Source organism: Triturus cristatus, chromosome 6, assembly GCF_964204655.1.
Source record: "Triturus cristatus chromosome 6, aTriCri1.1, whole genome shotgun sequence".
Taxonomy (NCBI): Eukaryota; Metazoa; Chordata; class Amphibia; order Caudata; family Salamandridae; genus Triturus; species Triturus cristatus.
In genome coordinates, this window is record NC_140589.1 from 663682359 (window position 1) to 663754447 (window position 72089).

Consider the following 72089-nt stretch of genomic DNA (forward strand, 5'->3'; position numbering starts at 1 on the left):
TACTGGAGCCAACCATTCCATGGCCTCTACATCTGCAACGATTTCACCCTTTAAGAGTATGCCTAGCTCTGCTTTCATTTTCTTTTTTATCATGATGGGAACCCCTCTAGCTTTGCTAACTATAGGCAGAGACCCTTCTTTCAACTTAATTTTATGGGTATATCCTTTTAAACAACTCAATTGATCATCAAATACTTCTGGGAATTCCTTTTCAGAACAAGGTCTGTCTAACAGTACTTGGCCAAGTTGCTCAAATCTCATCTTATCTTGTCTTAACATGACCTCTGGAGTTTTATTGGGATCCAAGATCACTTGAGATCTTTTTGTTGAACCCAATTCACCAAGGAATCTCCTCTCTCAGAGAGATAAATCTTGCCTCAAATGACTCTATCCTTAAAATTAATACTTCCTTCAAAGTACCCTGATAATCTGATGGATTCACCACCATAACATTTAGCTCTATATCAGGTTTTTGTAGCACCACTTTGCCTTTCAAATGAACGTCGTACACTTCCCTGGGAGATAAAGTGATTTTTGCTCCAGAATCAAATAACATCCTTACTGGAACATTTTCAATGAGTATCATATCAAATAGTCCACTTTTTTCACCTTCACAAATCCTTGAAAATTTCTTTCTCGTCACTCTCTCGTTCACACACAACTTCTTGGATTTTCTTTTTGAGGACATTACTGCGACAACACTTTGAAACATGGCCCTTTTTCTTACACTTCTTGCATGTGGCCTTCCAACCAACACACTCCCTAAATCTTGCCACATGACCATACTCCCCACATCTGTAACATGTACCATGGAATTTCTTTGGGAAAACCTTATTTTGGTACTGTCTAAAACCTGTATTTTTGTATTGCTGAACGTTTGTTGTAAAATATTGTTGTTTCTTTTTTTACCGAACGTATTACTTGCACACTTCCTTCCTTACACACCTCTTCCTCCCTTCTCTTTAACTCTTCAACACATGCTCTACTATGTTCGCCAGATTTTACAATGGTAATGACTTCAGAAAGAGTAGGGTTATCCTTCGCCCAGCATGCTTCTTTATCTTTATCCAAACTACAACCCAACATAAATTGATCTCTTAGTCTATCTTCATAATTAGCTCCAAAAATTACAAGTTGAACCTAACTTTCTTAATACTATAACATATTCTTCTACACCTTCCCCACATCCATTGCATCCATCTTCCAAAATGATGTCTTTCTAAAACTGTTATAATGTAAATCCAGTTTTCTTAGACAAATTTCAAAATCATTCAAATCATCTGCTTCTTGAGATGGTTACTGTGGGAGATGCTGAAAAATTACTTGGCCCTCTGGACTCAAACAATGTAATAAAAGTGACATTTTTCGTTCTGCACTAAGAGAAACCCCACAAACACAAGCATAATGTGTAAAAACATTCTTCCACTTTTTCCATTGTATAAGTGGATCACCTAGACTGGCCAAAAAAATGAAGGAGGAGTGACATTCTGCATGACAACTATGGGTTGTGGACTCTAATTGCTCAGTACTTAAGCCAACAATATTTAAGGCAGAATATCAATATATATATATATATTTTTTGTTGATACCTGAGTTCCCCTGCAAAGGAATAGGTAAAATCAGTATCCAACTGATACTCGAGTTCTACCTGTAAAGGAATAGTTAAGAGGTTTCCCCGCAATGAGTCTTTGAAATGATGTGCCATAAATGAATTTGTAAGGTTATAACAAAAACAAAAATAAATTTTAAAAAATCCAGCATTAACAATTTGTGCTTTTTTTTCCTTCTATAAAAAATGCCCAAGAGAAAGGTGTTGACCGTTACGAAATTGAGGAAGCAACAAATAGGATCACTCTGTAGTTGTGAACCTGCAACCATGAAGTAGAACAGACTTTTTTTTAACTTCTGATATACACCCAGCAGGAGAGTATTCAGATGCAGGAGAGCAGGACAGGATTCAGTTTTTCTGAAACCTCTCGATGTTTGTGGAGGCCGCCGAACTGACTGCGAAATTACTGTGACTGTGCACCGTAGCAAAATCCCTTGAAGTCAGAGATGAATGCCGCAAAGCAAACAGCAGTTCAGTGCAAGACTCGAGGTAAGCCACGTGTGAGATGAGCTCGAAGTGAGCACCACGCGGACACGGCACTCTTATTGGGGCAATTTGGGGAAGGCACTTGCAACAGCATGGCACTTTTTGGTGAACACTTCCTCTGTCACTAGTGGGAAGAGGTCTCCAAAATAATCACACTCCCTAGGTTTTTGTATTACTTTGCAGCACCTTCAGTAGTGCCAAAGACGACGTTTTTCAGAGCATTGCAGTCATGGATTGTATCTTTGATATGGTGGACGGGGAGACATTGAATTGGTCTGACAACATTACAATCCCCAATGGCAGAGAGGGGACTTGTTGCAACAAATTATGATTTGTATTATTTTGCAGAAAACTGCAATGGCCAATGCGGTGGCTGAGTGGGTGCATAGCCTAGAGCCTGCAGATATGCTGGCGGTGCTTGCTAGACAGAGTACTTTAAAATGCCTAATGAGAGCCTCAATATATAGATGACAGGCAAATATGCTCATGAAGGTAGCACAATTCAAGTGAAATCTAAGCCACCCATTGGCACCTGTGTTGCTTCTGTGGACATTCCATTCTTGCTCACCTCTTACACCTTGGATCTGCTGAAGATAGAAAATTCCAAACTTGTGAAGCACTGATAGAATGCCATGGGTTTGGATTGAGACAGTTCCATGTAAACACTGCACTGACTCACCAGTTGACTGAGATCTGGTTACACATATCATGGGAAGCAGAGCAATCAAAAGCTTCTATGGAGAATTGTGCCACCAAGTGGAGACAGGACTCGGGGTACTGCAAGAATGGTGGGAGACCAAATTGCTACAAGAGCTGTCAGAGACTACCTGGGTGAAGTGTGAGAATTCTGTGAAACTGAGCTTGAGGAATACCAGTTTGAGACACTCAATTAAATTATACACATCACACATATTTCACTCCTAAGGGTATACAACGTATGTATCTGGAAGTCTCAGGCAAATGTCTGAAATGCGTAGAATTGGAGGAAGACCTTTACCACATGGTGTGGCGGTGTCCAGTAATATCCCATTTGAGACCAAGTACTAAGGAAGGTATCAGGTGCAACTAAGGTGCTGCTTTTGCTAGGGTTGTCTCAATATCTACTCGACATACGTATTTGTGTGAAAAAGACAAAGAATTTCAGTAGGCTTGTGAGTGTAGCAATGGTGCTACCAAAGAGGCAAATAGGCATCACGTGGAAGTCCCCTGTTATCGAACTGGCAAACGAAGTGGGACGAGTATCTCCAAAAGTTAGAAGCCAAAACAGAGGACAGACCTCCCTGAACATCATACAGAAGAAAGAGTAGAACATAACGACAGGACTCTGGAGACATAAAATTGTTTCCAGACAAAGAGATGCATGTTATGAGTGGAGCAACCAAGGAAGTCCAGTAACTCGTGATGAGATTCACTAGATTAGGGGAAGGTGGTTTATATATAAAAGTAAATGTCAAGAATATTTCTTCTTTTTCCTCCTTCAGTTCCAAGAAAGATATCATATGTTTGATCTGTATCTACCAATTAAGTTTAGTCAGTTGATTCAAAAGCTTAATTTTAGATTTAATAAGTCGGACATCATATAAATGTACTTGTTAATTTGACTGTTTTATCATCCTTAATGTTAAAGAACTGAGAACATGGAACAATATGTTATGCTTTTGTCATGCAGCAATGTTATTATATTAATGACATATTTAATAACTATATTTTAAGAAAAGTATGAAAACCTATTACAGAGGGACTGCAATCAAATCATGTTTCCCTAGTTTACAATAAGATCTATTCCTCTCTGTAAAAAGTATACTCATTATAGGCATTTCCTCCTACCTCCTCTTACCACACCAATGTCATGCATCGCTCAGAAAACATTGCAGGGTTTGAATTTTTAATTTGCACAACACACACAGGGTTATCGTACTACACATTGAGTCAATATGGATCAGGCAGCATACAACACTCAGTTTGTGGCGAGCAATTAAATATTTAAGTACTGAGTGCCAGACACCATTGAATAGCTATGTGCCTGTTTTTTACAGAGAGTAGCACATTGAAGGGACAGCAGATATGTCCCTTCATTCAATTTTGCAATGCACTGATACTGCTATCCTTGTCCAATAACCCCTAAGGTGCTGATGGTTTCCCTCTATTGCTAAGCCTATTTTTGACCTTCAGGGCAGTTTATGGTTACGCCTTCATAAAAGCATACTTTTTCCCCATGTGTTGGGGATTATAAAGGTACACAGGGTTTGTAATTTATCTTGGAGGAGGCTAAGAAAATAGCCAATACATTGCAAAATGCAGGCTTTGCCCAAAAAATGGAACAAAAGTTTTGTGCGAGAAAGTTCGTTTTTTCACAAAATTGCTCCAAAACAAGTTTGTTGTACGAAGATCACCCTCTTCTGGTGTAAATATTGTGTTCTTTCAGGAACAAAGGTATTTCATCTCAATATGAAATGTATGTTTTTCAAACAACCGAATAACTGATTCCAACAAATGCACATTCCTAGTGATGGAGCAAGGACTCGTAGAAAAGAGACTTCCTCGGAGGCAATCCGCTCATTTAACTCACTAACAAGTTATTAAAACGTTTTGTGTAAAACTAATACGCACCACATGAATACGCGGGTTAGTGACGCTTGCTTATGTGTTTACTAACGTGGATAATATGAACGACGGACTAATACCACTTTAACCCCTTGAGTGCCCATGACGAGAGGGTCTCGTCATGGGCCGCGGTTGCGCTGTGCCCATGACGAGACTATCTCGTCATGAGCCCCGCCCGCTAATGAAACGCCCGGCACAGGGCGTGGAAAGGGCGGGGCACTCAAGGGGTTAAACGGGGAACTGTTGTGCGCATGCGTCAATTGCATCTACGTAGTATGACGATTTAATGCTTGGAGGGAAATTCTGGCGCATGAGCAGAAGATACTAAAATGGAGTATTGAAGACTCGCGTGCATGGCATCTGCTTACTTGAAACGAAAACAAGCTATTTTACTAATGCTAATGCAGGAAAAGTATTAATAAGTAAAGGGGAATAGAATAGAGGTGGGTGGTATACAGTGTGAGCACTTTATTTGTGAAATTAATATCTGTCTTTCTGATTATGTACATTTGGGCCTCTCATGTATAACTGAATCAAGCTAAGTCACGTGAAGACTGCGCATGTACACTGAAACTTAACCCGGAATGATGACTTAGACATTGAACAGGAGCCAAGGACGCAAGTGATATACTGTGGGTACGGATGGTGAAGAGTTCAACGATGTGGACTTGCATTCAGAATGTTAATAAATTGTTGCAAGGGAAATATAAATGCGTGTGAGAACTAAAAATTATGAATAAAAATTAAGGGTATGAGTTTGCGAACAATAGTTGAACAGATATTAATGACATGTAAGCATGGTGTGATGGAGCTCCCCCCCTTGCCTGACCAGTCACAATTTGCATTTTCACATATTGAAACATTAATGGGTGGAACATGAAGAAACAAAAGGTATAATTAAGATAGCTTTAGTTAGTTAGAGAGAAGGAGATTTACTGAATGCAGAAGGAGATGGAGATTATGTGCGTGGCGCAGACGATGCTGAGAGCTGAATGTTTGGGGGAGAAGCTGATTCTGTGAGATGCTGATGAAGAATCAATTGCAGAACCTGAAGCAGAACTTTCTATACTAATTTGAGTTAGATCAGAAGATCGTGGAAGAATCTCAAGGAGGAAGAGAGTGTCAGAGAGGGGTGTGGCACAACCGTCGGTATCTTAGAGAGGGTAACTATCCTATCCTGAATCCTGTCCTGAAGTCTTTGTCTCCTGACCTATCCCGGGGGACCCTTACCAGCTCCTTGGCCAGGGGTTGGTCTTTCACACCATCCTTGGTAGTTATAATTTCTCGTAATTCTCTCTATCCTCTCCCTTTCTGAGCATTGATCATTGTATGAGTCCGAAGTATATGCTTGGTGTCAAATTAATTGATTTTTCTCTCCAATGAATGATGGTGACTACTATATTTTTGAAGTGGTTCACATGCTTTAATATAGATAAAGACTTAAAGTTTATCCTGAGTCTGTGGTTATTTACTCCAAAGTATAGCAAAGTTAGAATTACGTTAATTTTCACCATCAACTAGTTCAACTAATGGTCCATCGACCAGAGGAAATAACTTGTTGATCTGTGAAAGGGTTAGTCAGATATGAGCATAAGTATTAAATAACTATTCCTGATTATTGTGGAAAACATCAAACTTTGACAAACCAGCGGTTTACTCAATTGTGTGTTTATGTGCCCAGGTGAGTATATGGTAGTAGAGTATCTGTTGTTGGTACACTGCTGGATCACTAGCATGCTTTCTATTCTACAAATGTGTCATGAAATGGTGACAATCAAGCTTATTTTACAAAGCCTTTCATGATAGTTAAGCATTTCTGCTTGAGAGAATCCTTTTTATGTGTTATTAACAAACAGAATTTCTAGAAGATTACTGACTGGGTGTCTTCTTGTCTCTCACAAAAAAATACTGCAAAACAATCCAGCAGTGACTGCAAGGACACTCTGCTACTCCATGCTTATCATTTATTCTAACAGTTTTCATCAAGTTCTCTGGCTAAAACGTGCTTATTGTTTATTCTAACAGTTTTCAACAAGCTCTCTGGCTAAACCTTATGAAAACCTCATGTACAAGGCCAGATGTCAAAGTGGAGCTTTGCATCAGTAATGCCACACAGGAGAGGCTTGACATCTTGCTACCCAGAAAGACCAATAAGGACGTATTTAAGGGGAAAACAGGTATTAAACCCATAGACCAGGAATGATAATGGCCCAACTCCACGACCATGTATAGGCCTTTAAACTTCATTTCCAAAGTAGTTTTAGGGATGTGGGTTGCTGCTGTTTTTGGGCTGGCATTCAGGAAAATGACTAACTCAAGGCATTTGAGACAACTAGAGCGCCAATCCAAGTGGCAAGACTTGCGTGAAAACCTCAAACCACCACTATCTCTTACCGCAGAATGCCCTGCAGACATCAAATATTCATTTTTTTTTAAACCATAACTGTCTCAAATTTTTATAACTGCGAGTTCATATATTTGTAGGGAATTACAAAAGCAAAAAGAACAATTGATGGACAGAATGTAGAATGTAGAAGAATGTCATACATTCACCTATCGTTTATTTGCTCACCATGCCATTCAAGTTTGGACCCAGCCATATGCAAATCAGTCTTGGTCCTGCACCCAATGGGAACAGTCGAGCCCGAACTGCCATGCCAGGTCCTCCCTGGACTGGAAACAAGCATCCTAGGACCGGTTTCGGATTTTCAGCCCTCATCAGCCAGGATAGCTTTAGTCCAGTGGCATGGAGAGCATGGGAACCACATCTGGGCATAGCTGTCCCACTCGGGGTGACAAATGCAAAAAGAACAATTGATGGACAGAATGTAGAACAATGTCATACATTCACCCCAGTACAGAGATCTAGGCCTAAATCAATCGTTTTTTTGCTCACCATGCCATTCCAGTTTGGATCCAGCCATAGGCAAATCAGTCTTGACCCTGCGCCCAATGGGAACAGTACAGCTCGAACTGCCAGGCCAGCTCCTCCCTGGACTGGAAACAAGCATCCTAGAACCGGTTTCGGGCTTCCAGCCCTCATCTGCCAGGATAGCTTTACTCCATTGGCATAGAGAGCACGGGACCCACGTCTGTGCATACCCGTCCCACTCCGGGTGACAAATGCAAAAAAAAACAATTGATGGACAGAATGTAGAACAACGTTATACATTCACCCCAGTACAGAGATCTACGCCTAAATCCATCATTTTTTTGCTCACCATGCCATTCCAGTTTGAACCCAGCCATATGCAACTCAGTTTTGACCCTGCTCCCAATGGCAACAGTCTAGCCCGAACTGCCAGGCCCCACGTCCTCCCTGGACTCGAAACAAGCATCCTAGGACCCGTTTCGGGCTTTCAGCCCTCATCAGCCAGGATAGCTTGACTCCAGTGGCATGGAGAGCACGGGACCCACGTCTGTGCATACCCGACCCACTCGGGGTGACAAATGCAAAAAGAACAATTGATGGACAGGATGTAGAGCAATGTCATACATTCACCCCAGTACAGAGATCTGGGCCTAAATCCATCGGATTTTTACTCGCCATGGCATTCCAGTATGGACCCAGCAATATGCAAATCAGTCTTGACCCTGCGCCCAAAGGGAACAGTCCAGCCCGAACTGCCAGGCCAGGTCCTCCCTGGACTGGAAACAAGCATCCGAGGACCGGTTTTGGGCTTTAAGCTCTCATCAGCCATAATAGCTTGACTCCAGTGGCATTGAGAGCACGGGACCCACGTCTGGGCATACCCGTCCCACTCGGGGTGACAAATGGAAAAAGAACAATTGATGGATAGAATGTAGAACAATGTCATACATTCACCCGAGTACAGAGATCTGGGTCTAAATTCATCTTTTTTTTCTCACCATGCCATTCCAGTTTGGACCCAGCCATATGCAAATCAGTCTTGACCCTGCGCTCAAAGGGAACAGTACAGCCCGAACTGCCAGGCCAGGTCCTCCCTGGACTGGAAACAAGCATCCTAGGACCGGTTTTGGGCTTTAAGCTCTCAACAGCCAGGATATTTTGACTCCAGTAGCATGGAGAGCACGGGATCCACGTCTAGGCATACCCGTCCCACTCGGGGTGACAAATGCAAAAAGAACAATTGATGAACAGAAAGTAGAACAATGTCATACATTCACCCCAGTACAGAGATCTGGGCCTAAATCCATCGTGTTTTTGGCTCACCATGCCATTCCAGTTTGGACCCAGCCATATGCAACTCAGTTTTGACCCTGCTCCCAATGGCAACAGTCTAGCCTGAACTGCCAGGCCCCAGGTCCTCCCTGGACTGGAAACAAGCATCCTAGGACCCGTTTCGGGCTTTCAGCCCTCATCAGCCAGGATAGCTTGACTCCAGTGGCATGGAGAGCACGGGACCCACGTCTGTGCATACCCGACCCACTCGGGGTGACAAATGCAAAAAGAACAATTGATGGACAGGATGTAGAACAATGTCATACATTCACCCCAGTACAGAGATCTGGGCCTAAATCCATCAGATTTTTACTCACCATGGCATTCCAGTATGGACCAAGCAATATGCAAATCAGTCTTGACCCTGCGCCCAAAGGGAACAGTCCACCCCGAACTGCCAGGCCAGGTCCTCCCTGGACTGGAAACAAGCATCCTATGACCGGTTTTGGGCTTTAAGCTCTCATCAGCCATGATAGCTTGACTCCAGTGGCATTGAGAGCACGGGACCCACGTCTGGGCATACCCGTCCCACTCGGGGTGACAAATGGAAAAAGAACAATTGATGGATAGAATGTAGAACAATGTCATACATTCACCCGAGTACAGAGATCTGGGTCTAAATTCATCGTTTTTTTACTCACCATGCCATTCCAGTTTGGACCCAGCATATGCAAATCAGTCTTGACCCTGCACTCAAAGGGAACAGTACAGCCCGAACTGCCAGGCCAGGTCCTTCCTGGACTGGAAACAAGCATCCTAGGACCGGTTTTGGGCTTTAGGCTCTCATCAGCCAGGATATTTTGACTCCAGTAGCATGGAGAGCAAGGGACCCACGTCTAGGCATACCCGTCCCACTCGGGGTGACAAATGCAAAAAGAACAATTGATGAACAGAAAGTAGAACAATGTCATACATTCACCCCAGTACAGAGATCTGGGCCTAAATCCATCGTTTTTTGGCTCACCATGCCATTCCAGTTTGGACCCAGCCATATGCAAATCAGTCTTGACCCTGCGCCCAATGGGAACAGTCCAGCCCGAACTGCCAGGCCAGGTCCTCCCTGGACTGGAAACAAGCATCCTAAGACCGGTTACAAAAGCCCTGTCTCTTGGTGTTCCCACGGAGCTATTGATAAAAAAGTACCCCAAATGTGTCCAGATATCTAGGTTTCCAAATATCGTTCAGAATAGGAAAGTTCCTTTGGAGAAAGCCTTCTTTTTGGACAATCCAAATATGTATTTTAGCCTGGGGTCTGCTGCCTCATGGGGAACCATACCAATTTTATTTTTAACAACTTCTTTTAAACTTAATTTATCTATCATAGAGTCAGCAATATATAAACAAGAGGAAGCAGAGAATACTCTGGAAAAAAGATAGAAAAAGGAAGATGGAGAAGAAAAGAGTGACTTAAGCAATATGGTACTGTATGTACATTGCATATTTTTCATAAGTAAAGACGTATTTGTTAATATTTGTAAACTCTCTTTGCTTTAGTGCAATTTTGTATTGGAATTGGAATTGATTTAGCTTAGTATTGAGAAAACCAAGAGTCGTCAAGACTACAAGGCCAAGTTATTGGGTTTTCCAATTATTGTATGGTACATGTAAGCTGAGTCACATTTAGGTGTCCATATGAGTTCTGATTGTAGGCGAGTGTTCATAGTGTGGAAAGATTAAAAGCTCTCAACCTCAGGCTGAAGGCAGTGTGAGTCAGTGGGCCATAACAGTGTTCAGATTACATGCTCATCCAATCCTTGGCCTCTCTCCAGCCACACATACTGATGGTCACCTATCTATCATTTGTAATTACTAATTCTAATTATTTAGCAATCAACAGGTCTGGCTTGTTTTAGGCACATGTTTGTTGTTGTGTGATATGTCTTGATACAGTAGCAGAAATGCTTAAAGGGCACCTAAATACTGGTCAGGAAGTATGCTGTTTAAACCCCAGGATTGTAGTTCATGTGTTTTACGCCACAACCTCAATTACTTAGGCCACGGCCCTTTTAGAGAACCTCCCCACCGTTTTCATCCCACTTAAAGCACTGTGGTCCACAATAATCTGTTGACTATAGACAGCCTAGAGCTGTCGCATATGTGAGAACTAAAATTTGTGACGTTGTGAAACTCAGCCTTACTGGACAAACTGCAAATAAACATCTACCGCTATGTGTTCAATCTAACGAATTATACATCCCCAGCCAAATCCGATTGGAATTTGGACTCAAAAGACCAACCAGAGGATGGCAAGGCTCTATAATCAATACATGCTTCAAGCTAAGGCATACAGAACCCAACACCTTAAACATCTTGTGGTCAGAAATTCACAAGGAAAGTGGTAGCAACAGTATTAAAGATTTCTTGAATCAATCATTAAAGAACTTGCATCTTGAAACCATTTGGGCATCACCACCTTCAAATAATGGTTTCAAAATTAGTGAACACTGCAATGGCTAAAATCTTCTTAAAGGATAAAGAAGAGCTTGCTAAAGGAATTCATGCCTGGACAGTTAGTAACAGCCACACCAAATTGTTGTGTGCATTGTATCTAGCTTGCAACTACCTACATCATCTGAAACTCCAACAACTGCAGTGCCGTCTGGGCTGCCCCCCATTCTTAGCTGAAAAACCCACATGGAATCATACCGGAGATAGAGGGTGCCACCTATGTAGGGCAAGCAAAGATAATCTTCTGCACCTAATCTACATCATCTGAAACTCCAACAACTGCAGTGCCGTCTGGGCTGCCCCCCATTCTTAGCTGAAAAACCCACATGGAATCATACCAGAGATAGAGGGTGCCACCTATGTAGGGCAAGCAAAGATAATCTTCTGCACCTAACCTGCATTTGTCCTGTGCTGACTGCAGAGAGGAAGTGCCTCCTTAAGCCTTTATTTCTAAGCAAAGGAATCTGTACGTGCAGGCACTCTGTGACCTTCTGCCTAAGGCCAGACAACCCAACCTCATCTTGCTGTTTTATGAAATTTCTAGAGGAATTAGAACAGAAACTGCGTAAGCAAATAATGCATGGCAAGGTGGCCCAGTGATCCTCTAGAGAAAATGGGTCCCGGCCTCCGCCACATTCTCACCTAACAGTATGGACTCCCATGAAGCCTTGCATTCTGCTTCTGTTTTTGTGTACTCACCTTTCATCTCTGGAGTGCCCAGGATAGCCCTTGATAAAAGCATGATCTCCATTGGGCCAGACTTCTGGAAGGAGCTTTAGCTTCATCTAAACCTCCATGCTATCCTGGTCATGAATCATCGGCCTCCAGGTAAAAGTGGCCAGCTGGCCCCCAGAATCAGCAGTATGGCATCTTGATACCTTGACATTTTTCTTGACTGAACTTAGTTATTCATTTAGTGTACTAGCTTGCTCTCACAGCTCCACCCCTTTTGCTACTTGGATCTTAAGAGTACTCTAACATACTTGCCACTTATGGTTTGCCCCAAGAGCAGTAACAGCTTTTGCGCGTTGCACTTCCTGCTATTTTGCCCTTTTCTCGGTTTGTAGAGGGGTGGTTAGTGAATTTAAACACTTGTTCATCACTAAACTGCCCCCACGATTAGCAACTGTGGTTGCACAGATGCACTTTAACCCATAGTTGCCTTATAGTTATAGTCATTTTGAGCATGCAGCACTTTATACCATTTTGCTATTTGCACGTTCCTGTAGGGATGAAATGGGCAATCGGCTTTGCCTGGGAATCACCTTTTAACCAGTAGACCCTCACCCTTAGCTTTTATATGATGATCAGGTTTTATAATATTTAAATATGATGTTGTTTGTATGATTATAATTAATTGAATAAAAATAAATATTGATTTGATTTGACTTGGAGTCCTTGGATTCAAATCTAAAACTTGTGGAGCAGAAAGAAGGTGACTGGTTTGCTCCTCTGCTGCACTCACTCTGCACCATCTATTGGATTGCAGGTGCACAGCTGGTGTTTCACGTCAAATGGGGAGTTGTGCACTTTAGTGAAAGAAATACCAAGGCCTGACCTCCTTCGCATGTGACAATCCCTTCTTCGATTTTCAGTCCAGGTACTCGTGTGGACACTGCACCCCTTTAGAAGTGGAGCTGAAGTATGTGTTCCCTGGCAAAGTTAATCCAAAAGTCATGAAGCTCATTTGCTCAATATCAAAGCAGATCCAAAAGCCCTCAACTTCCCTGGGAGTCAAGCTCAATAGAAGAAATACCGGCACGAGACAGAAGCATGAAGCCAAGTCGCTGGGGGGGGGGGCTGGTTATATGGATGAGGGAAGCAATAAGGAGGACACTGGAATCACCGAGGACGAGGCTTGGGTGAAGCAACCAGAGTGCTTAGGGGACACAACACTTTGGGTGGGGTGAAAGTATCACAGGAGACACTGATGAGAGAAGCTACACAGTGGACAAGGAGAGGGAAGCAAACTAACAGGGGGAGGAACAGCAATGTGGAGGGGGAGGATGAGTAAATGAGTAAGAGAGCATGGAGTGCAGTAGAGGAAGAGAAGCATATTAGGGAGACAGCTGGAATACATGCACTATTATGGAGTGCTAAAACAAAAAGAAAAATAGAGCACCTGAATAATGAGCGGTTGAACGACCTGGGAATATCAAAGGGTCACAATATTGATTGCGTGGAAAGAGTCCAAATTTTTCTCTCCGGTAGTGGTTCAACCTTTAACTTAAACGAATGGACTCCAACTCCATGCTATATCTTCTTCAGCATGGTGGTAGATCCTTGCCACCGTATAGGAATGGAAGCTAAATCAAATCAAATCAATCATCAACTTAATTAACAGTTTCATTTCAGTCAATGTTGAGCGTTTTAAGTAATTTTTCTAAAATGTATTCTCTTTAAGGGATCAGTAAGTTCTTTTTTTTGTCTCCTTATTCAATTCGTAAATCAGATAAATCCGTTTACAGAAATTATCAAGTAAAAATATGTTTAGAGTCATCTATATTGCAATTTAACAAGCGTGTTCCATAAAGGAATTAATCCCTATTTTAACTTATTAGTAACCTAACCTAATGAGACCCATAAAGAGTTCTGGAAAAGAGCAAAATCAAAGGAGCATCAAAATCGATTTCAGAATTAGAGAGTCAAACTTCCCATAAAGGGTAGTTCTTGAAACACAGCCAAGTCTCATCTCTCATAAGGCATTAGCATACAGGTGCAGTAGCAAACTGTACAGAAATAAATCTCAATCAGGACATCGGGAAACAGATGCAGCAGTAGCTGTACCAATCAGAGTGAAAGGTAAAGAATTATTGTCAACTACAAAGTGTCAGGCAACAGCTATCACTGTCAGCAGTAGCTTACAGCAAGTAGCTTTGGGTACAAGGGAAAGTGAGGGTCTCTGTCAAAAGGTAGAAGCTACCTAATTAGAAACACGCACTAAAAGACATGAGAACATGCTAAAAACAAAATTGAGTATCTAGTCACTCCAGTCCAACAAGATGACATCTTTGGATTGTGAGCAGCTTCGTTCTTCCTTTCCCACAGTCAGCACATGGAGTTCACAATCCACTATCAATTTGCAACTAACACTACTAAACATTTGTATAACTGGGAACATCTAATCTTGGTTACCAGGGAAGACTATTGCAGTGTCCACTCTATCATTTATTCTATGTTTCACTGAGGAACAATGAACTACACTAAAGACAGAAACATTTGTTTGCAGATCTCTAGTTAAGTAATGGCATTCATATTTCTCATAAGCATTATTTTATTGTTAAATGTGCAATTGTATTTTGAGTATTATATGAACATGAGACAGATATGAAGTTCATCTTGGTTCATCGAGAATATGTAGCTTAACCTCTTGCGTGCCCCGCCCTTTCCCCGCCCTGTGCCGGGCTTTCTATTAGCGGGCGGAGTTCATGACGAGATGGTCTCGTCATGGGCACAGCGCAACCGCGGCCCATGACGAGACCATCTCGTCATGGGCACTGAAGGGGTTAAGAAAGGAAAACATTTTATAAACTCAGCACATTCTGCAGTTATGACAAAATCTAAGCAAGTTACATTAATGTCAAGCTATTGGATACATTTGTGCATGGTTCAGCATTTCCTGAAAACATCTACTTATTAAAGTAAAAGTCTAGGTGAGGGCTACCAGTACTAATTAATGCCTGGTGCATTTTTCACATTTTAGTCTACGAGTCAGTTTAAAATGTGTTTTTTGTGTTAATACCTAAGGCAAGTTAACATTGTTGTTCATTATTATTATGTGCTAATGTTCTACTACAATAATTCCCCCACCTGATGGTTATCTTAATCATCACACTAACGTTGTTTCACAAGTGAATTCCTTTAAAGAGCACTCTCATCATTTGTTGAGTCTTGCCTTTTCCTTTTTTGACCTCTGTATTTTAGTGATTTTATGTAATCATCATTCATGATACCTGGTAGTGCCAAATATTTTTTGAATCTCTTTCGAAATTCTTTTTTCCTACTATTTCACAGAAAATATATACAGCTCAAGAATAATGCATACAGAAACAGCAAGCAGAGCCCTATTATAATTACTGGCATTAACACAGCCTTTAAAATGCCTCCTCCTGCCATTGTAAACTAATTTCCAATAGTTCGGACTCCCTTTCCAAACTTTTAAAAAACAACAGGTGTTTCCAACTCTTCTAATTCAGGTTTCAAGTCTGAAATGTTCCTGTCAAAACATTCAATCTCCTAACTCTCATCTTGAATATATGAACAGCAATGAGTCCATTTAAGCATTTTGCAGACTCCACCCTTTTCTGCAAATAAAATGTTTAATGCAAGATGTTTAGCAATTAATTCTGTGTTTTCTACTAGCAAAGCTCCATAAGTGCTTGTTGCCATTTTGTCGACAACTTTTGACAGTTTTCTCATCTTTTTGCCATCTAAAATGACGCCTACAGGTGAAATTATTGCACCAAATATATCCCCTACTAGTTCAGCTCTGGTTTCAGTACTATGCTTATGTCTGTTTGCGAGTGTCACTGTTAATACATCTAAGCTCTGAACATGGAACATTTTAGGAATGAAAACACCTATGTAGCAAATACCCTCCCAATCAGCAGGTAACATGAAATAAGCATTTTGCCCACAAATAAAGTAAACTCCAACAGAGATCAGACCTTCTGGAGCTAGAATAAAGTCTGGCATATGGCCGTTGGAATGCATGGTGCCAGCGACCAACTGGCTTAGCCCTAGGATGTTGTAGGAGCTACTAAATTCTCTGTACACAGGAGAGGGAGAACATTCCTCAGCCCACATATTAAAATCTCCCGGAATGAACAAATTAGAGTGGGTCAATGCCATATTGGACATGGTCTCTATAAGGGGATAAAGGTGGGAGACTGGAAGACCAGAAGTTCGGTAACATAGATTACCTGACATCAAGCAGCCTTTTTTAGATTGCAGGCAGAAACCCATCAGTTCAATACTGTGAGGTTCATCCAGAGTTAGAGATATCAGTTTCCAACCGTTTTTATATATGATTCCAACGCCGCCACCTCTCTTGGTAGTGCGTGGCTTGTGGAGGGCATTATATCCCGAAGGACAGGTTAGGCCAAGGTAACAGGCTGAGTCAAGAGTGGTCCAAGTTCCTGGGAGAAACAGTATGTCCCAGTTTTCACTTGATAACAACAGATTGATATTGGAGAAGTGTTTCATTATGGACCTGGTGTTTACCTGTCCGCATTTTATCATTTTAAGGAGGCAAACATAATAGCGGAGGGTAAGGATTGCTCTCAATGCTGATTCCACGAGGGCAGAATATAACTATTGGTCCGCTTACCTAGCTGTAGCGGTTGCTTTTTAGTGTAACTGAGCCTGCCGTTGGAGTAATGGGGGGGCTCGCTAGGCAAAGTGACAGCATGGCTAACGCTGTGCGCGGCTTCTGAATTTTATGTTTTAAACAGAGCGCAAGTTTGCTTTAGAATATTGTCCATAGAGGGGGTTTAATTCTAATTGTCTGTTTGCACAATGTCTTCATCTCTGTAAGAGCGGGTTTCCACAATTGGTGTCCATTTTGGTTGCCGCTTTAATCTTTCTCCTGGTTCAGGAGACTATACTATTTAAGCCAGATGCAGATGCGACTGCGCTTCCTTACCAGGTTATAGCTACATCATGACTAATCTGTCACTCTCTGGTGAATTTTAGGTTTTTAAACTGAGCACAAGTTTGCTTTTAGAATATTTTTCATAGTGGGGGTAATTGTAATTGCCTATTTGTGCACTGTCTTCCACAATTTGCTGGCCATGTTTGTTGTCGCTTTAGTATTTCTTCTGGTTCAGGAGAATAGACTATTTAAACTGAATTTAGGCATGACTGCGCAGTTGGTACGCGTGGCCCAAGTTTTCTTGTCACTTAGAGCCTAGCCTCACTGTGCACTTTGTGCTGGGCTTCCAAGATTTAAAACAAGTTTAATTCCATCACTGCTTGAAAAATTCCTTCTGGTCAACCCTGGTGCCCCCAGGTCCTGATGGCAGGCTCCTAGACAACAGACGACAAGCGCTCCAAAACCTTTCACTCTGTGATTACACTGGCGTGACTCAGGAGGAAGAGCTGGAGGGGGGCTATTTCCAGCCCTGTCCATGATTTGAGTATGCAGTGTTGCATTGCATAATGTCATTGCTATCTTTGGCCTAATAAAAACATTTCAGCTATAGTAGGGCCCTACCTTCACCTCCTGGGGCAGGACAGGCTGTGCTTTATGGCGGGCGTGGAGGGAGGGATGGTCTTGGCTGCAGCTCCGGCCTCTTACTGTGCCCCTTCTATTACTAGTGAGCGAGAGGCGCTGAGGTGGTGGTATTGGTATTGGTGGTGGTGGTATTTGTATTGGTGGTGGTAGTATTGGTGGTGGTCGTATTGGTGATGGTGGTATTGATAGTGCTGGTATTTGTGGTGATGGTATTGGTGGTGGTGGCATTGGTGGTGGGGGTATTGGTGGTGGTATTGGTGGTGGTGGTATTGGTGGCTGTATTGGTATTGGTGGTGGTGGTATTGTTGGTGGTATTGGTATTGGTGGTGGTGGTACTGGTATTGGTGGTGGTGGTATTGGTGGTGGTGGTATTGGTGGTGGTGGTGGCATTGGTGGACCATTGATGGTATTGTTGGTATTGGGGTGGTGGTATTGGTGGTGGGATATTGGTGGTGGTGGTGGTGGTATTGGCGGTGGTGGTACTGGTTGTGGTGGGATTAGTAGTGGTGGCGGTATTGGTGGTGGTGGTGGCATTGGTATTGGTGGTGGTATTGGTACTGGTATTGGGGATGGTGGTATTGGTATTGGTGGTGGTAATAGTGGTGGTGGTATGGGTGGTGGTTGTGGTGGTATTGGTAGTGGTGGTATTGGTGGTGGTGGTGGTATTGGTGGTGGTGGTATTTGTGGTAATGGTAGTGGTATTGGTGGTGTTGGCATTGGAATTGGTGGAGGTACTGGTATTGCGGATGGTGGTATTGGTATTGGTGGTGGTATTAGTGGTGGTGGTATTGGTGTTGGTGGTGGTATTGGTGGTGGTGGTATTGGTAGTGGTGGTATTGGTGGTGGTGGTATTTGTGGTATTGGTAGTGGTGTTGGTTTTGGTGGTGGTGGCATTGTTATTGGTGGTGGTGGTGGTGGTATTAGTGATGGTGGTGGTATTGGTATTGGTGGTGGTATTGGTATTGGTGGTGGTATTGGATTGGTGCTGGTGGTATTGGTGGTGATGGTATTGGTGGAGGTGGTATTGGTGGTGGTATTGGAGGTGATGGTATTGGAGGTGGTGGTATCAGTAGTCATGGGATCAGTGGTGGTATTGGTGGTATTGGTAGTGGTGGTGTTGGTGGTAGAGCTATGGGTTGTGGTGGTGGTATTGGTGGTGATGATATTGGTGGTGGTATTAGTAGTGGTGGTGGTATTGGTGGTGGCATTGGTATTGGTGGTGTTGATATTGGTATTGGTGGTGGTATTGGTATTGGTGGTGGTGGTACTGGTATTGGTGGTGGTGATGGTGGTGGTGGTGGTATTGGTGGTGGTGGTGGTATTGGTGGTACCATTGGTGGTATTGTTGGTATTGGTGGTAATGGGGGTGGTGGTATTGGTGGTAGTATTGGTGGTGTGGTATTGGTGGTGGTATTGGTGGTGGTGGTATTGGCAGTGGTATTGGTGGTGGGGGTTTTGGTAGTGGTGGTGGTATTGGTGGTGGTGGTGGAATTGGTATTGGTATTGATACTGGTATTGGGGACGGTGATATTGGAATTGGTATTAGTGGGGGTGGTATTGGTATTGTTGGTGGTGGTGGTATTGGTAGTGGTGGTATCGGTGGTGGTGGTGGTATTTTTGGTAGTGGTATTTGTGATATTGGTAGTGGTATTGGTGGTGGTGGTGGCATTGGTATTGGTGGTGGTATTGGTACTGGTATTGGGGATGGTGGTTTTGGTATTGGCGGTGGTATTAGTGGTGGTGGTATTGGTATTGGTGGTGGTGGTATTGGTAGTGGTGGTATTGGTGGTGGTGGTATTGGATTGGTGGTATTGGTGGTGATGGTATTGGTGGGGGTGGTGGCATTGGTAGTGGTATTGGTGGTGGTGGTATTGGGGGTGGTGGAATCAGTAGTGGAGGGATCGGTGGCAGCATTGGTGACGGTATTGGTGGTGGTGGTATTGGTGTTGGTGGTAGAGGTATGGGTTGTGGTGGTGGTATTGGTGGTGGTATTGGTGGTGGTGATTGTATTGGTGGTGGTGGTGGTATTGGAGGTGATGATATTAGTGGTGGTGGTGGAATTGGTGGTGGTATGGTGGTGGTATGGTGGTGGTGGTGGTGGTATTAGTATTGTATTGGTAGTGGTGGTGGTATTGGTGGTGGCATTGTTGGTGGTGGTATTGATAGTGCTGGGATTGGTTGTATTGGTGGTGATGATATTGGTGGGGGTGGTGGTATTTGTGGCATTGGTGGTGGTGGTGGTATTGGAGCTGGTGGTATTGGAGCTGGTGGTATCGGTAGTGTGGGGATTGGTGGTGGTATTCGTGGCAGTATTGGTGTTGTTGGAGGTATTGGTGGTGGTGGTGTTGGTGGTAGAGGTATGGGTTGTGGTGGAATTGGTGGTGGTGATTGTTTTGGTGGTGTATTGGTGGTATTGGTGGTGGTGGTGGTATTGGTGGTATTGGTGGTGATGATATTGGTAGTGGTGGTGGTAGTGTTGGTGGTATGGTGGTGGTGGTATTAGTAGTGGTATTGGTAGTGGTGGTGGTATTGGTGGTGGCATTGTTGGTGGTGATGGTGGTATTGATGGTATTGGTGGTGGTGGTATTGGTGGTGGTATTGGTGGTGGCGGTATTGGTATTGGTGCTGGTGGTATTGGCGATGGTATTGGGATTGGTGGTGGTGGTATTGGATTGGTGGTGGTAGTATTGGTAGTGATGGTGGTATTGGATTGGTGGTGGTAGTATTGGTAGTGATGGTGGTATTCGTGGTGTGGTGGTATTAGTGGTAGTACTGGTGGTGGTATTGGTGGTGGTATTAGTGGTGGTGGTATTGGTGGTGTATTCGTGGTGAGGGTGGTGTTGGTGGTGGTAGTAGAGGTATTGGTCATGGTGGTGGTATTGGTGGTGGTTGTGGTATTGGTGGTATTGTTGGTGGTGGCATTGGTGGTTTTGGTGGTATTGGTAGTTTTGGTGGTGGTTGTGGTGGTATTGGTGGTGGTGGAATTGGTGGTGGTATTGGTGGTAGTATTGGGATTGGTAGTGGTGGTATTGGATTGGTGGTGGTAGTATTGGTGGTGTTGGTGGTATTGGTGGTGTGGCGGTATTGGTGGTGGTGGTAGTATTGGTGGTGGTATTGGTGGTGGTATTAGTGTTGGTGGTACTAGTGGTGGTGGTGGTATAGGTGGTGTGGTGGTATTGGTGGTGGTGGTAGTATTGGTGGTGGTATTGGTGGTGGTATTGGTGGTGGTATTGGTGGTGGTGGTATTGGTGGTGGTATTAGCGGTGGTGGTGGTGGCATTGGTGGTATTGGTGGTGTATTGGTGGTGAGGGAGGTGTTGGTGGTGGTAGTAGAGGTATTGGTCATGGTGGTGGTATTTGTGGTGGTTGTGGTATTGGTGGTGGTGGCATTGGTGGTGGAGTTATTGTCATGGTGGTGGTATTGCTGGTGGTGGAGGTGGTGGTATTGATGGTGGTGGTGGTATTGGTGGTGGTGGTGATACTGATCGTGGTGGAGGTATTGGTAGTGGTGGAGGTGGTGGTATTGGTGGTCGGGGTATTGATGGGGGTGGTATTGGTAGTGGTGGTATTGGTGGTGGTATGGTGGTGGTGGTATTAGTAGTGGTATTGGTAGTGATGGTGGTATTGGTGGTGGCATTGGTGGTGGTGGTATTGATAGTGCTGGTATTGGTGGTGGTGGTATTGGTGGTGATGGTATTGGTCGGGTGGTGGCTGCATTGGTGGTGGTAATGGTGGTATTGGTGGTAGTGGTATTGGAGGTGGTGGTATCAGTAGTGGTGGGATCGGTGGTGGTAGTGTTATTGGTGGCAGTATTGGTGGTGGTGGTATTGGTGGTGGTGGTGTTGGTGGTGGTGGTAGGGGTATGGGTTTTGGTGGTGGTATTGGTGGTGGTGATTGTATTGGTGGTGTATTGGTGGTATTGGTGGTGGTGGTGGTATTGGTGGTGGTGGTATTGGTGGTGATGATATTGGTGGTGGTGGTGGTAATAGTGGTGGCATGGTGAGGGTGGTATTAGTAGTGGTATTGGTAGTGGTGGTGGTATTGCTGGTGGCATTGTTGGTGGTGGTGATGGTATTGGTGGTGGAGGTATTGGTGGTGGTGGTATTGGTGGTGGTGGTAGTATTAGTGGTTGTGGTGTTGGTGGTGGTATTGGTGGTGGTGGTATTGGTGGTATCAATAATGGTGGTGGTGGTATTGGCGGTGGTGTTGGGATTGGTGGTGGTGGTATTGGATTGGTGGTGGTAGTATTGGTGGTGATGATGGTATTGGTGGTGTGGTGGTGGTGGTATTGGTGGTGGTATTTCTGGTGGTGGTATTGGTGTGGTGGTGGTATTGGTGGTGGTGGTATTTGTGGTGTATTGGTATTGTTGGTGGAGTTATTGCAGTGGTGGTGGTATTGCTGGTGATATTGGTGGTGGTGGGGGTAATGGTATTGATGGTGGTGGTCGTGGTGGTGGTATTCGTGGTGGTTGTGGTATTGGTGCTGGTGGCATTGGTGGTTTTGGTGGTATTGGTAGTTGTATTGGTGGTGGTATTGATGGTGTTGGTGGTGGTATTGGTGGTGGAGTTATTGTCATGGTGTTGGTATTGGTGGTGGTATTGGTGGTGGTATTGGTGGTGGTGGAGGTGGTGGTATTGATGTGGTGGTGGTATTGGTGGTGGTATTGGTGCTGGTGGTAATGGTGATGGTGATATTGATTGTGGTGGTGGTATTGGTAGTGGTGGAGGTGGTGGTATTGGTGGTGGTGGTATTGATGGGGGTGGTATTGGTAGTGGTGGTATTGGTGGTGGTATGGTGGTGGTGGTATTAGTAGTGGTATTGGTAGTGGTGGTGGTATTGGTGGTGGCATTGGAGGTGGTGGTATTGATAGTGCTGGTATTGGTGATGGTGATGGTATTGGTGGGGGTGGTGGCTGCATTGGTGTTATTGGTGGTAGTGGTAGTGGTATTGGAGGTGGTGGTATCGGTAGTGATGGGATCGGTGGTGGTGGTGGTAGTGATATTGGTGGTATTGGTGGTGGTGATATTGGTGGTGATGATATTGGTGGTGGTATTGGTGGTTTTGGTGGTGGTGGTATTGGTGGTATCGGTGGTGGTGGCATTGGTGGTGGTGGTATTTGTGGTGGTATTGGTATTGGTGGTGGAGTTATTGCAGTGGTGGTGGTAGTGCTGGTGATATTGGTGGTGGTGGGGGTAATGGTATTGATGGTGGTGGTCGTGGTGGTGGTATTCGTGGTGGTTGTGGTATTGGTGCTGGTGGTATCGGTAGTGTGGGTATTGGTAGTGGTATTGGTGGTGGTGGTGGTATTAGTGGTGGTGGTATTGGAGGTGTATTGGTGGTGAGGGTGGTGTTGGTGGTGGTAGTAGAGGTATTGGTCATGGTGGTGGTATTGGTGGTGGTTGTGGTATTGGTGGTATTGGTGGTGGTGGCATTGGTGGTTTTGGTGGTATTGGTAGTTTTGGTGGTGGTGGTGGTATTGGTGGTGGTGGAATTGGTGGTGGTATTGGTGGTAGTATTGGGATTGGTAGTGGTGGTATTGGATTGGTGGTGGTAGTATTGGTGGTGTTGGTGGTATTGGTGGGGGTGGTGGCTGCATTGGTGTTATTGGTGGTAGTGGTAGTGGTATTGGAGGTGGTGGTATCGGTAGTGATGGGATCGGTGGTGGTGGTGGTAGTGGTATTGGTGGTATTGGTGGTGGTGATATTGGTTTTGATGATATTGGTGGTGGTATTGGTGGTTTTGGTGGTGGTGGTATTGGTGGTATCGGTGGTGGTGGCATTGGTGGTGGTGGTATTTGTGGTGGTATTGGTATTGGTGGTGGAGTTATTGCAGTGGTGGTGGTATTGCTGGTGATATTGGTGGTGGTGGGGGTAATGGTATTGATGGTGGTGGTCGTGGTGGTGGTATTCGTGGTGGTTGTGGTATTGGTGCTGGTGGCATTGGTGGTTTTGGTGGTATTGGTAGTTGTATTGGTGGTGGTATTGATGGTGTTGGTGGTGGTATTGGTGGTGGAGTTATTGTCATGGTGTTGGTATTGGTGGTGGTATTGGTGGTGGTATTGATGTGGTGGTGGTATTGGTGGTGGTATTGGTGGTGGTGGTAATGGTGATGGTGATACTGATTGTGGTGGTGGTATTGGTAGTGGTGGAGGTGGTGGTATTGGTGGTGGTGGTATTGATGGGGGTGGTATTGGTAGTGGTGGTATTGGTGGTGGTATGGTGGTGGTGGTATTAGTAGTGGTATTGGTAGTGGTGGTGGTATTGGTGGTGGCATTGGAGGTGGTGGTATTGATAGTGCTGGTATTGGTGATGGTGATGGTATTGGTGGGGGTGGTGGCTGCATTGGTGGTAGTCGTGGTATTGGTGGTAGTGGTATTGGAGGTGGTGGTATCAGTAGTGATGGGATCGGTGGTGGTGGTGGTAGTGGTATTGGTGGTGGTGGTGGTGGTATTGGTGGTGGTGATATTGGTGGTGATGATATTGGTGGTGGTATTGGTGGTGGTATGGTGGTGGTGGTATTAGTAGTGGTATTGGTAGTGGTGGTGGTATTGGTGGTGGCATTGTTGGTGGTGGTGATGGTATTGGTGGTGGAGGAATTGGTGGTGGTGGTGGTATTGGTGGTGGTGGTAGTATTAGTGGTGGTGGTATTGGTGGTGGTGGTATCAGTATTGGTGGTGGTGGTATTGGCGGTGGTGTTGGGATTGGTAGTGGTGGTATTGGATTGGTGGTGGTAGTATTGATGGTATTGGTGGTGTGGTGGTATTGGTAGTGGTGGTAGTATTGGTGGTAGTATTGGTGGTAGTATTGGTTGTGGTATTGGTGGTGGTATTGGTGTTGTGGTGGTATTGGTGGTGGTGGTATTTGTGGTGTATTGGTGGTGAGGGTGGTGTTGGTGTTGATAGTAGAGGTATTGGTCGTGGTGGTGGTATTGGTGTTGGTTGTGGTATTGGTGGTATTGATAGTGCTGGTATTGGTGGTGGTGGTATTGGTGGCTGTATTGGTATTGGTGGTGTTGATATTGGTATTGGTGGTGGTATTGGTGTTGGTGGTGGTGGTACTGGTATTGGTGGTGGTGATGGTGGTGGTGGTGGTATTGGTGGTGGTGGTGGTATTGGTGGTACCATTGGTGGTATTGTTGGTATTGGTGGTAATGGGGGTGGTGATATTGGTGGTAGTATTGGTGGTCTGGTATTGGTGGTGGTATTGGTGGTGGTGGTATTGGCAGTGGTATTGGTGGTGGGGGTTTTGGTAGTGGTGGTGGTATTGGTGGTGGTGGTGGAATTGGTATTGGTATTGATACTGGTATTGGGGACAGTGGTATTGGAATTGGTATTAGTGGGGGTGGTATTGGTATTGTTGGTGGTGGTGGTATTGGTAGTGGTGGTATTGGTGGTGGTGGTATTTTGGTAGTGGTATTTGTGGTATTGGTAGTGGTATTGGTGGTGGTGGTGGCATTGGTATTGGTGGTGGTATTGGTACTGGTATTGGGGATGGTGGTTTTGGTATTGGCGGTGGTATTAGTGGTGGTGGTATTGGTATTGGTGGTGGTGGTATTGGTAGTGGTGGTATTGGTGGTGGTGGTATTGGATTGGTGGTATTGGTGGAGATGGTATTGGTGGGGGTGGTGGCATTGGTGGTGGTGGTGGTATTGGAGGTGGTGGAATCAGTAGTGGAGGGATCGGTGGCAGCATTGGTGGCGGTATTGGTGGTGGTGGTATTGGTGTTGGTGGTAGAGGTATGGGTTGTGGTGGTGGTATTGGTGGTGGTATTGGTGGTGGTGGTGGTATTGGTGGTGGTGGTATTGGTGGTGATGATATTAGTGGTGGTGGTGGTATTGGTGGTGGTATGGTGGTGGTAGTATTAGTATTGTATTGGTAGTGGTGGTGGTATTGGTGGTGGCATTGTTGGTGGTGGTATTGATAGTGCTGGGATTGGTTGTATTGGTGGTGATGATATTGGTGGGGGTGGTGGTATTTGTGGCATTGGTGGTGGTGGTGGTATTGGAGCTGGTGGTATTGGAGCTGGTGGTATTGGAGCTGGTGGTATCGGTAGTGTGGGGATTGGTGGTGGTATTGGTGGCAGTATTGGTGTTGTTGGAGGTATTGGTGGTGGTGGTGTTGGTGGTAGAGGTATGGGTTGTGGTGGAATTGGTGGTGGTGATTGTTTTGGTGGTGTATTGGTGGTATTGGTGGTGGTGGTGGTATTGGTGGTATTGGTGGTGATGATATTGGTAGTGGTGGTGGTAGTGTTGGTGGTATGGTGGTGGTGGTATTAGTAGTGGTATTGGTAGTGGTGGTGGCATTGGTGGTGGCATTGTTGGTGGTGATGGTGGTATTGGTGGTATTAGTGGTGGTGGTATTGGTGGTGGTGGTATTGGTGGTGGTATTAGTGGTAGTGGTATTGGTGGTGGTAGTATTAGTGGTGGTGGTATTGGTGGTGGCGGTATTGGTATTGGTGCTGGTGGTATTGGCAATGGTATTGGGATTTGTGGTGGTGGTATTGGATTGGTGGTGGTAGTATTGGTAGTGATGGTGGTATTGGATTGGTGGTGGTAGTATTGGTAGTGATGGAGGTATTCGTGGTGTGGTGGTATTAGTGGTAGTATTGGTAGTGGTATTGGTGGTGGTGGTGGTATTAGTGGTGGTGGTATTGGTGGTGTATTGGTGGTGAGGGTGGTGTTGGTGGTGTTGGTGGTGGTAGTAGAGGTATTGGTCATGGTGGTGGTATTGGTGGTGGTTGTGGTATTGGTGGTATTGGTGGTGGTGGCATTGGTGGTTTTGGTGGTATTGGTAGTTTTGGTGGTGGTGGTGGTATTGGTGGTGGTGGAATTGGTGGTGGTATTGGTGGTAGTATTGGGATTGGTAGTGGTGGTATTGGATTGGTGGTGGTAGTATTGGTGGTGTTGGTGGTATTGGTGGTGTGGCGGTATTGGTGGTGGTGGTAGTATTAGTGGTGGTATTGGTGGTGGTGGTATTGGTGGTGGTATTAGTGGTGGTGGTATTGGTGGTGTGGTGGTATTGGTGGTGGTGGTAGTATTGGTGGTGGTATTGGTGGTGGTATTGGTGGTGGTGGTATTGGTGGTGGTATTAGCAGTGGTGGAGGTGGCGTTGGTGGTATTGGTGGTGTATTGGTGGTGAGGGAGGTGTTGGTGGTGGTAGTAGAGGTATTGGTCGTGGTGGTGGTATTTGTGGTGGTTGTGGTATTGGTGGGGGTGGCATTGGTGGTGGAGTTATTGTCATGGTGGTGGTATTGCTGGTGGTATTGCTGGTGGTGGAGGTGGTGGTATTGTTGGTGGTGGTGGTATTGGTGGTGGTGGTGATACTGATCGTGGTGGAGGTATTGGTAGTGGTGGAGGTGGTGGTATTGGTGGTCGGGGTATTGATGGGGGTGGTATTGGTAGTGGTGGTATTGGTGGTGGTATGGTGGTGGTGGTATTAGTAGTGGTATTGGTAGTGATGGTGGTATTGGTGGTGGCAGTGGTATTGATAGTGCTGGTATTGGTGGTGGTGGTATTGGTGGTGATTGTATTGGTCGGGGTGGTGTCTGCATTGGTGGTGGTAATGGTGGTATTGGTGGTAGTGGTATTGGAGGTGGTGGTATCAGTAGTGGTGGGATCGGTGGTGGTAGTGTTATTGGTGGCAGTATTGGTGGTGGTGGTATTGGTGGTGGTGGTGTTGGTGGTGGTGGTAAAGGTATGGGTTTTGGTGGTGGTATTGGTGGTGGTGATTGTATTGGTGGTGTATTGGTGGTATTGGTGGTGGTGGTATTGGTGGTGATGATATTGGTGGTGGTGGTGGTAATAGTGGTGGCATGGTGAGGGTGGTATTAGTAGTGGTATTGGTAGTGGTGGTGGTATTGCTGGTGGCATTGTTGGTGGTGGTGATGGTATTGGTGGTGGAGGTATTGGTGGTGGTGGTATTGGTGGTGGTGGTAGTATTAGTGGTTGTGGTGTTGGTGGTGGTATTGGTGGTGGTGGTATTGGTGGTATCAATAATGGTGGTGGTGGTATTGGCAGTGGTGTTGGGATTGGTGGTGGTGGTATTGGGTTGGTGGTGGTAGTATTGGTGGTGATGATGGTATTGGTGGTGTGGTGGTGGTGGTATTGGTGGTGGTATTTGTGGTGGTGGTATTGGTGTGGTGGTGGTATTGGTGGTGGTGGTATTTGTGGTGTATTGGTGAGGGTGGTGTTGGTGTTGATAGTAGAGGTATTGGTCGTGGTGGTGGTATTGGTGTTGGTTGTGGTATTGGTGGTATTGGTTCTGGTGGCATTGGTGGTTTTGGTGGTATTGGTGGTTTTGGTGGTGGTGGTATTGGTGGTATCGGTGATGGTGGCATTGGTGGTGGTGGTATTTGTGGTGGTATTGGTATTGGTGGTGGAGTTATTGCAGTGGTGGTGGTATTGCTGGTGATATTGGTGGTGGTAATGGTATTGATGGTGGTGGTCGTGGTGGTGGTATTCGTGGTGGTTGTGGTATTGGTGCTGGTGGCATTGGTGGTTTTGGTGGTATTGGTAGTTGTATTGGTGGTGGTATTGATGGTGTTGGTGGTGGTATTGGTGGTGGAGTTATTGTCATGGTGTTGGTATTGGTGGTGGTATTAGTGGTGGTATTGGTGGTGGTGGAGGTGGTGGTATTGATGTGGTGGTGGTATTGGTGGTGGTATTGGTGGTGGTGGTACTAGTGATGGTGATACTGATTGTGGTGGTGGTATTGGTAGTGGTGGAGGTGGTGGTATTGGTGGTGGTGGTGGTGGTATTGATGGGGGTGGTATTGGTAGTGGTGGTATTGGTGGTGGTATGGTGGTATTAGTAGTGGTATTGGTAGTGGTGGTGGTATTGGTGGTGGCATTGGAGGTGGTGGTATTGATAGTGCTGGTATTGATGATGGTGATGGTATTGGTGGGGGTGGTGGCTGCATTGGTGGTAGTGGTGGTATTGGTGGTAGTGGTAGTGGTATTGGAGGTGGTGGTATCGGTAGTGATGGGATCGGTGGTGGTAGTGGTATTGGTGGTGGTGGTGGTGGTATTGGTGGTGATGATATTGGTGGTGGTATTGGTGGTGGTATGGTGGTGGTGGTATTAGTAGTGGTATTGGTAGTGGTGGTGGTATTGGTGGTGGCATTGTTGGTGGTGGTGATGGTATTGGTGGTGGAGGTATTGGTGGTGGTGGTGGTATTGGAGGTGGTGGTAGTATTAGTGGTGGTGGTATTGGTGATGGTGGTATCAGTATTGGTGGTGGTGGTATTGGCGGTGGTGTTGGGATTGCTGGTGGTGGTGGTATTGGATTGGTGGTGGTAGTATTGATGGTATTGGTGGTGTGGTGGTATTGGTAGTGGTGGTAGTATTGGTGGTAGTATTGGTGGTGGTATTGGTGGTGGTATTGGTGTTGTGGTGGTATTGGTGGTGGTGGTATTTGTGGTGTATTGGTGGTGAGGGTGGTGTTGGTGTTGATAGTAGAGGTATTGGTCATGGTGGTGGTATTGGTGTTGGTTGTGGTATTGGTGGTATTGGTTCTGGTGGCATTGGTGGTTTTGGTGGTGGTGGTGGTATTGGTGGTGGTGATATTGGTGGTGATGATATTGGTGGTGGTATTGGTGGTGGTATGGTGGTGGTGGTATTAGTAGTGGTATTGGTAGTGGTGGTATTGTTGGTGGTGGTGATGGTATTGGTGGTGGTGGTATTGGTGGCGGTGGTGTTGGGATTGGTGGTGGTGGTATTGGATTGGTGGTGGTAGTATTGGTGGTGATGATGGTATTGGTGGTGTGGTGGTATTGGTAGTGGTGGTAGTATTGGTGGTAGTATTGGTGGTGGTATTGGTCGTGGTATTGGTGTTGTGGTGGTATTGGTGGTGGTGGTATTTGTGGTGTATTGGTGGTGAGGGTGGTGTTGGTGTTGATAGTAGAGGTATTGGTCGTGGTGGTGGTATTGGTGTTGGTTGTGGTATTGGTGGTATTGGTTCTGGTGGCATTGGTGGTTTTGGTGGTGGTGGTGGTGGTGGTATTGGTGGTATTGGTGGTGGTGATATTGGTGGTGATGATATTGGTGGTGGTATTGGTGGTGGTATGGTGGTGGTGGTATTAGTAGTGGTATTGGTAGTGGTGGTGGTATTGGTGGTGGCATTGTTGGTGGTGGTGATGGTATTGGTGGTGGTGGTATTGGTGGTGGTATTGGTGGTGGTGGTAGTATTAGTGGTGGTGGTATTGGTGGTAGTGGTATTGGTGGTGGTGGTATTGGTGGTGGTGGTATCAGTATTGGTGGTGGTGGTATTGGCGGTGGTGTTGGGATTGGTGGTGGTGGTATTGGATTGGTGGTGGTAGTATTGGTGGTGATGATGGTATTGGTGGTGTGGTGGTATTGGTGGTGTGGTGGTATTGGTAGTGGTGGTAGTATTGGTGGAAGTATTGGTGGTGGTATTGGTGGTGGTATTGGTGTTGTGGTGGTATTGGTGGTGGTGGTATTTGTGGTGTATTGGTGGTGAGGGTGGTGTTGGTGTTGATAGTAGAGGTATTGGTCGTGGTGGTGGTATTGGTGTTGGTTCTGGTTGCATTAGTGGTATTGGTGGTTTAGGTGGTGGTGGTATCGGTGGTGGTGGTATCGGTGGTGGTGGCATTGGTGGTGGTGGTATTGGTGGTGGTATTGGGTTTGGTGGTGGAGTTATTGTAGTGGTGGTGGTATTGGTGATGGTATTGATGGTGGTGGTGGTATTGGTGGTGGTGGTGGTATTGGTGGTGGTGGTGATATTGATGGTGGTGGTGGTATTGGTGGTGGTATTGGTGGTGGTGGTACTGGTGGGGGTGGTATTGCTGTTGTTGTTGGTAAGGAAACAGGCTTTTGAAAACAACCAGTCAGGTGGCTTGTGCAGATCACCAGTGCTGTTGTCAGCTTCAGCCCATTAGCACACAATCATGTGCTACCTGGAAATCACATGGCTTAATTCGCTAACCATTTCTAAATCCATTTTACATGGGGGGGTTGAAACAGACACGAGATAATGCCAGGTTAAAGTGATTGAAAGCCCCTGTTAGGGGGCGGCAGTGCTGCTTACAAAAACACAAGCGGTTTCAGCTGAAGCAGCGCATGTCCAGCCTGCAGTAAGAGAAACTTAATAAAGTAAATAGTGCTTACAGACTGAATAACATGCCCATGTGCCAACCGATGTAAGGGGGCCAGTAGCCATGGGAGGTTACAAATGAAGACAAGGCCCTACTAAGGAGGGACTACCAAGCCTATTAACAAATCCAAAGGCAGCATTTACAAAAGATAATGACACAAGCCAATAATAAATATGGGCAGCGAGTTGGCACTGGCTTGTCTCCCATACTCTACTACAGCAGTCTGGCAGAGCGAGCAGTGCATGCTCGCTGCCGCTAGACTCAACCTAAGAATGAGTGGTGGTAATGAGTGTTTTCTTGTGTTTCGGAATTATCTACTTGCTGAGAGACAGGAAAACCCCATACTTCATATTTTTGTAAGGAGAGCCAGAACTTCACCAAAGGGGATGACAGAACACAGGGTGAAGACCACTTGCTCCAAGCAAGTGTTTGTTTCTCTTTTTGCCCAACTCTCTTGTCCCATTTTGGATGTGTTAGCTGAGACTGTATAGTTATTAGGGTCTCTTGCTACATACAAGAGGCTAGTGGCAGGTTTGCATCACTCCTGCTCGGTTCAAATTGGGTTTTGCAGATTAGTGCATAACAAATGTTTGGAGTTAGGAGTCTTGATTTTGTGTCCCTGGAGCAGGCACACAGGTGAGTCAACTGACCCTTGAAGAGCAGTTCCAGGCTCTGGGTGACAGTCAGAAGTCTCAAGTATTCTTTATTATAGCAGGGTCTTGGCTTCATCTTCAGAACAGATTTTCTGACATCTGGGAATGAAGAGGTGGCAGCGAGGTGACTCTCCTGCCCTGTGCACTGTGACAGGGTCATTTTCCCTACCCAATCCTGTCTATATTTCCACCCTTTGTCCAACTCCTTTTGCGGCACTTCCTCTTCTCTTTACTGTAAAAATTCCCAGAAGTCCGCAGCATTTCTCATCAGGGGCCTGAAGAAAAATGATCACTTCATCTCCATCCTGATGAATTCCATTGGCTAAATTTGCCAGCCTGCATCATATTTAAAACCAGGAGCATCATTTACAAAGCCATCATTGTACCCCCGCCTATTTTTCAGACAAGCTCACTATCTCTGGTGGTTCTTGGAACACCAGCAGCCAGGACACCATCCGACTGCAGACTGAAATGAGTAAAAAAGAAAATAAATAACTCAACACACATTTTCGATCAATGCACCCATGATCTCGAACAACATTCCCATTTCCATCAGGGACCAATGAACGCTGCTCCAATTTTGTAAACTTTGAAGGCTCACCCATTTAAAGGACACTACATCACACAATCCATTAACCATCCACAACCCAGCTTCCTCTCATATCACTCTTTGACTTTATGCTGGCCTTTGACAATGTACAGCACTTTGCTGCCTTTTCTGCTAGGTTTGCACTGTAGAAATAATACCATATACATACATACATACAAGCTTTCAAAGATGGATGAACACTTCTTACACCAGGAGTGTCGATGGCTCTCTCTAAAACAACTCCTCAGTGTAGGTGATGTCTCCTCCCCTCTGTCAGGATCAAGGGTCAAAACTGGTTCTAACTCTTGCTGGGGTTGGTGCCAAGGGGTCTAGAAGGGCTCACAGAAGGAAAGGTAGTGGTTCCATTTGGCATCTTGAAGAAGATAATAATAATGTCGTTTTTTCTGCCAACTGTTTCTGTCTGCTCTTAGATGGCTGCTGAGTGCCAGTTTTTTTAAAACATCCCTGACTTCTTGGTTCCAGGGGCCAAGTCATTGTCCTCCACAAAGGAAGGTCATTAATTCCAGCCAGGAATGTGTAACCAGCCTCTAGGGGTGAACTCAGTCGCACACTGGTTTTAGGTCTGTTTCGGCTCAGGTAGTACAAAGTGCATTTTTATAAAGTTGCATTTCCACTAAAGTTATCGAAAATCTGATTTCACTACTAAATTTTCAAAACTAAGTGGAAATGTGAAAAAATATTTTATTCACACCTAAACTTGTGTATGGAAAATCTAACCCAAACCTTCGCAGCGAAAATAGATTATATTGCTGCCGTCACCATGAGAGTACCTATTCCAAATATATAGTGTGCAACCTTTTTAGGCACTGTGCCCTAAGGGCTTGCAAGGTACACTTTTGGGATGACTTATTAATATGAGAAAGTAAAATTTCTTCCATGGCAAAAGACACTTTGGTTCCGAACTGTTACTGCAATGCCTTCAAACTGCAGATTAGCCAGAGCCAGATCAGCCAGAGCACTGTGATGCTCCAAGCAGCATTACATGTTTATGCTATGTGTGGATGGTGTAAATACACACCACAGCCCACATATAACATTTAATTTACAAGTAATTTGTGAATTTTTTGCACCACTCAATATGGCCTTTCTGGAAAGCTAACTATACCAAATATGGTAATCCAATACACAGTTTATGTTTTAAGAGAAAAATGCAGGTGCTATACAACCATTTAGCAGTGTTATATACTAAACATAGTCATAGAGTCAACAAAACCAGACTTGAAAAAATGGGGGGATGGCAAAAAAATTAAGCACCTTCTTACACACTGCAAAACCAGAAAGGAACAAATGAGGGGTCGACAGCAAAAAATGTTACACAATACATGTTTAGTCCCTGCCCAGGCCATGCCCCAACCCCAGACATTTCTCAAAACTAAAGACCAAATTAAGTGTTGTGTGGCTTGCTAACATCACAGCAAAATGTCATCAAACGCCAAATTATGCCTACAAAATAAATCCTTATTTCCTATGGTGAATGGTTCCAGGACTAAAGTCTTGGGTCGGCCAGCACCCAAGGGAACCCCAACAACCACAGGCAACTCCCTTCCCCATCTTCAGGCATAACTAGCCAAAAAAAAAAGTGGTTCATGTCTATTTCATAGCTCAATTGAGCTGTTTTCAGACCCAAAATACATTGGCTGTGGAGCCATGGTACAGTGAATTTTAAGTGGAGCTTTCATAACAGAAGAAGTCCCAGAGTAGCCAACCTTTCTAGTTTACATATTTATGTATTAGAGATTTGCTTGAAGGCCAAGCCACCATGTTTATTAAAAGTTAAGGAATGTACTGAGTCCACCTCAGCTATACTGGGATCCCCTACTTTCCCTCCCACTTTCAGTATTTTTTTTTTAGAATTTCTCACCAGATCAAAATCTAATGCTGAGTAGAACTCAAACTGAGCAACTATCTCACCAGGTAAGCCATACACAGATCTAACAGATTGAATATCTGCTGACGCGAGGAATAGTAAGTAAAGGAACTCAAGCATATCATAAGAGAAATTGCCTTTTTTAGGAAGTAATCTGATGTAACCACTTTAGAAATGAACCATAGAAAAACTGAATGTGGCCCAACTTTATCTGTGGAGAATCTGTGACAGGTAAGCAAAATAGACAGCTCATTCACAGTAGCAGTAACGAGCCCTACCATTAAACCTAATACGCTTTTAACACTGCTTGGAGACAAAAAAGTTTTTTTTTCACAAGGTCAAAACTGGCTACCCTGACGTATCACTTTGAGAACTCACAGCTGAGGTAATTACTTTAGAAACAGAGTTTTCATTAGCTTCTACATCATTACTTCTTTTAAGCCACCAATGTTTCTTTGTATTGATACAAGCTTTTATCTGAGAAATGGCGTTGGGGGGTGGGAGGGGGGACTCCGAAGAATGTACAATTAAATTGGTCCTATTTACAGCTTTAGGTTTAAACTTTCTATATGTTCGACCATCTGGTTTAATTTTCGGAGTTGGAATACAGGCACCTTCTAGTTAAACAACACATCCCCTAGATATCCAATCTTTTAATTACTTTCACCCATTAAATGTAATGGATGATGTACGTCACCTTGCTTGCTATATACCCTTAATCCATATTTACTTAGTAGTTTACCTCATGGAAGCTTGACTATGTGGGAAACGAGAGGCATAGTTAGTATGCTCCTACGTTGTATGCAACACCATCACAGCAATATGCTCCTGTCAATCATTTATCATATACACTGCAAGCAATTTATTTTCAATTTTAAGTCAAATATAGGTTCCTTGGATTTTGTCCTTGAAGAAATAAATACTGTGACCACAGATGACACACTGGAACATAAATGTATTTATATCCTGGGAAAGCTCAGGCCACCAAACATAATGGCCCACCAAGTCTCTCTTCTTCCATTGGACAGGGTGTCCTGCAATTGGAGACTGACACTAACTCAGAACCTGCCCCTGGAACATATAGAGTATTCCAATGGAACAGCAAAGAACCTTCACTTTGTCGATTTGAGGGGTATTCCATCAATCCAACTCTGACAGCACTGACAAATATTGTTAAGAAAGACCTCAATTATCTGATCCAAAGTGGTGGAAACAGCAAAGATATTAGGAGCAGTCAAACTCCCATTAGTCAATCTGCGGGTCAGGATAAACCATAAGACTTTCTCTGTCTATTCCTGGCATATGAGTAATCGTATAATAAAAACAGGAGAAACACCGTGACTGATAAGCATTTCATGCATTGGCACACCTCACAGATGTAAGGTATATTACGTTTTTGTGGTTATTTCAGTGCGATTGAGCAAATGCATTGGGTATGGCGAGCAGTTCTGGGTCGTACCTGATGTGGTTTTTTTTGGTGCTTGATAATGTTCTAGAATAAAACGTGGTGGAGTGAAGGCTTTGATTTCAGTATGTGGTTGAAAAAGAGCAGCCCAAAAACATTTGACACAGTATATGTTTCTACAATGAAGGTGTAGTATTTCACCCTCTGTGTCCACTTTGGTTCGCCCTTGATTACACTTATTAGCAGCTTCAGGTTCCCTTTGGTTTGCACGGTCAAACATAATGCATTTGTTTTTATGACATGATATTAATTTAGAAATTCGCTCCACATATTATTTGTTATCAAGTGACTCTTCTTGGGATTCAGTCTGAACATTTTGTACAAGGTCAAACAATGTGGTGCACTGTTTTCCTGTGCCCGGTCAACAACATCTCCTAACATTATTAGATACAAATCAGTTGCACAGCTGCAGTTTTCTAACACAATAGTTCTTATCATATAAACAATGTCTCAGCATCTTGGAGTGCAGAGGGAAGAATTCCAACAGAGAGACTAGTCTTAGAACAAATACAGTTTAGCCAGGCAGCAGCCTGCGTAAACTAAGCTTGCACCTATGAATCGGACCACCTATCTACACACACCAGGTGTGGGGTCCAGTGCTAATCCAAGAGATCACTTATATAACCCGTGTGCCCACATAGTGAGGGTAGACCTACATAGATATATTGGTTGCCATGGTAGGGCTTTTCATTGTATAAAGTCTGCTAATAATGTTGATTTCGTTGCTCAGTTGTATTTTTCTACTAATTGCAGTACATTTACTTCAAAATAGACTACGACAGTTTCAATAAACATATTGTGAAATTCCTTCATATCTTTTCTTTGTATACTATGGACATGCAAAAGTGAGAACGAAAGGTGATGTTCTGTTTCCATGGTTCCCTTGGGGACTAGAGGTTCATGTTCTAGGTTTGCCAAAATCACCTGCTACTCTGGAAGGTTAGGAGTTCTGGTAGGGCACGATGAGCTAGTCAGATTTGGGCCAACAGGTACTGAAGTAGTAAAGAGACTCAGTCCCTACATTCTGACGTCCTGTTCTCCTAAGGCCCATTCTGTTTCCACCTCCAAAAAGAGAGGGAGTAACCCTATTGCAGAGCAAAGGGACAGGGTCAAAGTAATACTGTTAAGCAAAAACGTCCCTATTGTTATCAATAACCAGGAGGAAAGGTACTCTCCAGGAAACACATATCTATTGTTATAATACAATCCTAGTTAGTAAGAGCAAAGTAAGTAGAAGCTGCAAATATATGAAGTGTATCAATATACCATTTATTAAAACCAGTTCATTCTAAGCCACTTTTATGTTAGATAAGTGCCTTACTAATCCTCCTGTAATAGGTTACAATCTAAATGGCACTTTATAAAAAGGGGGACAATAAGGATTGTCCTCTATTGGATGTACTCAATACAAAAGTTAAAACCATAAAATCATAATAACATCAGTGCAATGTTTAGTGTAATTGATACAAATGTTAAAAACAATCATGAACAATATTTTAATCTTATTACTGGAGTTGTTAAAAAAAAACAGTCGACGCAGCGTTTCGGTGATTTCTTTATATTTAGCATCTTCTTCAGGACTAACAACTTTATACATAGATCTGTGTGGCAAAAGAAATACTAGGATTAGAAACCATTCTACGGAAATCATACATTTTTGCAGCAATCACTACTTCCTCTTACTCATTTCTATAGGTCATATAAATATTATCAAAGTCCTATCTATTCATTTTCTCACTGCTATCACGTCAGATGGCTTTAAAAATCGTAGCACTAAAATATCCCTTTGTGTTTTTTCATTCTCTATCGGACCTATTCTTAATATAATTCATGTATCAACATACACTTTGTTGCTAATTGTTTAACCATTTGGTTATCTATCTCTACTGACGTAGTTTTTATTTATAACCACTAAGTAATATTCATAATCCAACATACATGATTACTTTATACTCTTTATATTTGTAATTTTATATTTAGTTGGACCAGAGATACAGTACCTTTTGTTTTGAAAAAAAGATTTTTTTAATTTCTTTTTTGTATCAGCGAGTATGTGCTGTTTCTAAATCTCCCGGTCACCATCAATATCTTGGTCTGTTAATAATACAAAAATTAAATATGATTCCTCTTGATTAATAGTCGCTCGAGGTCTAGGGACAATATAGTTCCTTATTACAATGTGATTGCATACCTTTGACGTCAACAAAGCGTACTTCTATTCGTTAGAGCCGCCGTGTCTTATTTCTTTTAAAAATTGGTATACAAATTATTGATCTCCTCTCTTCTAAGGAGGAGACATAAAAACACATATATGTCTTTGTTTTTATTCCTGAATTAGTTTAGAGAGAAACAAAATTTGTATTTTACTTCTATTGTCAGGGTACAGATTGAATTAACCCCTTCGCTGCTGCGGACATTCCGCTGCAGCGCTGGGGGGGGCAGGGGGGCAGCGCGGTGGGCCTGTGCTCATGACGGAGCCGCTCCGTCATGAGCCACAGTTGAGCTGTGCTCATGACGGAACGGTTCCGTCATGACTCCGCCCATTTGCGTTGTCCCCCCGCACAGGCGGGGAAACAGCGCCGCGCAGGCGGAGCGGCCGCCAACGGGCGTGTCATGACGGAACGGTTCCGTCATGAGCACAGCTCAACCGTGGCTCATGACGGAACGGTTCCGTCATGAGCGGGGAAGGGGTTAAGACAGTCTATTTCTGCTTCTTACCCTTTCTCAGTGGACTCGAGTATGATTGCTCAAGTTTGGTCCTTCTATATCGATTCCCACTTCAGCTTATATATAAAGAGGCGCTTTTTCAATTGGCGCTTTTAAGGCATGAATTGGACGATATTCCGTTTGCATCCAGTCTGTAAAATTAATTGTACGTTTCTATTATCCATTTATCAATTAAAACAGTCTGGTATAGCATTTCAATATATACCAAGACTACTTGACTAACTATGTATCTGCATTCATTTTCTATATATACATATATACTCATTTATCAATCATTGGTATTAATTCTAGACGGGTGTAGCAAAAAGTTGCCACATGATTTTATACCGTACCCTCAAAATACGTGCGCTCAATGTTAAATAATTGCAGAACGCACAAGCGTTTTTATTGACATCTTAGGTATAACTTCTCAAACGGTTTAAACAAGAATGATAACCATTCTGAATGCCCCTCGTGTATGCTCGCTCTCAAGTTTTACCGGAACATATAAATGCAACTGCATTAAAGAATCTAGAGAAATGTATTGATGTGACCATTAAACCTGGCGACAAAGGAGGGAGCATCGTTGTCATGGACACGACAGATTATAACAACAGAATGCTGATCCTTTTGAATAACCCAGCACATTACCAAAAATCCAATAGAGAGGAGTGGATGCTGTTGATAGGTAGAGTTACTAGACTTCTGGATCACGCCAAGGAAGATAATGTAATATGTGCAGAAGAATAAAAAATTTTAATAAACACCAATCCTAAAATACCTGCCATTTATGGCCTACCTAAAGTACATAAAGACCTCGCCGATCCCCCTATGAGACCTATTGTCTCAAGTATAGACTCACTGACGGAACCTCTTAGTAAATACGTAGACAGATTTCTCCAAACAATGGTGACACAGCAAAGAGCCTATATAAAAGACACAACTGCGATGATCAAGAAAATTGAGAACCTACCATTTAATCAAGAGACCCAATGGCTGGTCACTATGGATATAGAGGACCTCTACACTAACATACCACAATATGATACCATTATTATGCTAGAGGGCCTCTTAGCCACAGAAACAGGAGATCTATCAGCCCATTCTATATTTATATTGGAATGTGTGGAAATTATTTTGAAAAATAATATTTTTCTATTCAGAACTGAATATTACAAACAGATTAAAGGTACCAGCATGGGCGCAACCTGTGCTCCTAGTCTAGCCTGTCTATACATGGCAGATTTTGAAAAGAATCATGTCTATAATGAAGTTGCACCTTTTTTCGAGAACATCACATGCTGGTCACGCTATATAGATGATGACTAAAAAGTTGTTAAACAGGGGGTATCCTAAAAGACTGACCAAACAAGCTTACAAGAGAGCCAAATACTATGATAGAGAATCTCTTTTTAATTCAAAAAACCCAGATGAGGCTAAACCACCACTTCCTCTCATTTTTGTAACTAATTTCAGTAGTGTAAGTAACAAAGTAAAAAATATCATAACTAGAAATTGGCACTTACTTAATGACAAAAACAATGCTGCACTCCCTAAACCCATGTTTTCATTCAGACGAAATCGTACCATTAGGAATCATGTGGTACACACCTACAGAACAGAGCCAACATGTAAACAACGGAGCATTACCAATGCCCCTTTTCCAGTAGGAAATTTTCCATGCAATTCCTGCAAAAACTGCAATAACTTAATCAAAGGTAGAGAGATTACATATATGGGAATCTCTCACAAAATAAATAGTTTTATTAACTGCAGAACAAAGGATATGATTTACCTCATAATGTGCCCTTGTAACAAAGGGTATATTGGAGAAACTTCACGAGAAATAAGGATCAGAATTACAGAACACAAATCAGCCATTAGGACTAAGAAAAAAACTGCACCGCTGGTACAACACTGGATTGAATTTAATCACAAAATTGAGGATCTCAAATGGTGTGGAATAGAGTTTATTCAAGTCAATGCGCGTGGTGGTAACCACGACACAAAGAGAAAGAAACGTGAACAATTTTACATGTCCCGATTCAATACGTACAAAACCGGGCTGAATAATAAAGAAGAGTGGGAGAGATTGATTTAATCAATAAATAACCAGCAGTTGCAATCACAGGTATCATTGAGATAATAGTGGTGGCTGTTCCAACATATGATGTTGCGCTCCTTTTCTTTTAAGAATAGTGTCATTAAATGTTTCGTTGAATAAAAACTAATTTTTCCGTGATTGAAGTAATAAACTATATGAGGTTAACCAACTAAAGGCCATAGTATGTTTCGACTGCCGACATCAAATTAATTGATTAAGATATCCCCAGAGAAACGCCATTTCTCTCTGGTTTTCTGTAAACATAAATTACAATATTATATTAAACTAGGGATTTTGTGACATAAACAAATGTGGCAGCCACCTTAAAAGGGTCGCCCTATATATAAATCAATAATAGGGTATTCATTTACAAACCCGTTTTCCACCATTAAAAGATTCCATTCGAGTTCTCTGTCTATATTATCTTATGGATGGGTGATATTTGAATATTAACAGTAAAACATTTCCAGTTGAAATACTAATAAGCAGGCAATTGCATTACATAACAGAGAAACAAGCGGACGTGATAAACATCTGAAGATGGCCGCCGCATTCGTGAATCAGGATGCAACAAAATAAGTGTAACTTTGACCACTACAGTTATTTCAAAATATTCACAAATTTAGATCTTCAAAGGAATAGATATAGTAAACTGATAAACGAGATGTATCACAGCACTCCCACGATCGAGTTAATTACGTCACTAGTGGGCGTGCTGTACAATACAAAAGCCCGGGTTTCCGGAAGTTCGTCACATGCACGAACCCGGAAATTCGTTAGAGCAGGGAGGCCGCGAAAACGCGATCCGGTAAGCACTAGAGGAACCTCTAATGAATATTTTCTTTTTGCGTTAAGGTAAAATATCTTGCACTAGCTGGGAGTACTGGAATATAATAGATGGCACTGGAACGAGGTGGAAAACTGCTTTTAACATAAGTAAAACGACTCTATACCTATCGGCAACATTAAAGGAGTGTAGACCTCAGCGTTGCCTTTATAATAGATTGGATTATGAGCGCACTCCATAGCTGCAAAATAGTTGGAAAGACCATCTTTTATATAATTTTATATTTATTATGCCCCCTTTATATGTTCCGGTAAAACTTGAGAGCGAGCATACACGAGGGGCATTCAGAATGGTTATCATTCTTGCTTAAACCGTTTGAGAAGTTATACCTAAGATGTCAATAAAAACGCTTGTGCGTTCTGCAATTATTTAACATTGATCGCACGTATTTTGAAGGTACGGTATAAAATCATGTGGCAACTTTTTGCTACACCCGTCTAGAATTAATACCAATGATTGATAAATGAGTATATATGTATATATAGAAAATGAATGCAGATACATAGTTAGTCAAGTAGTCTTGGTATATATTGAAATGCTATACCAGACTGTTTTAATTGATAAATGGATAATAGAAACGTACAATTAATTTTACAGACTGGATGCAAACGGAATATCGTCCAATTCATGCCTTAAAAGCGGCAATTGAAAAAGCGCCTCTTTTTATATAAGCTGAAGTGGGAATCGATATAGAAGGACCAAACTTGAGCAATCATACTCGAGTCCACCGAGAAGCAGAAATAGACTGTCTTAATTCAATCTGTACCCTGACAATAGAAGTAAAATACAAATTTTGTTTCTCTCAAAACTAATTCAGGAATAAAAACAAAGATGTATATGTGTTTTTATGTCTCCTCCTTAGAAGAGAAGAGATCAATAATTTGTATACCAATTTTTAAAAGAAATAAGACACGGCGGCTCTAACGAATAGAAGTACGCTTTGTTGACGTCAAAGGTATGCAATCACATTGTAATAAGGAACTATATTGTCCCTAGACCTCGAGCGACTATTAATCAAGAGGAATCATATTTAATTTTTGAATTATTAACAGACCAAGATATTGATGGTGACCGGGAGATTTAGAAACAGCGCATACTCGCTGATACAAAAAAGAAATTAAAAAAATCTTTTTTTCAAAACAAAAGGTACTGTATCTCTGGTCCAACTAAATATAAAATTACAAATATAAAGAGTATAAAGTAATCATGTATGTTGGATTATGAATATTACTTAGTGGTTATAAATAAAAACTAAGTCATTAGAGATAGATAACTAAATGGTTAAACAATTAGCAACAAAGTGTATGTTGATACATTAATTATATTAAGAATAGGTCCGATAGAGAATGAAAAAACACAAAGGGATATTTTAGTGCTACGAATTTTAAAGCCATCTGACGTGATAGCAGTGAGAAAATGAATAGATAGGACTTTGATAATATTTATATGACCTATAGAAATGAGTAAGACGAAGTAGTGATTGCTGCAAAAATGTATGATTTCCGTAGGAATGGTTTCTAATCCTAGCAGTGGTTAATTTGTAATATAAAAAGTGCCGGGGCTCTCCTCAGGAGGCAGCGCCAGCAGGAGAAATGTGCTGGTGCAAAATGCCTTGTGACTAGAGCCCCGGCACTTATTATACTGGAGAGGACTTGGCCTAATGGCTAGAGCTGCAGATTTCGGAGCTGGGGAACCAGGTTCGAGTCTCGGCGTGCCTCAACATTCTGTGATCATGGGAAAAATCATTTTACTTCCAAATGTGTGTGCCCTTAATTGGTGCTAGAAGCTCCGGTGCTGATGATTAGGTGCGGGTGCTGAGCTCCGGCTCAAATTAAGCACTGAATCCTAGTATTTCTTTTGCCACACAGATCTATGTATAAAGTTGTTAGTCCTGAAGAAGGTGCTAAATATAAAGATATCACCGAAACGCTGCGTCGACTGTTTTTTTAACAACTCCAGTAATAAGATTAAAATATTGTTCATGATTGTTTTTAACATTTGTATCGATTACACTAAACATTGCACTGATGTTATTATGATTTTATGGTTTTAACTTTTGTATTGAGTACATCCAATAGAGGACATGCCTTATTGTCCCCCTTTTTATAAAGTGTCATTTAGATTGTAACCTATTACAGGAGGATTAGTAAGGCACGTATCTAACATAAAGTGGCTTAGAATGAACTGGTTTTAATAATTGGTATATTGATACACTTCATATATTTGCAGCTTCTACTTACTTTGCTCTTACTTACTAGGATTGTATTATAACAATAGATATGTGTTTCCTGGAGAGTACCTTTCCTCCTGGTTGTTGATAACAATAGGGACTTTTTTGCTTAACACCATTCTGTTTCCAAACATAATCCCTGCAACAAAACATAACTGAACATCAGGATTCCAAAGGATAGGTGCAGATGTGAATGCTGCTTTCAATGTTTGAAGCACATGGGATTGTTCACCCCATGGATATGACATTTTTTTCTTTGTAAGCTGGGGTAAGGGAGCTTCCAAGGAGGAAAAGTCTTGTATGGATAAAACTTCTCATACATGCTTTTCATGTTGTTGTTGAGATGAAAAACATGTGATTTGATGTGGGTACAATACTGCAAAGGTATTCAACAGATCTAGACAAATCTAATTTTCAAAATACTGGAATCCACGGGAGAATTACACACCCCAAAAGCCATAACAAAGTATTCACAGTGTCCATACCAGTATTAAAAGCAATTTTCCACTCATTCGTCATTCCTCTGAGGTCAAATTTGTTGAAGATCTTGAAAGTTTTAAACAGGTCCAACTAAACTGAAAAGAGGGTAAGAGGTACTGCTCTATTTGAGAACAGGCAGGGCCCGGGTAAAGCAAAAAATTTACATTGAATCTAGGCCCTTTGGGGACAGCTATTTCTGTCATTCGCTGGCTGAAGAAAAAAAATACTTTCGTGCTTGTCACATTGTAGCCGGAAGTCCTTTCTGTATCCTTTTTGAGTCAGAACTAAGTGACAGGTGACTACTGTTTTTTCCATTGGCGTTTCAGGGCCTAAAGTATTATTTAATTTCAACTGAACAACTAATATCTTTGTCAAGTATTTGTATTGCTTTTGGGTCTGGACCTAGGTGCAGATGTTAAATAAAATATCCTACTGGTTTTAATTATGCTTTGTTAATTTAGACCCCATGTAAAGATGTGGATTTCTACGGAAGTAACGCCAAGAGCCAGGAAGTCCTTAGTAAGTATTTATTTCAGTAGTATAGAGAGCCGTCCTGTAGGACTCGAGACACAGGCAGCAACTGTCACTCGCGAGACGCCGCAGGCAGTCCGCTCGTGCTAGCACATCACATTCTGGAGGCAACCACATTAGGAAACATTCTACTGACATCACCAAACCTCCTTCCTTTTAACAAAAGTATTATTGACATATATTTACACTAAAGATAATGAAAATAAAAGTAAATGCAGTTCCCTGAAAAACTGTAAAAACTGTAAAATAACACAATCAATGAAGAAAGTAGATCAATTGCATGATTGCAGAACTTCAAAACACATACTTTAAACTTTAAAGCACATGATGTAACAAAATCGCAATATTTACCAGGTCTGAAATGAACCTGTGTGCCTCTTCTACATCTTATCAACACCCTTAGTAGAGGCATGGCCTTATTGTTACGTTATGTTATGTTATTGTATTTTGTATAGCGCGCGATTACCAAATAGGTGTCCTGGCGCTGTCCATTACTCCATAAACCAAGATCCGAATTATTTAACAAACAACCAAGTCTTCAGCGCTTTCCTAAATTGAAATAAGTTTTCCATGCGACGCAGGTAAAGTGGCAAACCATTCCACAGCTTGGCTGCGCCGTATGAGAAACTACGGCCACCCCAATTAGCTTTCCTTATAAGAGGGGCCTTAATCAAACTGGCCTCTGACGAACGGAGATGTCGGGCAGGGACATACCTTCTAAAACTGTTGGTGAGGAAGTCTGGGCCTTCTCTGTGTAGGGCCTTAAAGACCAAGCAGAGGGACTTAAACTGGACCCTATGCTTAATAGGAAGCCAGTGAAGGTTTCAAATGGCTTTTGATATAGGCGAGAATTTGGGGAGGCCGGTTAGTAGTCTGGCAGCGGCATTCTGCAAAAGCTGCAGTCTATGCAGCAGGCATTCCTGAATGTTGAGGTATAGACTGTTGCAATAGTCCAGTCTAGATGTTATCAGGGCCACTACAACAGTCTGTCGATGCTCCTGAGGAAGCAGGGACAAGATCTTCCTCAACATTCTCAGGATGTAGCCGGTCTTTGAAGCTACAGCCTTTACCTGTAATGCCATGTACAGCTTGGCATCCACTACCATTCCAAGATTCTTGACTTTATTTACTGGAGTGGGAAGGGTCCCCAGTTCCTGCGGCCACCATGCTGGGGTCCAGAAACTAGGGTTGTTACCAAATAACATAACCTCGGTTTTGTTGGAATTCAACCTAAGGCAGTTACTAGCCATCCATTGCGTCACCTCTGACATACAGGACTGAAAGTTTTGGTCCAACCCTAGTTCATGGCCAGGTAAGAGAGACACAACAATTTGCGTATCGTCCGCATAGGAGGTAACGCTAAAACCGTGGTTTCTGATAATGGGCGCCAGGGAGGAGACGTAAATATTGAAAAGTGTGGGACTCAGAGAGGATCCCTGTGGGACCCCGCAAGGCAGCGAGAAGGGTCGAGAAGCAAAGTTTTCCAAAGAAACTATTTGGCTCCGAACGGAAAGAAAAGAGTTTAGTAGGTCCCATGCCTTATGCTGAATTCCACTTTTCCTAAGTTGGTCCATCAACAGACCATGGTGGATGGTGTCGAACGCAGCGGATAGATCTAAAAGGATCAAGGCTGCTCTGCCTTCCCGATCCACCGTGGACCTGATCTGATCTGTAGCCGCGATCAGTGCGGATTCGGTGCTGTGTCCTTCCCGGAAACCGTGCTGCGAGGGATCCAGTAGTAAGGTATTCCTCACAAAGACTGTGAGTTGGTAATTTAGTGCCCTTTCCACTAGTTTAGCCGGAAATGGGATACGAGAGATAGGCCTGAAATTATTAGGATCGGAGGGATCCAAACTAGGTTTTTTCAACAGGGGGAGGATAGATGCCTTCTTCCAGACTACTGGAAATATCCCTCCATCAAACATACCGTTAAAGATTGCTGTGAGATGGGTGGCAATCGGTACTGGCGCCAATTTGATGATTTTCAGAAGGCAGGGGTCCAATGGGGACCCGGAGTTGACTTTAGCTATTAGCTCCAAAGTGTCCTGAAGGGTAAGATGTCTAAACTCCTTGAGGATGACAGGTGGTAGAGTTTCGTTGGACTTTGTTTCTCCCTCCTGATTCCTCTCAGTTGGGTCGTTAAGACTAGTAAAAATAGTGTTAACTTTGTTCAAAAAGAATGAAGCTATTTTTTCACAAAGCTCAGTGCTGGCCGGTACAGCAGCCGGTTTTACTGAGGACAGTTTATTGATAGTGGAAAAAATCTCTTTTGTAGGATTTTTTGCCGCTACAATCTGAGAGGCAAAGTACTTTTGTTTGGCTTCCCTTAGCATACGTTTATATTTGGCCAAGCATGCCAGATATACCAGTTTATCTCCATCCGTATATGCCTTCCTCCAATTACGTTCTAATCTCTTACATACGCATTTTTGAGATTTTAATTCATGCGTATACCATGGGGCTGACGGCATAGCTCTATTGAAAACCGCCGACTTGGGTGGAGCCAGCTTTACACAAGCCTGGGTAAGCCAGTTCGTATATAACAATGCAGCCTCCTCCATATTGCTGGAAATGGGTGTGAGCGAGGTGGAAAGTACTCTGGATAAGGTCTCAGCTTCCACCCTATTCCAAGCTCTGACTACTTTGGCCACTGTAAGGGGGCGCCCGTTGGATAAGTGGGGAGTGGGTGTGATATTAAACCGAACTCCCGCGTGATCTGACCAGGCCAGAGGTAACAGAGCTGTGAAAGCTAATTCCAATGTATTGGAAAAGATCCCGTCGAGGGTATGACCAGCCTGGTGGGATGGACCCGTTACCCGTTGTAACAATTCTGCAGTTTCCATTATATTGAAGAGACGCGCTGTATCTGGGTCCTCTGGACGTTCAAGGTAAAAGTTAAAGTCCCCTAATATGGTATACGAGTTCCCCAGCAAGGCATCCTCCAAGAGGGTACCCAAGGAGCGAAAAAAAGGGAATTTTGTTCCCGGGGGTCTATAAATGAGGGTGCCTTTGAAGGAAAAATTACTCGTTAGTCTTAAGTTGAAGGCAAGTGCTTCGCACGCTGGCAATGCTACTGTTTTAAACGTTCCCTGCACTGAACTATGATATAAAATGGCTACCCCACCTCCCCTCTTGTTAGCTCTATGAAGAACCTCGCAATAGTACCCCGGGGGAGTTGCTTGAACTAGATCTGGACCAGATGCCTCGTCCGTCCAGGTCTCTGTAATAAATGCAATTTTAATATCTAGCTCCGACAGCAATTGGGAGCATTCCATGCTGTGTTTTACCAGAGATCTAGCATTAATTAGAATACAAGAAAAAGTCTAAGAAGCCCCATTAGTGAAGGGACCGACATTAGTCCTGCCTTTAATGTCTTCGGGGCAAATCCAAGGAAGAGGCAAAGAGCAGTTGGGGCAGGGGCCAGGGGACCGAGCCTGTCGAAGCTCTGCCGATACACGAAAGCAATCAGCGTCGCTCCCCCTCGAGTTTAGCTCCATCAAGGAGGTTCTAGAGTAAACAAGACGTTTATGTTCGCCTGATTGAAATTGGACAGGGGGTAGTGCGCTGAGCGCGGCATGGGCGCGGACGGGCGCAGACGGGCTTGCCTTCGGCGCGCCAGCGGCGCGTCCGCTGCGCGGTCGCGCCAGTGCCCCTGATATAGGTGTGCTGAAAAACAACTAGACCGCCCCTGCCTCTCTAAGATGGCCGCCGTTTCCTGAATCCCGATCCACAGGTGGAGCCTGCTCGGGTCTGGTGCATGCCGGAAAGGCAGAGGGAACCAAGGTAAGCGAAGGCGTCAGTCACTGCTGAATTACGATTAAAAAAGATCATTTTAAAAGTAATGTGCAAATATGCGAGCAGCCGAAACGTGCAAAGTACTAGAATTAAGAGCAGGATTAAAACAGTGTAATAACTCGCCTCCAGCAGCGAAAGTCTATTCAGCTTGCCAAGTAAAGAAAAGCGCTAAGTCTCTTGACACTTATCCTCAAATCTATTTACATTTTTTAACTGTGATCCAGTATCTAGTGCCATACGAGATGTACTGCACCAACTCCCATTGGGCAATCTTACTGCATTCTTACGTATCTCACATACTTCTTGTGGTTCCTGAAATTTAGATAAACCTTTTCTCTGCATTCTGTTCATCAATTGTTCTTTTTTTTTTTAACAACACTTTTTATTGATCAAGAAGGCAAGGGCTGCAGGCCCCTGTAAGCCCAGGGGATCTGCCACATAGTAAATAGCAACAACTCTTGACATTTTCGTCATATAGAGGAACAATGGAGAGCTATTCATACATCATCTATCAAGAAAAACCCCCTCCCCCCAACACCCAACCCCCTCCCCCGGACCGCACCACCGCCAGACACCACCAGAACCATCTTTATACAATTAGAGCTCAGCACCATGCTTGACATTCAAATAGGCCCCAAGTCTCCATCCACAGGAACCGGTGCAAGGAAAATGCCCCTATAATCAGCCCACCGCTTCCAGATCTTGAAGTGTTTCCGAGGACACCCACGCGCCCTAAAGATCGGCAATTCCAGGCCCATATTGAAATCTAAACCTCGTTTCCAAACATTGAAAGAGGGAGCCGCCGGGGCCTTCCACGCCCGAGCCAGAACCCGCTTGGCTGTCGTTAGGCCCAGAAGCAGCAGGTGACGCTTATAAATATTACCCCCAATATCTGCCATAACATGGAGCAACACCAATCTGGGGTCTACAGGGAGATCCCAGCCCAACACTTCTGATAAGCACCCTAACACTCTCCCCCAAAACCGGTGCACTGTAGGGCAGTGCCAGACCGTGTGCACCAAAGACCCCACCTCCCGCCCACACCTAAGGCAGTCCGGGGAGGCTATAAGACCCGCCCGCCATAGCCGCTGTCGCGTGTAATAAGTCCTGTGCAGATACCGAAATTGGACGAGACACAGGCGGATCGCTATACAAGCCTCACGGGGGGAGGCCAGTGCCTCCCTCCAAGCTGTCTCGTCCAATGGCCCAACGTCCGTCTCCCACCGCTCACGCAGACCCTGCAGGGACGGAGCACTATCAATCACCATATACCGATATGTTTTAGAAACTTTCTTCTCTTGGAGATCCCCCATGAACACCTTAGCCTCAAGGGGACTGAATTCAAGGATGGATTGAAGACGCTCCAGTCTAGAGGCAAGGGCATGGCGCAGTTGGAGGTATTTAAAGAACTGCATCCGTGGCATTTGATACTCATGCTGTAAGTCCTCAAAGGATTTCATCACACAGCCCTGAACCACCGATCCCAATGTGGAGATACCAATTCTGTCCCAGTCCCTAAGACCAGAGAGGGTCGCCAACGGAGGGAGCAGCCCGTTCTGCCACAGCGGGGTTTCCCTGGTAAGCCTACCCCACCAGCCAATATGACATAGAGCCCTGCGCCACACCCGAAACACCACTTGAGTGACCGGTGGCAATGCTTCCCGCAGCGCAGTCGCGTAAAGCAGGGTATGTACCATATGTGGGTCCATGAGTCGCCTCTCCACCGCATACGCCGGGTCCCCCCTATCTCCATACCACCATTCGTTTAGGACCAATAAATGGGAGGCGTAATAATAGGATAAGATATCGGAGGTGGCCAGTCCCCCATCGTACACTGACAAAAAGAAGACCCTCAGCGATACCCTGGCCAGACCCCCTTCCCACAAAAATTGACTCAGCACCGCATTAACCTTCCGAAACCAACGGAGAGGAATCTCATAAGGGTGGTTTTGGAGCTGGTAAAGAAGTCGAGGTAGCGCCACCATCTTAAAGATGGCAGAGCGGCCACAGAGAGTGAGAGGCATATGCGCCCAGAGCTTAACATCCCGACATACTTTCTCCCATACCGGTACCACGTTGCGCTCCCAGGCGATCGTTGGTACGTCGGTCAGAAAGACCCCCAGATATTGCAGCCCCCCGGCTGCAACCCGCAGTGACGCCGTCCACTCACCCTGTACGTCCCGACCGCCCAGCACCCAAAGGGTGGATTTCCCCGGGTTCATGTATAGCCCGGACGTCTCCCCAAAGACCTGCATCATGCGGAGCAGCCGCGGTCCTGTTCTACCGAGATCCGACAGGAAGAACAACACGTCGTCGGCATATAGGGCAATGCGGTCCGAGAGGCCATGGTCCCACTCAAACCCTGTGTATTGCGCATCCATACGGACCCAAGAGGCCAGTGGTTCCATGGCCAAGGCAAATAGGTAAGGCGACAGGGGGCAGCCCTGTCGCGTCCCCCGATTCACCGGGAATCTTGCCGAGGTCGCCCCTGCCACCCGAACCGAGGCCGTAAGATCGGTACACAGAAGTGTTAAATAGGACAAGAAGCGGGGCCCCAGGTTCAGCCGTTGCAGCAAGGCAAAGAGATAGCGCCAACTAAGAGAGTCAAAAGCTCTATCCATGTAGGCCAAAAGGAGAGCTGCCCGAGCATCACGCCGCTGGACCGCAGCAATCGCCACATGTGCACGCCGGATGTTGTGACGCGTTGCCCTATGTGGCATAAACCCGGCTTGGTCCGGGTGGACCAGGGTATTAATATAAGGCAAGAGTCGGTTGGCCAGAGCCTTAGACAGAATCTTCGCCTCCACATTCAGAAGGGAAATCGGTCGATAAGAGGCATGTTGTTCAGGAGGGCGACCCGGCTTGTGGAATACGACAATCTCTGCATGTCGCCAGTCGGCTGGCAAAACCCCCCGCTCACAAGCATCTTCCACCACCGCATGATAGTGGGGCCCCAGTTGCAGAAAGTATTTCCTGAAGAATTCACTCGGGAACCCATTCGGGCCCGGGGCCTTCCCGACATCAATTGTTCTTTTGACAAACCTTTTCTAACCAATACAGGTTTCTTAACCCTGACCCAATCCACAATTTTTTATTTTGTTAACTTCCTTACGAACCCTAAATTCACACCTTTTCTCATTGACAATATTTGATCTTCTGTTTGCCAACTCCCCCACTGGTTTCATATTGCACCCTTCATGAAATGTTTTGACCATCCAAAATGGACACATCTCTGTGGAAGCCTTCCTACCCCTCATGAGTTCAAAGGAGGTTATGGTAGTAGTGACATGGGGAGCCATGCGATATGACCACACCAGGTCTTGCATAGCTTGAAGCACACATACATTGCTCCTATAGGCTGCTTGCACACACTCCACCAATACTTTGTTGAACCTTTCTACTTTACCGTTACTTTGTGGGTGATAGAGCGGTGTCCTGATGTGTTTAATGCCACAAGTGCCCAAAAAACTTCCCATTTCTTCCTAAACAAATTGAACCCCATTGTCTGTCAGGATTTCTTCAGGAAAACCTTCCCTTAGAAATATTTTGTTCAAGCAATTGATTACACTCTAAGTGGTCGGGAGATTTAAATGCTCCACTTCAACCCATCTACACTAATGGTCCACTATAACTAGAAAATATGTCATACTCTGGGGAAGGATATGAAAAGGCCCAAGAAAATCCATTCCCAACTTTTGCCAAGCCTTACCAGATGGAGGAACAACTAACTCAACAATCCCTTCAGTAACCATCATTTTGTCGCTGGTGTTGCATCTTACACATCCTCGTACAAAATAGTCAATTTGGCTATCCATCTTTGGCTACCAAAAATCATTCCTTATTTTCCTTTTCATGGTGGTGGATCCCAAATGACCAACATGAGCATCAGAGATTATCTTTTGACGTGAACAATCAGGTGGTATAGGTTTATCTCCTCTGACCACTTTACCACCTTCGATAGATAGTTGATCAGAAACTTTCCAATACATTTGTAAATCCAGTCACAATTTTTTTTCTTTTGGCCAACCTCTTCTTATCAAGGACAAGATTTCCTTTAAAATGATGACACTGTCTACAGCAGTTATCCACTCTCACTCTTGTTTTCCCATAGCCACAGTGCTATCATTGATACACTCTACAAAACACACCTCAATTTCCACCTCCCAATCTTGTTCTTCAGTATCAGCGATAGGCAGTCTAGAGAGACAATCTGCTCTACAGTTTCTCCCCCCTGGGATATACTCAACAGTGAAACAATATTCCAGAAGATTGTCTAACAACCTTGCCAAATGAGCTGTCATGAGTTTGATTTTTTTTTTCAGATAAAATGTCAACCGGGGGCGATGGTCCATCTTTAACACAAAAGACCTGCCCCACAAATTTTGCTTACATTTCTCAACACTCCATACACATGCCAATATCTCCTTTGATATAACCGAGTATTTGCGTTCCACAGGGCGTAAAGTCGTGGATGCAAACCCCACACTATATTATTTTACACCTTCACAATTTGATAATACCGCACCCTAACCATACGCACATGCATCCACAGTTACCACAACCTGCCTTCCGTCTACAAACGGTTGTAAGGCTGGAGCATTGACCATGCTATCTTTTATTTCTAGGAACACCTTGTCACATTCCTCAGACCATGCAAACTCAGTTCCTTCCCTTAAGAGTACCCTGAAGCATTCAGTTGTTTTGGCAAAATCATTCAATATTTTGGCATAAAATTCACACATGCCAAGAAACAACATAAGTTGCTCTCTATTCTTTGGTGCAGGTGACTCTACAATACTCTTGACTAACCCAGGTCTGGGTGTAACACCTTTCTTTGCAAAGAATATGTCCTAGATATTCTATTTCCTTAGTTTTAAGTGTGTATTTATCCTTACGTAGCGTTACACCTCTTTTTTCTAGAATAGCAAAAACTTCCTCCAGAGCAACATCATGCTCTGTTTCAGTTTTGGAAAAAACAAGAATGTCATCTTGAAAAACAAATACATGAGGATTATTCTAGAACATCTCTGTCATGAATCTTTTCAAAACGGCAGCTGCCGATACCAACCCAACAGGTGACCTGCAGAACTGAAAAACACTATCGGGGGTCACAAAAGCTGTAAGATGACGTGATTGCACATCCAATTCCACCTGATGATAGGCAGCTCTGAGGTCCAATTTCGTGAACCAACTGGAACACCCAATTTTGGATAGCAAATCCTCAATCCTAGGTAGGGGAAAGTTGTCAACCCAGATGGCATCATTCAAACTTCTCATATCAACACACATTCGTAATTGCCCATTCCTTTTCTTTGCTAAAACTATAGGAGAAAGCCACAAAGTTGCATCTACCTGTTCAATGATACCCTGTGCACACACATTCTTCAAATGTTCAGTCATATCTGTTCTGATACTGAGTGGAACATTGCGCAATTTGAGCTTGACTGGATTGACATTTTGCTTCACTTTTGCAGTATGTTTGAAATCAGTTATTTTGCCTAAACGATCTTGAAAAACCTTCTTAAACTTCTGCACCCATTTATCTACTGTGGTGGTGCAGATCAATGAAATTACATCTCTTTTGTCTATAAAGACAGGCTTATTCCATCCAGGTTTTATAGTTAAGTTAAATTCTGCTTGATTCACCAAACCTAGAACATTGATACCTTTCTTTGCAACATAAATTTTACCTTTAATGATTTCTCCTAGAACTTTGATGGTGGCCCAAAATTATCCTAACAAGTCTATTTTGCTTCCTTCCAAAGCCACAGTCAGTACATCTGGTGAAAGATGATGTGATTGCACATCCAATTCCACCTGATGATAGGTAACTCTGAGGTCAAATTTCGTGAACCAACTGGAACACCCAATTTTGGATATCAAATCCCCAATCCTAGGTAGGGGAAAGTTGTCAATCCAGATGGCATCATTCAAACTTCTCAAATCAACACACATTCGTAATTCCCATTCCTTTTCTTTGCTAAAACTATAGGAGAAAGCCACTGTCAGTACATCTGGTGAAATCAGCTCTTTGTCATACCAACTGTGAAAATATCTGTCTTGCGAAACAATGGTGATGCGTGCACCCGTATCTACTAGAAGTTTTATTTGAACTTCTTCAATCATAACATCCACCTCTGGATCAAAATTGAGTGCAGCTGTTTGTGCACCATTGTCTTTTACCAAAAGAAGATACTCCATATCAGTACTGGTATTATCCTTATGATCACACCCCTCTGGTTCACTCAATACACATCTGACATTCTTTCTTTTCGCACCTCTGCACACTCTAGCGAAATGACCCATTTTCCCACATTGCCCACATTGTTGATTTACCGCAGGGCAATTATTAAAAGATGACACATGTAAATGTGAACCACATCTGTACCAAATAATTTTCTGATCTATTTGGGGTAAAGGTTTTCCTCCTCTCATGACATTTTGTCTCTTATTGACATCACTCTTGCTTGCAAGCCTTTTATTGGACACAGCTTCTGTAATGTTAGTGTTTGACAAAGCAACCTCTGTTTGTTTTGCAGCCTCTATAGAACTTTCTATGCTTTTTGCAATGTCTTGTGGTGTGTCTAAAGACGGATCTTTACAAGTCAACAACCTTTCTTGAATTCTTTTACAATTACATCTCGCTACTGTCAGAAGGTGCGCTGGAATCTCCACGGAGGCAGAATGTTGCTTTTTCCCAATGCCCGCCTCCCGGAGCTCACTGCGTTAAGCAGCTTCTCCAGGCCGGGGGAAAGGGGAAGTGGACAGAGAAGAGACACTCGTGCTGGACCTGAACTCCTTCGTCGGCTTTCTTAGATGATACAGGAGCACCTAATGCACAGAGGGAGACAACACTTCAATACTACACTTGTACCTACTTCTGACTTCTTCCTCCTATCGATCCCTCTCTCTCTCTCTCTTTTATCCTACCAGGTTCTGCGTGAGTATTGCTTCTCTTCTTTCTTTTTCTGTATATTCAGTAGGTTGCAGCTGGGATTGAGAGACAGCTACTTTCCTAATGCACATGGGAGAGAAAAGGAACAGTTAAACTCCCTTCCTAACCTAATTCTCTAATTCTTCTATGGGCCTCTCTTCCTACCTTTCTCGCTAATGCTGCGACTACCCAATAGAGGATTCTGTTTTACAACATACAGCAGTTTGAGTAGTCTTCTTGAAGAAAACGATTGTCAATACTCATTGCTTTTCAAATCTCTGGGAGGAAAGGCGAAGCCTTGAACTGAAAGTTGATTTTTTCCTTATGCTCAGCTCCTAGGACTGAACGCGCAAAAAGGAAGCCAGGTAGGAGCAAGGGTGGAGGTAAGAAAAAGGGAAGCACGCATGAAAGGCAGGGGGGAAGGGGAAAAGGAGACTGAGCATTTATTATCACAGAGTTGGAACTTGCTGTGTTCACGACGCAGTCTTTACCAAGTCTAATTCTTACTTGTCTCTGGTCACTATGGTATTCCACTGGCTCACCTCGTATTTGACGGTAGCCTACCGGAGCTGTGAAATAGTAGGAAGCTTCTCAGGAATTCGACGAGCAGCGGGAAACTTTGAACTTCTCAGCTGAAGGGGCAGCACAGTTGACCAACTGCCCAAAACGAGGAGCTGTGATGAGGACGAACTGGTCTGAATGCTGCTCTTCTCTTCTGAAGAGAATGTGCAAAACGAAGAGGAACGCTACCAGTTTTGACAGAAAACTGTAGCGCGACACGAAAATACTTCTACTTCAGTCAAGACTCAAATTGAAGTGCGCAATGGAGTGCGCGCGCGCCGAGGATGAAATCTCGGTTCACGCGATATCCATGCCTTAGCACAAGTACATCAGAAGAATTAGCAATTAGGGCGGCCATCTTAAAGGGGTCAATTCCGCCTAAACGTTTACCCAACAATTGCAACTAGAGGGCTTCACAATAACCCTACGATTGCAATTCTGATTTTCCATTACAGAAATGACGTTCACTAGGTTCCTGACAGTACCCCCTCTCAATGACCGATTGATCGGTCTTGGTTTGAAGGGGTGTTGCAAATGAAAACGTTTTATATGTAATGGAGCATGAACCTCTTCTGCAGGTTCCCAGGATCTTTCTTCAGGACCATACCCCTTCCAGTCCATTAGATAAAATAGTTTTCCTCTAATCTTTTTAGAATCTAAGATCCCTTTAACTTCATACTCTAAATGTTCTTCAATCTTTAAAGGGGGGGGTGTCTTACTTTTCCTAAGATTTGATGCCACAGCCTTTAAGAGGGAAACGTGAAAGACAGGATGGATACCCAAATGAGCAGGTAGTTTCAATTTAACAGTCACTGGACCCAAGACCTGTTCTATAGGAAAAGGACCCACAAAACGAGGCTGAAATTTTCGATTGCCTTTCAATCTGAGGTGACGTGAGGACAACCAAACTGAATCTCCCACTTGATACTCTCTTGCTCTCTTCCTATGTTTGTCTGCTTGCTTCTTATAGCTTTCTTTTGCCTTGAGTAGGTTAGATTCCGCTGACCTATGAGCTGAGGATAACTCTGTGAACAGATCCTTAACTGAAGGTACCCCAAAATCTCCTTGAGTGGTAAAAGGATTTGGATGCCTCCCAAAATTCAAAAAGAATGGGGAAAAACCGGTGGAGACATTCTTTGCGTTATTTTGTGCAAATTCAGCCATCCACAACAGGTCGGACCAATCGCCTCCCTGATCCAGAAGGAACAGCCGAAGGTACTGTTCTAACTCTTGATTCATCCTCTCGGTCTGACCATCTGTCTCAGGGTGGTAACTAGTGGAGAGTCTGACCTCTACTCCTAAACCCTTCATAAAGGCTCTCCAGAAGTGGGACACAAATTGGGGACCTCTGTCAGAAATTAGAATCTTGGGAATCCCATGTATTTTTACTATATGTTCACTAAAAAGCTTAGCTAACTCTGGAGCCGAAGGAACCCCTTTTACTGGGATAAAGTGACTCATCTTAGTGTAGGTGTCTACTACTACCAATACTGTGTTATAACCTCTACTCAATGGTAGGTCCACTATCAGATCTAATGTGACAGTATGCCAAGGGTGCTTGGGGATGGGTAATGGTTGCAAAAACCCCTGGGGAGCCTGTCTAGTGGATTTCCCTCGGGCACATAACTCACAGGAATCTACATATTGTTTGATCTGGGTTTTCATGTGGGGCCACCAGAAGTAACGTTGAATTAGATCGGTAGTTTTCAGGATGCCCTTATGGCCAGCTAAAGGGTGATCGTGACAATCTTTCATAACATGTTCTCGAATCTCCTTAGTCGGCACATAGAGGGTTCCATGAAAGTATGGTAAAGAATCCACGATTTCTCTTCCCTCTTCCTGACTTGCCCATTCTGTCATTTCAGAAGGAGACATGTGTTTTCCAATTTCTTCTTTGTAGTCGGTCAGAGAGAGAGTACATACAATCTTTGATTCTGGAATGATCGGCTGTGGATCTATCGGGTGTTCTGAGGCTTCTGTCTGAATTCGCGATAAGGCATCCGCCTTGCCATTCTTGTTTCCTGGACGATAAGTAATTACAAAATCAAAATCTGCAAAATAAAGGGACCATCGCAATTGGCGAGGAGTTAAAGTTCGTGCGGACTTGAGGAATTGCAAATTCTTGTGATCGGTGAATACTGTAACCGTATGTCGAGCTCCAAGCAGATAATGTCTCCATTCGGCAAAAGCATCTTTGACTGCCAATAACTCCTTCTCAGCAATGGTGTAATTGATCTCGGCTGGACTAAGTTTTCTTGAGTGATATGCCACAGGATGCAATTGCCCAGTAGTTTTGTGCCGTTGGGACAAGACTCCTCCAATAGCTTGATCTGAAGCGTCTGCTTCCACATAGAATGGCTCGGCTGGGTCCGCATGAAGCAAGATTGGGGCTGAAGTGAAACTCTTCTTGAGGTACTCAAAAGCTTGTTCCGCCTCAACTGACCACTGGAACTTTACACCCTTTTTGAGCAATCGAGTAATCGGGACAATTTTTTGCGAAAATCCTTGAATAAACCGGCGATAGAAATTGGCAAACCCCAAGAAGCTCTGGATCTCTCTGACATTCTTAGGTGGAGGCCATTCTATGACAGCTTGAACCTTCTTAGCGTCCATTGTGATCCCACCAGGAGACACTAAGAATCCCAGGAACTCTACTGACTGTACACTGAAAGCACATTTTTCTAATTTGACATACAGTTGATGTTGATGGAGCCTTTCTAGTACAGCCTTAACATGACCAGAATGTTCTTGAGGATCCCTGGAGAAGATTAAAATGTCATCCAAATAGATGACAGCAATCTTATCCAACAAATCTCCCATGACGTCGTTGATGAAATGTTGGAATGCCGCTGGGGCATTGCAGAGGCCAAATGGCATAACCTGATATTCAAACAATCCATATTTGGTTCTGAAGGCAGTTTTCCATTCATGCCCCTCCTTCATGCGAATAAGGTGATAGGCCCCTCTCAGATCTAGTTTGGTGAATATCTGAGCATCTTTAATCTGATCAAGAAGAACAGAGATCAATGGTAGTGGATAACGGTTCTTAATAGTTGCTCGGTTGATTGCACGATAGTCTATGCACGTTCTTAAGGAACCTTCTTTCTTTGGAATGAAGAACAGCGGAGAAGAGACCGGCGACTGAGACGGTCTAATGAAGCCGTTGGCAAGATATCTATCGAGGTATTCCTTAAGGTAGCCGTTCTCTGCTTCGGTCAAAGCATAAATCCTACTGCAAGGCAGAGCAACTCCTGGTTCCAAGTCAATGGCACAGTCATAAGAACGATGTGGTGGCAACTTCTCAGCCTCTTGTTCACTGAATACTTCCTTGTATTCTTCATATTCCTTTGGAATCTCCAAGGTATCAATAACTCCAATGGATCCTCCCCCATAGGACAACAGAGTTGCTAGCGAGGGCTCCAAAATCTCTTCAGCTTGCGGGAAACAATGTTCTGAGCAAAAGGATGAATCCATGTTGACTGTCCGATGTTCCCAATCAATATTAGGGTTATGCAAGGAGAGCCACGGAATACCTAGGATAATTTGAAATTGCGGAGCATCAATTAAATTGAATTGGATATTTTCTCGGTGGCCGTTGGACTGAATGAGTTCCACCAATTCTGTATGATGTGTAATAGGGCCCGAAGAGAGGTTGGTTCCATCAACTGCTCTAACTGATTCCTTACGATCCTTAAGCACCGCTTGGATTCCCATCTTTCTGGCATATTTAATATCGCAAAAGTTACCAGTGGCCCCAGAATCAATCATGATGACCACTCCTGTGATTTCTTTCTTGCTGAATCGTACAGTCATTTGCAAGGTTAAATGTGGACTTAGAGTTTGAAGAGTATTCATAATTTGATGGCTCACAGGAGTCGGATTCCCTTGTTGCACCACCTGAGCGACTCCGCCTACAGATGGTTTTGGGAGTTTCCCGAAGCTACGGTCTTAGGTCTCTTAGGACACTCCTTCACAAAATGTCCAGCACTCCCACAATACATACAGAGCTTCTTTTGTCTTCTTTGTTCTTTCTCTTCTCGGGTTAAAGGACCGCGAACAGATCCTATCTGCATTGGTTCACCTTCCAGGGAAGTTCCTGAACTCTTACTCTGATCAGCTCTTGCTCTATCGAATCGTGGAATATTCCATCGAAAATCTCGTGACCTCTTTTCTCCTTTTCTCTCTGAACTTCGGAAATCAATCTCCAACACCAGGTCCACTAGTTCCGAAAACTCTGTAGGCCGATTTGGAATCTGTGCCAATGTATCTTTAATGTCATCACGTAATCCCCGATAGAATAGGGCAGATCTTTTTTCCTCTGGCCAGTTTGTTTCTACTAAAAGTTTATTGAAATGAGTCAAATACGTTATAAGGTCTTTGGATCCCTGACGCAACTCTAACAATTCATTGTCTGTAGCTTGGGAGATTCTGCGTCTATCGAAGATCCTCAAAAATTCAGCCTTGAAACGTTCAAAGTCATACAAAAAAGGATCATCCCGTGAAACTAAAGGCAAGGCCCAGTTTGCAGCATCCCCACTCAGGTAGGATAATATAAAGGCTACTCGTGACTGAGCATCTGGAAAGAGAGTAGAACGACACATAAAATGTAAGGAGCACTGCGTTAGAAAAAGCTGGGCCTTTTGTGGATCTCCACTAAATCTTTCTGGGGGGGCCAAAGGAATAAGTGGAGAAACTGAATGCACTACCTGTGCTACTGTGCGCTGGTCTTGATCAGCTGAAATGTTACTAGACAAGGACTGGGACATGGAAGCTCCTGTCGTGATTTCACTAACCCTTTTAGAGAGTAACATTGTCTCTTGACGGGAAGCTAATATATCCTGCCTTAAATTTTTGTTGTCTTCACTAAGTGTCCCCATTTCTCGCTGAATTCCCTCTAACATTTCTCCTAAAGCCTTTAAACTAAATCCCTCAGCCATTCTGCCTGGGTGAAGGAAATTCGTGGGCACTTCAATCTGTCAGAAGGTGCGCTGGAATCTCCACGGAGGCAGAATGTTGCTTTTTCCCAATGCCCGCCTCCCGGAGCTCACTGCGTTAAGCAGCTTCTCCAGGCCGGGGGAAAGGGGAAGTGGACAGAGAAGAGACACTCGTGCTGGACCTGAACTCCTTCGTCGCCTTTCTTAGATGATACAGGAGCACCTAATGCACAGAGGGAGACAACACTTCAATACTACACTTGTACCTACTTCTGACTTCTTCCTCCTATCGATCCCTCTCTCTCTCTCTCTTTTATCCTACCAGGTTCTGCGTGAGTATTGCTTCTCTTCTTTCTTTTTCTGTATATTCAGTAGGTTGCAGCTGGGATTGAGAGACAGCTACTTTCCTAATGCACATGGGAGAGAAAAGGAACAGTTAAACTCCCTTCCTAACCTAATTCTCTAATTCTTCTATGGGCCTCTCTTCCTACCTTTCTCGCTAATGCTGCGACTACCCAATAGAGGATTCTGTTTTACAACATACAGCAGTTTGAGTAGTCTTCTTGAAGAAAACGATTGTCAATACTCATTGCTTTTCAAATCTCTGGGAGGAAAGGCGAAGCCTTGAACTGAAAGTTGATTTTTTCCTTATGCTCAGCTCCTAGGACTGAACGCGCAAAAAGGAAGCCAGGTAGGAGCAAGGGTGGAGGTAAGAAAAAGGGAAGCACGCATGAAAGGCAGGGGGGAAGGGGAAAAGGAGACTGAGCATTTATTATCACAGAGTTGGAACTTGCTGTGTTCACGACGCAGTCTTTACCAAGTCTAATTCTTACTTGTCTCTGGTCACTATGGTATTCCACTGGCTCACCTCGTATTTGACGGTAGCCTACCGGAGCTGTGAAATAGTAGGAAGCTTCTCAGGAATTCGACGAGCAGCGGGAAACTTTGAACTTCTCAGCTGAAGGGGCAGCACAGTTGACCAACTGCCCAAAACGAGGAGCTGTGATGAGGACGAACTGGTCTGAATGCTGCTCTTCTCTTCTGAAGAGAATGTGCAAAACGAAGAGGAACGCTACCAGTTTTGACAGAAAACTGTAGCGCGACACGAAAATACTTCTACTTCAGTCAAGACTCAAATTGAAGTGCGCAATGGAGTGCGCGCGCGCCGAGGATGAAATCTCGGTTCACGCGATATCCATGCCTTAGCACAAGTACATCAGAAGAATTAGCAATTAGGGCGGCCATCTTAAAGGGGTCAATTCCGCCTAAACGTTTACCCAACAATTGCAACTAGAGGGCTTCACAATAACCCTACGATTGCAATTCTGATTTTCCATTACAGAAATGACGTTCACTAGGTTCCTGACAGCTACTAACTGGTCTCTTATCAATTGTGATGTAAAATTCTCAAACTCACACTAGGTTGCTAGAACCTTTAACGCAGTTATAAATGTATCTATGCTTTCTGTGGGTTTTTACGCTCTGGTGAAGAACTTATACCAGTGGTCAACAATGTTTTTTGTTTTGGTAAAATACTTATCCAATTGAGCTACAGCTACCTCAAACTCATCCGGATCTTCACCTTCCGGTGGTTCATATAGCGGTATGTGATCAAAAACATTTTGGCCCTCAACCCCTAAATGATAAAACATCAAATACTTTTTCCTCTCAGGTCTAAATCTCTGTCTCTCAATCGCTCCTAAATATGCCTCGAAAGATCTAAACCACATCTTCCACTCTAACGGAGGATCACCTGGTTCTTGAAGAAAAGATGCAGGTGGTGTAATACTCTGCATGTTTTGTTCAATAAAAGATTATACCTATTACCCTACCCTAATGTTCTTGGTATACTTATGAATGAATTAATACCTGAGAGAGAAAAAAAATGTTAGAATATTAGTACACAAAACGATCACAAAAGATCAACTGAACTAGTTGCCTTGTCTTGAGTGAAGAACAGAAAGTCTACACCTCTATGCACTTCTCTGCTCCCTGATTGGCTGTTGAAAGTCACGTGACTGGTGGGAAAAAATGAACCTCTCATCGGGTTTGCCTGTCACCGATAAGGAGAGCCACAAAAAACACTGCTCCTCAGGAGTGCCTGTCACCGATGAGGAAAATGCTGCTCCTTAGGTGTGCATGTCACCGATGAAGACAGCCACAGATAACCACTTGCATTGACGCTTGAAAACAGTTGTGTGAGTCAGTTAGTTGAAAAACAGGAAACAGAGTTACAGTTCAGCAAAGAGAATGACGTTGCAAGACACCAATCAGATTCATGGTAGTAAGGGAGATGCGCCGGAAACAGGAAACACTGTAATGAAGACGCAGTACACATACAACGAGCAAGACAGCGCCTCGGCTAGCCTCCGTGATTAGGTAGGAGAAGCTTGCTACTGATATCCTACTGAAAAAATGCAGCGATATCGCGCGTAGAAGACAAGAAGGCAGCGGGTTGGAGTACTTTTGAAATCAGGAGAAAAGACGCTTGCTACGTCTAAGGGGAAGTTACTGGCGATTCCTTCTTCTTTGGCCAATCTACAGTACAGTAGTTAGCCCAGTTGGCAAGCAATGGGGACTGGTTTGGCTGCTTTTGAAAGCTGTCGGAGATTAAGTAGAGCTATTGATTACAACAAAGGACGCTCTCTGTACTATACAGCTGTGCCTCAGATGGGTACATGAAAAAGATGCGTGCCTATGATTGAAAAGGAAAAAAAAAATTACTCACAGTGCTGCAGCAAACAGTTGAGTGTGCACACTGCCACAGATCCCATCTTCTGTCGCCAATGTAAAAATGTGGATGTCTACGGAAGTAATGTCAAGAGCCAGGAAGTCCTTAGTAAGTATTTATTTCTGCAGGCAGTCGGCTCGTGCCAGCACATCACATTTTAGATGGAACCACATTAGGAAACAATTTACTGACATCACCACACCCCATTTATAAACCTGTCAAACACAAGATGCTATTTCATATGTTTTAATTGTATAGTACACCTCGAGTAAAGGCATATAAGGCCACACCTTATAAGGCCCTGACACCTTTTTCATCCTATTTAAAGCACTGGGAAGAGGGTACTCATTTCAGATGGTTATGTTATGTGTATTTGTAAAGCACACTATCACCCGAGAGGGTATCTTGGTGCTGAGCAGGTGGACGTCCCTAGCCCTGCTTACGGTAGGTTAGTTAATGGTGTTCTTGGATAGTGTTCATGTTTAGCTCATAATAATCAATGCTTGGCTCGTATTCACCAGATGCCTTTGTTACAAAAAATATGGTCACTCTTGTGGGCAAGGTGCAATGTCAGATAAAACCCTTGTCAAGATTCTGTTATATGTACTCTCTGAGAATTTCATCCTCCATTAATCATTGTCTGTTGTTGTTTCTTCTAACAGGACTGTGGCGACTCCTGGAGTGAAGAAGTAAGTGCTAAACACATCTAAGGTTGTTTCTGTGCTTCAGAGCTCTCAAGTAACATTCTTTCTGACAACACATTCAAGGAACTATAATGAACAGGGAACTCTAACCTACCACTGGGTTGTGGAGTATAATGAGAAGGTTCACAAGATGACTGAAAAATCTGGGGTGGCACTAATATCAAACTGGATCTTTAAAAATAACTGTTTCTGTGACAATACATAAGGGTTCAGAATCCAGTTCAATGGTTAATTGTGTTCCATCAATACCCTTTATTTCTTCGGGCTTCTGCTTGTTGAGCATGTGTATATTATTCTGTTCTTGGCTACAAAACATGAGAAAGCCCCAAAATCATTTGGTTTCTTTTGCCATAAAAGGAAGTGCAATTGGAGGATTGCAATTAAACACCACAATGTCACCAGCAAAAGCTGTGATTTTTCAGGAAGCTCTATTTAGAAGCAATGGGGGAATAATGGTGAAGCTGCGGAGATGTTTTATATACAGTTTTAAACATCGTCAAAAAGCTGTTGTGAGAGAGGGCAGCCCTGGCAAGTACCTCTCAATATAAGGGAATTATGTGACATAATATATATAAAGATCACTTTTGCTGTCAGTTTTACATATATTGCTTATATCCGCTTGATCATTATGGGACCAACACCCAAATTAATCCTGATTTGCTAAAGAAGTGGCCAGACCCTGTTAAATGCCTTTTTGGCATCCAACAAAGTCATCCAGCAGGACCGTCCTAAATTAATGCTATAACAAATACAGCAGCAGCCAGATCAGTATGAATGTTGGTATCCCTTTGGGGTACAAAACCATGTTGTATCAGACCTATCCACTGTCCAATCCAAGGAGAAACACAATTTGCCTTACTGTTAGTGTAAATCTTTGAATCTGAATTGATTAATGAAGTGGGGAAGTATGTCCAGCAATTTAATGGATCCTCGTTTTTTTTAAGGAATGTTGGTTTGCTTTCAAGAGGCAGGAGTTTGAACCCTGCAGCACAGACCTGTAAAAGTCAACCTTTTGACAGGTAGGAAAACCTTATTTTAAATACCAAATAAGTCACCCTTAAGCACACTTTACTCCCCACCCGGGAGGGTGCATAATATGTAGGAGTAGAACATGTGTGACATTAGAAATGGCATGTTCCCCCAGTGATCATGCCCAAAGTGGCATGGTCACTGGTCAGGCTGTAACTGGTACACAGGAAAAGTTAAATTATAGATGACATACTTTCATCTATAACTTTTGACCTGTACCAGCTACAGATTCCATTCAAATGCGCATTTTCATATTTGATAAGAATCCAATCTAATAGTGACATCAGGTGTTTTATTGAATTTACAGGAGATGGAACTTTTAGAAAGTTACCTTTACCTGCCTGAAATTGTTAAATGTTAATTTGCATTAGCTTTCCAGCAACTACCCAGCCTGTACTTGGCCTGAATGGGGAGTGAAAGCTGCTCCAAGAGTCAATGGTTTGGGAGTGAGGAAGTGTTTTCTTCCCCTGGCGAGAAAACCTGTTAGGGTGAACCCAGGAACATGATTAACTTCAAACGGGCCTACCCTGTCACAGGCAAATGTTAGATTCCCATGGGCAGGTAGGCACCAAACCCAGTGGGAGAAAAGCTACCCTCAGAACAGGTTTTCAGGGGCCATAGAGGAGGGAACTGCGCATTACCTTGGTCACATCTCTGGGTGGGCACAAGGGAAGAAGGGTTTCCCTATCTTGGATTTTGAGAGTGAGGGGTACTGTGGGGTTGTTTGCAGTAGGGCAAACAGGAACTGCAGAAATAGTGGGTAGGGTTGCCCATGGTAACTTTTACTCCATTTGTTTGGGAGTGCCCATGAGTCAACCCCACCCTCTAGCTGGTACCAGGCATAAATGTCGCATCCCCAGGCACCACCCTTAGAACACTTTCTGGATCTGCTGTCTGTGACCTAAGAGGATGACCTTAAGGAGCGAACTTGTATCTGGGGCAAAGAATTTGAATCCAAGGGTCAGCTGGCTGATTTCCTCTGTAGCTACAGAGACAGAACAAGTGTACCTGCTGTACAGGGCTTTGTTGATCATGTGCATAAGATGCAGCAAACAGCACACCAAAAATGTAAAGCAAGCTAAGGAAGTGTACAAAAGGTATGCAGACCAACATCGTCTGCCCAATCTTGACTACAAAATCGGAGACAAAGTGCGACTGTCCACACAGTATTTAGAGTTAAAAGGTCACACAAATTTAAACCTTAATTCATTGGGCCCTAGAAAATCATCAAAAAAATCAATGAGGTAGCAAGAAAATTAGAGTTGCCCACGACATTATGGATACATCCTGTGTTTCATGTCCCTTTGTTGAAACCAGTTGCACCTAGAACACAAAGTCCCGCAAAACCATCACCACTGTTACTCGATGATGAACCTGAGTTTGAAGTCGAAATCATATTCAATTTCATAATGACGTGGTGTAAGTTGCATTATCTTATACATTGGAAGGCATATGGCCCTGAGGATCGCACTTGGGAGCCTGCTGGCTACGTACACGCCCCTCATCTGCACTGCCAATTCCATCGTAAATACCCCAACAAGCCCAGACTGCTTGGGGGTGTTTTGGTAGGGATGTACTGTCATACCTGCTGCCACCTCGCACCATTGTCTGAATGCAGTGGGGTTGGATTGCGTGGATGATAACACTGGCGTTGAATGGGCAGGAAGCTGCTTGTCGTTCTAGTTGTTTTCAGTTTCTTGCCATCACATTGCTTCCCTTGCTTCCGGGTTCTCAGTTGATTGTGGCATCCTCTGTCGGCTCCACACGTCTGGATTCCTGTCGCGCCTTTCTTGGTGGTTGCTTCCTCAAGGGATACTTTTTTTGCCCATCTACATAGTTAACCTTGACGTACCGGCAAACGAAGAAGGAAAGGAAATTTACAAGAATCAAGTCACCATGAACTCTGTCTGGTTATGCGCTAGTACACCTGGATATATAACTATAATCTGTCTCAACTATTATACTTATCGGACTTTGAAGTCTTCTACTCTGCTGTATGTTCTGAAGGAATCATCTACTCTTCTTCTCTAAAGGAAACCAGAGATACAAACAGTGTTATAGTTTATAGGTAACAGATATCACTGTGAACTCTCAACCTGACTTTATAAATTTGTATTTAGGCGTATTTTTGTTTTGTATTTTTGACATTATTGAAATGGCTGAATATTGGTAGCATGAAGTAATGCACTGTATATCTCCATTTATACATATTACAAGGATGTAATTAATTCATGAGGTATGGCGTGTTTAATGTACAGTTTATAGCTCGGGAAGATCTATGGTAATATTGGATTCCTTCACATTGGCTTCTCCTTTTGTTTTACCTTTTAGATTTGTGATATTACCAGATGACATTACTATCTCTACACTAGAAGGAAGAGAGAGTTATTACCGATATTGGGTTACTGATTGCTATACACACCTTATAGGAAGTGTTAGAGACTTATTGACAGACACTTTTCTAATACCCTTTTCTGGATTTTTTCATACAGGAAAAGTCTTAGACGAGTCCCAATAGACACACCTTCTGCAGCACAGTCATTGGTGGACACATTTTCTATTCTCTTTCCTTCCCCTCTTCCCTTTCGGTCGGGATTGACTTTGACCACTGTTAGTGTTAGAGACTTATTGACAGATGTATTTTCTTTTCTCTTCCCTTCCCCTCTTCCCCTTCGGTCGAGATTGACTTTGAGCATTGTTGTGTCATTCTGGTCAAAAGGAAGGTTGGGAACCTCTCGTTCCTGTGGAAAATCCAGGTGAAATTCCAACAATTCCTCTCAGAAAGTCACACAATAGAGGGATTAGGTTGCTTGAATGGGCCATCTGCTGGCAGTATGGGGATCTGGAGGTGAGCACAGCCCCACTTGCAACTGAATAGCCTGTGCTCTGCCTTCACACATAGGACCTCACAGCCCTGCATTGTCACTACAGCCAACGTGGAGACAGGGCCGCGGAGGCAGGAAATTCCATGCACTTCAAAGTCACTGTCTAGAAGCTTCACTCATCATCCAGAATGAGGGCACCAGGGTATAAAAGTAAGGACCTCAGAAACTAACTCTTCAGTACACTTCTGTACCTGTAGATACTCTTCCAGGAAGAAGGACTGATGTGCTGCTGAAAGCACTGCTACGCTGCTGTACTGCTGCTGCCTTGCTGCCTTTTTGCCCTGCTGCCTCCTTGCCCGAGGGGCTGTGCGAGGGGCAGCACAGTGGATGATTTAACTTGGCTGTACAACCTAATTCTAAGGGGAGCACATGCTCAATAGTTGTTTAACAGAGCTGTTACAACACCTAGTGGATAACAATTTTACTGATCCCAGGAAGCTTGTGGGGAGGCAAGCCTCTGGGTCAGTACCAGAGTGTCTAAGAAGGCATCTGGGGGGAACTCCCAAAAGGGTTGTCAGGGTTCCCAACAGAAGAAAGAGGGGGGGAAGAAAAAATAAAACCAAGGAGTTTCCTCAAAGCCATCAAAACAGTTCCAAGGGGAAAGGGTCGCAATCCTAATCTGGCCAACAGAAGAAAGGTTTCATAGGTAAGAATACTGGAAAGTTTGTCCTCAAGTGCTATGAGTGCTACCGGTATGGGCATATCAAGGGAGGTGTCAAGTGCACCAAGAGAGCATTGCCTCCAGTGGTGGGCAGTCACAGGGAATGACCAGCGCTTGAGGAGGAGATGGCCCTAGTAAGTTTGGTGGGGAGTAGTGAGGTTACCCTAGTGTCCCTGGATGATACAGAGATGGTGCCAAAAGCCCACATGCCTTCCAATTCTTCCAAGTATAGTCAGTGGGTCACCGTCAACAGGCAGAAGGTGGAGGCTTTGAGGGACACATGAACCTGTATGACTACTGTCAGGTGTCATCTGGTATCCTCAGGGCAGGTGATACCCAATACATTTCACCAGGTTGTAGTAGCAGACAACCAGGAGAGCCAATACTCTGTGGCTCTGGTTTCCTTCGAGTGGGGCGAGGGGTCTCAAGTCTTCTGAAAGTTGCTGTGAGCCCTGCTATGCCCGTGGACTGTCTGCTATGGAATGACATGGAGGACACTGCCTGGAAGGAAGTGGAGCTCAGGTAGCACCTTGAAAAGTTAGGGTTGCCTGAGTGGATCTGTGCTACCACCAGATCCATTGCTGCTGAGGAGGGGAGTCAAGAAGGTCTGGAGCTTGGAAGAATGTCCCAGACATCTGCCAGGAATGGGAAGAGCAAGGGGCATGGGGAACCAGCCAGTAAATGTACCCCAGCACAGGTGGATGGGGTGCTGGAGGAGGCCGCCCCGGAGCCTACTGGGGAAGACATTGCCTCCCTAACTGAACTTGTTGGATGGCAAGTAGAAGGAGGACCCACCAGAGAGGAGTTCTGCAAGGCACAGCAGTGCCCAACCCTTGATGGCCTGAGGCGGCAAGCTGCAGCCCAGGCAGTTGGGGACGCCTCTGGAGATTACCTCATATATTGAGAGAATGACCTGTATAGTGAGCCTAAGGCTCCTGAGCATGGAGCAACTTGTGTATTTGTAGTTCCCCAATGTACAAGGGCCTGCCTACTAGGGCTGGCTCATGAGATACCCCTGGTAGGACACCAGGGGTTGGATAATACATTTGCCAGGCTTGTTACTTACTTTTACTGGCCCTGGATGAGGACAGCTATTGATGCATTTTGTAGGACTTGTCTTACTTTCCAGGCTAGTGGGAAGGCTGGGAAAAAGCTAAAAGCTACCCTGACTCCCATTCCTGTTGTTGGCACACCCTTTGAGAGGGTGAGCATTGATATTGTAGGACCCTTGGACCCCAAGGTAGCCTTAGGCAACAGGTTTATTCTGGTCTTGTTGGACCATTGCACTGGGTACTCAGAGGCGGGCTGCCACTGCAACCTTAGTGGCTAGGGCCCTGATTTGGATTTTTACCACAATGGGTTTCCCCAAGGAAGTGGTGTTAGACAGGACACCAACTTCATGTCTGCATACATGACGCCTATGTGGAAGGAGTGTGGGGTTACCTATAAGTTCTCCACACCCTACTACCCACAAACCAAAGGGTCTGCTGAAAGGTTCAACAAGACCCTTAAAAACATGATTATGTGCCTACTTGAGCCCTTGAGGCTAAAGTGGGACGTTCTCTTATCATGCCTGCTTTTTTTCTGACAAACAGGAGCCACAGAAGGGAGTGTGCTTTAGCCCATATGAACCTCTATATGGCCATCCTGTAAGGGCCCTTCTCAGTCTGGGTGGGAGCAAGTTCTCAAGAAACCCCTCCAGGATGTGGATTACTACATGCTAGCCCTCAGATACCAGTTGGCCGAGTTCTGGAAGAAGACTTCTGAAAAATTGGAGGTTAGCCAGGAGGTAATAAAGAAATGATATGACGAAGCGGCTACCATAGTGGAAATCCAACCCAGGCAAAGAGTGTGGGTGATGGAGCCAGTGGAGCCCATGGCTATCTAGGGCCACTGAACTGGGCCATATGCGGTGGTAGAGAGGAAGGGAGAGTTCACTTATCTGGTGGATCTCAAGACCCACAGAAACCCCTTAAGGGTACTGCATTACAACCGCCCTAAACCCCACTTTCAGAGGTCTGAGGTCACCATGCTGCTGGTGACAGATGATGGGGAGGAGGTGGAGAGTGAACCTGTAATGACTGGACGGAGTCAGATGTGTAGAACAGCAAGTCTTTATTCACGAACTCCCACGGGCACGACTCTCTTGCCTGTGGCTATCAACAACGCACGTTCTCCAACTGTCATTAACCCCTACGTCATCGCAGGCAGCGCGAGACGCTGAATGTACGCCTCGCGCTCAGGCAGCGCGAGGCAGGTCAAGCCACTACATATCTCCTTTTCTTAGAGAACAGAGAAATAGAGAAAGCAGCGAGGGGGAGAGCAAGAGAAAAGGAAGGAAGAAAGAAAGAACAAACGAGAGAGAGAAAGAGAGAGAGAGAGAGAGAGAGAGAGAGAGAGAGAGAGAGAGAGAGAGAGAGAGAGAGAGAAAGAAAAAGAAAGCATGTGCAGGAGAAACACAACAGTGGCATAAAGAAACACAGAAAATCATTGGCGGTACCTAACAGGAATATTAACAGTTCTGGTACTCCTCCTGACAGCGGCGTGGCTGGGAGAAGAACTCTGGACATCAAGTTTACCTTGAGAGATCCTATGAGAGACCTCACTTTTCAACATGGGACACTTGACGTCATTGAGCACATTTTTGACTTTCACCACCTTGTTACTATTCCACCAGTCTTTTCCATTGACTCGAACCGCATTTCCACACACTTTATCCACCACCACAATTTCCCCATACTTAGCTTCTCCTTTTCTTACAAAACCTGGTTTCTTAATTCTGATCCTGTCTCCCACCGCAAATTCTCTGATCTTAACACGCTTCCTTTCATCAAAGTACTCTTTTTGTTTGACCTGGACCTCAGCAGACTTGGACCTCACTTTCTCATCCATTTCTTGGGGAGTAGAATTGGATTTATTCCATTTAGACATCCAAGCCGGTCTAAACTCGGTACATGGTTTCCTACCTCTCAGTAGTTCAAAGGGGGACACACCAGTGGAAGAATGAGGAGTGGTTCTATAAAACCACAACATTGTCCTGACACTTTGGGGAACAGCTTTGTGGTGGGCAAGAGCCCACTTAACACAATCACCTATGACTCTATTAAGTCTCTCTACCAAGCCGTTAGTTTGAGGATGATAGAGAGAACTTCGGTGATGAGTAATGGCAGATTCTCTAAGAAACTCTTCCACTTCAGATGATACAAATTGTACTCCGTTGTCTGATATTATAGATTGGGGGAACCCTTCTCTCATAAATGTTTCCCTTAAGAAGTCGATGATTTCTTGGGAATCGACCTTAGAGACAAACTTGGCCTCGGGCCATTTTGTGTAATAGTCCACCATGACAATTGCAAATCTGCATTGTTGGGGTAAACTGTGAAAGGGTCCTAGAACATCTATGCCAAGTTTTTCCCACGGTCCACCCGGGAGGGGAATTGGTGTAAGAGGGGGACTACTAATGTGAAGACTTTTGTCACTAGACGAACAAACAGTGCACTCTTGCACCATTTCCTCAATATCTCTATCCATTTTAGGCCACCAAAAGTACTCTCTTACTCTACGCTTGGTTAATGTGGCACCTAGGTGCCCATCATGTGCTTTGGTCAGAAGAGTGGATCTGATGTCCACCGGTGGAACAAGTTTTTCTAACCTGAAAACTAGACCAT